This window comes from Silurus meridionalis, chromosome 28 (assembly GCF_014805685.1).
Source record: "Silurus meridionalis isolate SWU-2019-XX chromosome 28, ASM1480568v1, whole genome shotgun sequence".
NCBI lineage: Eukaryota > Metazoa > Chordata > Actinopteri > Siluriformes > Siluridae > Silurus > Silurus meridionalis.
The window spans coordinates 6,310,538-6,382,626 of NC_060911.1; the positions used below are offsets into that span (position 1 = coordinate 6,310,538).

The window sequence follows — 72,089 nt, forward strand, 5'->3', positions numbered from 1 at the left end:
ACAAGGAATAAGGGTGAGAAACATTAATGCTTTCATTCATATTCTCATTAGCATTCTGGGTCGACATCTGTTCTTCGATCACGATGTAAAAGATTGAAAGCAATGCAAAATAGAGCAAAGTAAAAATGAGTAAAAAAAATACACAGCAAATGCTACCAAAAATGCAAATGCTAATTTTTAATTGATCTATCAAAACAACAACAACAAAAAAAGAATATAAATAATTTGAAAGCCAGTTAAATTTATCTTAATATTTAATAATGCCCATCATTGTATATGCACAATTTCTTGTCAGTCATTCAAAAAAAAAAATGCACGGCCAATTTTCATAGCCTTGAATACAAAAAAATAAGGAATAAGATTGCAGCACTGGCACTTGTGGGTGTGATTCAAAATATTGTTGCTATTTTCATGAACAGGAAAATAGCAAAAAGAATGCAGGTGTTACCTTTTACACTGAGCACACTGCCTCGCCTCATATGGATCTATCCAGCACAGTAAACAGTGTTGCAGCTCTGATGTGTGGTCAGAAATATGCACTACTTGATTTAGGAATAATAGTGAGTGAAACTGATTAAGGATAAATATTAAAGCAAATTAATAGGAGACATGTTGCTGCAGGCAGCTGAGCGTGTGGTGACTCATCTATTATCGACCACGTTCACACGGTCTGTCCTCACAGCTCTAATGCTCAAATTATCACACTCACACCCACCCACACAAACACACCCACACAACAAAACCCACATGATCACAGACTCATAGATACACAACACCAGCTAATAAAACTGGACTTTCGGCTGCCTCGGTTCAGTCGGTTTTTCTCGCATGTATGCCACTCGTTTAGTTTAACTTGGCTTATGACTCTGGGAGTCAGTATAGTGACTCTGTATGGCGTCCGACTCAGTAATATGAAGAATTAGCATGGCGCTAACAGTCCATACAGTTCCACACACATTTCTCTTTTTCTTCTTATCGCTGTTATCATGAGGAACAGCAATGGCATTATTGGTATTATGATTTCGGTGAGAAATGATGTCGTCACTGCGGTGCCCCTCCTTTTTTCCATTGTTCCAGTTTCTGAAGTCCTGCCTCCCGCCCCAATGCATGCTGGGTACCCACTCGGTGTGCAGTCTCTGTTGCAGTGATGTCAATTTGTGCATATTTTGTGGCACCTTTTCCTGTAGACAAAAAAATTTGATTTAACCATGTGATTAATGAATAATTTTATCATAATATTTAAATATTCGGGAAACGTGTTTGATTTAAATGTAAATTTGAAAATAGCTTCGACTGGAATGGACACAAAAGCAATTCCTATTTCGATGTGCATAATAAACAGATACACAAGCCATGCCTCTGTCACTGAGATTGGCACAGGTCACAACTTTACTGAGACTAACTGGCACACAGGTCATACCTTTTTTTAACTAAAACTGACAAGTACGTGGGCCACGCTTCTCTCACTGAAAAAAATACCATTTACAGAAGCTCTGAATTATTCAATAGAACTGACCGGCACCTAAGCCATGCCTCTTTCACCAAAACTGCCAGGTACAGTAGCCTTGCCTCTTTCACTAAGGCTAATAGGCACATGGGTCACACTCAACTAAAAAGCCTTGTTTCTTGCTAAATGACTACTAAGTCATCATCATCATCATCATAATAATAAAAGGAAGTAGACCTTTTCAATGTATTTATTTTTTTGGGAATATGAATTGAATTATGACTTTTTGTTGTTGTAACCCCTTTGGACTACTTCTAATTAGCACTCCTAATTAGTAATTCCAATTTTCTAGATCCTTCATACACTCTGTTCTTCCCCAGACAGGTCTATTAGTGAAGGAACTCTTAGTCCTGGTTATACAATTGCATAAAAAAATTGTCTTATCAGTGTTGCAATAAATTAACCTTTCTCACATGAGCTAATAATGATCCCTTAGTGTGACAGAGACGGGTAGTACAGCATTGTGCTTCACTCCTCTCTGCCAGTAGCCAAGGCAACAAATGTGAGGAATAAGATTACAGATAAATCGATTCCAGCAATGCTTTTGGGTGTAGAAGGAGAGCCCTTGAGAATATGGAGCACTTTTCAATCCTGGTTAAAACCCTACTCTCATGCTGTATTTAGTAGGCACTTCACATGTTATAAAGAGGAAAGACTTGCATGAGCCAGCTTTTTGGGTTATTGCATCACTAATGTGCACATTTCAACTTCTAAGCTCCTGAACCATTTGAATGAGACTGCACTAAAACTATGAGCCGGAGAGGTTCTTGGTCTGATGCAGAGACGTGGTGATGGTATAAATCTACATTTTTTTGGACACAGCAAAATTACATTATTATTTTGCTATAGTAGGCTGTTAACATTAATGCTGTTTTTTTTTTTTTTTTTTAACCCAGATGTGAACTTTTAGTGCCCTGTTTCCTATAAATGCAGGTAGCTATTAGAATTCATCATTTTCAGTTTGTCAGTGTAATAATGGAAAATGTATCATTTAGATTAATTCTTCTAATAAGATTGTGAGTCGTGAATAAACTTGAGGTAAATGTCACTTCCAAATATAAACATTTTAGCAACAGGTCATGTGACTGCTGTTTCTGTTCTGCAGAAATCCCAGTCCAGGTAAATCATGCAGTACAGCCTAAATTATGTACAATCTGAAATTAAAAAACAATAAGAATAAAATCGTGCTGCATAAGAGCCCGGGGTTGTAGTTTTATTGTCTAGAACATACTTAAATGAACCACACAGACCCCTGTAACAAATTCAGAATTTGTTTTTGAATTTTGAATGCATATTTCTTTTTCTTTGTAGGGTGTTGGGTGCAGTCTTTTGAGCCAGATATTTCAAAGATGGACCTATATTATCTTATAACACACAAAGAAAATCAGCTATCTTTCCCTCTTATATATTTGTGTTAGCTATAACAATCTCCTACAGGTCAAACGTTGTGTGTTCTAACCTCGAATAGTGCCGCTGAGCTCCTGCAGCTCCAGCTCCATATAGTGCATTTGCTTTTTGGACGCTGGGCTGATGGGAATATTTACATATGTCACTCCTCCTTTCGGTCTTTCACTCACCCCTGAGCCATCTGGAAAGAGTTTAAATTCTTTTAAAGGACCTTTAGCTTCATAGTATGTTAATAATATATTATACTGCAATCACACATCTGGCCTGCATTTACTTGGTAATAACCTTTTAACTGGAAATTGACAAATTGACCCTTTTTAGCCTTCAGGTTTTATACTTCCTGAAGCGAGAATACCGAGTGGTCATTGTAATAAGAGATGATAGTCTATCAGCAGAGAAATCAATAAAAAGATCAAAGACAAAATAATCTTGATGCATCAGCTAAGGCAGGTGCCCTCAACCATACAGAGTTAAAGTGTGATGTGGCTGATTACTTCCACCTCACACACAGATTGGAACTGACTGCCATTCATGACTATTGTGCACCACAAGACAGATATTGATCGTTTTCCAGTGACGTGATAATAATAGAGCTCGATGACAACTACTGTACTGTCAGACTGCGTATAGGTTTTTATAGTTGTTATTTAATTACTGTTTCAAACCTAAATGACCGAAAGGTCACTTGAATTAAATGGGTTTCTATTCATGTTTTTATTTTTCTAGATTTCATAATTACCTAATTTAAATGTTAATCAAAAAACATGAATGAATAATTAAATTAATTAATAAACAAACAAATTCAAACAAAGTGTACTTTACTTATACTTGATTTTATTATCTAAGAAAAAATACACATTATTAGTTATTTTATCAATAACAGAGACTCATTTTATTCTTTGAATCTTTCAATTTATTTACATAATAATAATAATAATAATAATAATAATAATAATAATAATAATAATGTTTTAATGAGTTTTGGGTTTTCATCATCTGTAAGCCATAATTATCAACATTAAAACAAATCAGTGTTATCACATATCATATATATGAGTTTCACATTTTGAATTGAATGACTGAAATAAATAAACTTTTCTAATTTATTGAGATGCACCTGTATTTGACACCCCTTATCTAACATTTTCAAGATTTAAATGTAATATAAACTAAACTATAAAAAATTAAGTTTGTACTGTCAAAAATAAAAAAAATTAGAACACTTGACATGAAGGCAAGAAATTGTTTTTCTTCTCTTTCTCTCTGCATAAATATTTATTTCTCTGTATGGTGGCTCAGTTGGCATGTGGGCGCCGACTACTGACACAATTGGGAGGTAGGCAGATCTCTTTATGACCGTTTTTAGGTCCTTATACTGTTATTGCACCACACACATATACTGTATGTCTGTATTGATAACCCTGTAAAATATTATGACTGGCAATCACTCACCTCCCCACACAGAGGAATTGATCTTAGTAATGCTATTTGGAAGTTTGAGACAGGACATTTAAATGGCAAAATAGCTCTCTAAACCTCACAGAATGGAATTGTATGTTCCACATATTACCCTTTAGCTTCTGCCCCCTGCTTGCTCTCTTACAAACACTCTCACACACACACACACACACACACACACACACACACACACACACACACACACACACAAAAATCTTTCTGTCCAGAATAAAAGGATCCATCTTTTTACATATTTCTGTATTGTCGTGCAGATATAGTTTGTCTCGCGAAGACTTTTCAGGAAACAACAGACAAACAATGGCGTAAGAAGGGAGGGGTTAAATCATGCTGTGAGAAAGGTGGCTAAAGCTCAGGATGAACATTGGACTCATACTAAGTGTTATTAACACCATGAGCGAAGTAGTAACATTTGTACCCATCCACATTTCCATTCTTCCTTTGGTTAAATAGAAAACAAACCACAGGTGGTAGAAAGAACGTAGCATTTTCCTGAGACATGTATGTATAAATACTTTTAGCTTTAAGTCATTCCATTTTTAAAGGTAATAGATAGTGGAGCCAAAGTAGAAGATGAGAGAGAAATAGCTGGCATGCTGGTGTAAACAAATAAGGATTGTCGGCTGAAGTACGTTTATGACTAATGGCAATATGCAATGAATCATTTCAAACAGGGTCACTTATAGAGCAATTTGGAACTGAAAGCAACGGGGAAACAGAGTGAAGCCTTCAAGAAAATTGGTCTGAGGGGTCAATCACTAAAAGTTTACAGCCAGAGACCCAATCAAAGTCTAATAAATCCCTCAAGCAAAAATACAGTCTGGTTTATGATGCAACTGTTTTCATCTCATCTCAGTTAAACAGACAGAATCAACAACTGACCTGTTAAACGATAGCTCTTTACAGAAACACTTAAAAAAATTAGCCTTAAATATGGTGTCTATGAAATGCACTGAGGTGAAAAGTGAAATACTTATTTTTCTCATATTAAAACCAATATATCTGCACTGATAAAGTCAGCATGACGAGTGGGAGAGGGAATATAAATCTGGGCCAAGCAACATTAAGGATTCCCTGTCCAGTGTCACTTTTACAGAAATAAAAAAAAAAATAAATAAATAAAAACACAAACTTTGGATTTTGCTGCTTTACATAAGATATATATAAAAATAATAATTCTGGCAGCGAAGGGACCTTTATTTCTAAATAAATAATATTTATTATAAATAATAAATAGCAACAATAGGGAATACAAAGATACAGTGACAATGATTGTTAGCAAGACATTGATGATGTAGATCTCCGGTGTTCAACAGATCAACTATCTTTCATTCAAGCTGATTGTTTGTAGTGACTCAGGGTTACTGAGCAGTAACTGAATTTTCAGAGTTTCAAATCTTAAAGCTGAAAATGCCATTTGCTGTAATTATTATTTTTATTTTTTAGATAAATGTTATTTGGCAAAAAACTCAGGTTTGAATGAAAAGCTTTCCTCCCAAACAGCGAGAAAGCCCTCCCCTTGCAGCATGTGTAAGCTTGCTAGTTAAGATGATGCAAGGTTCGATTGAAAGCTGTTAGCCATATCCTCACGATTAGACTTGTCACAAAGTGCACAGATTTTGGCATTTAAATGTTCAAAATCCTAATAGGGAAATGTGCCTCAGGAGCCATACCAGACATTAACTCGATCCAATTCCCCTGAATATTGTAGTCTTTAAAAGATTTCTACATTTTACATCTTCCTTTGGTAAGTCTGATTCAGTGAGAAATTGGTCCTTCGCCAAGTGGGCAGAGAAACACAGCACCAGTGCTAAATAAATTATTTAATGATTATAAAAAACGCATTTCTGTCCTTCGGCTAAGTTTGCAAATTAGCACCTCATATTAAAAAAAACTGAATTTCCTGATGTTGAGTTGATGCAGGTTTCTCCTTACTCAAATCAAGAAAGTTTGCAATAGAATCAGACTGAGACCTCCTTGTTCTTGCACTAGTTGCTTTGGTAAAAGGCACCATGGTTTGAGTCAAACTATCCAAGTGATGCAAATTTTTCTTTTATATTCTTTTATATATTTGCATTTATTTTTTATTTTTTTCTTGCTGCTGTAACAAAGAAATTTCCCTACTGTGGGACGAATAAAGGTATATCTTATCTTATGAGCTGAAAATCTTACTGTAGTCTACACATTTGTGGAACAGTGCACCTTAAACAAAATGTATGCATTAGATAAACAGGTGTACTGACAAAACAACATTGTTTTTCAGTGCAAGAAGAAACCTGTGGGTGCTCACCTTCAGGATCATCCGTGCTCCTCCACTGCCCAGAGCTACCCATCAGCTCATATCTGCCCTTCTCATCTGACTAAAAAGAAAGACACAAATGTCACCAGACGGAAAATATCGTTCGCTAATGTATTTAAGACATTTAAAATTATATAGAAGCAAGAAGGCTGTAACAATGACGTATGTAAAAATATACCAGATAGAAAATAGTTTGACCAAATCGCTAAATAGTAATTCCAATAAAATAAGACGTCCACGGAAACCCATTTGTAATATATAAATCGTTCTTATGTATATAGTTTATATGAGAGATTTATTTTGGTGTAGTCAGAAATGCTGTGTTCATTAAGCTTTTTTTTTTAGAAAGAGAGAAAAAAGAAAGGGAAAAAAAAATGTGCCAGTATGAGAGGCTTTTTTCTTTATGATTGTCTTGTAGGAGGGTGTGAAATGTCTTTGTCCAATCTCTTACACAACACACTCTGTTCAGTACACTGAGCTTATCATAAGTTCTAACTAGCTTACATACTTAAGATATGACAAATATAATTTTTATTCCCTTGCTCGCTCTCTCTCTCTCTCTCTCTCTCTATCACAGCCTGCTTAAAATCATTCAGTGCTGAACCTCTGAGCTCCTGTCTGTGGTTTGGCCCTCCATGATCTCATAGGTGGGATCCATTCTCCCTCTCTCTGCATGACTTCTCTGCTTCTTATCTGTACAGGAAAAAAAAAATCTAATTTGTTGGACAATCTTGATATTATGCATGCACATGAACATGAGCCAGTGAATACTATCTGGGAATCACTATAACCTGAGCAGCATCTGGAATTATCAATATGACTTCAAATTAAAATCATATATAATTTTTGGTCCTATGGATTATGAGATCGGTTGTGGCCAACATGTAGTGATTATCAGACTCATGTATTTTGCGGTGATGTTGATCAATCCATACACACTAAATGAACAAAAGTATTGAAACGCTTCACTTTGGAGCCACACAATTGTATAGGATGCCTAAGATTTTTTGTTCACTCGAACCTTTGAACCCAAACCTGTTCCAGCATGGCAATGCCCCTGTACACAAAGTAAGCTCCTTAAAGATATGATTTACATGCTTTGGAGAGGAAGATCTTAAGTGGCCTGCAACAGAGTCCTGATCTCAACCCTACTAAACACCTTTGAGATGAATTGGAACGCTGACTGCGCCCCAGGCCTCTTCACCTCACCTACATCAGTACCTGACTTTACTAACCTTGTGGCTGATGAACACAAATCTCCAAAAGCACGCTTCAAAATCTAGTGCAACATCTTCCCAGAAGAGTGGAGGTAATTATAACAGCAAATTGGGACTAAATGTGGAATGCGATGCTTAATATAGTGTATCTTATAAATGCACGTTTAAGATGATCTTTTTGTCTATGTCGTATCTATCTTAAACTCTATGAACTTACTCTTGCCTCAAGAATTCAAGTTGAGATCTATGCTAGAGAGTCAGCTAAGCCTTCTGTCTAAATGTAGTAGGACCATTTGTCTAGCAGTCTGTGACTCAAACCCCATTACTCAAACCTGAGCTTACCACACTTTAAAATAATAATAAAAAAATAAAAACCACAGTTTTAAAGTTTGTCAGAAGCCAGAGATTCCCTCTAAACAGGAAGTACAAGAAAAGGATCAATGAAAGAGAGTAGGGTGGGGTGGTGAGGGGGTGGAAGCAGCAGGCATAAAAGAAGGAAAACAAGACGAGAAAGGAAGAGGGCACGTGCCCAGCAAGAGGAAAAGGCGTTTTATTACTTTGTCAGGGAGAAATAACACAAAAGAGAAGAAAAATGTTCAGGAAAGACCTTCAAAAGCAATACAAATAAGGAGTGAGTGCTTTTTTATTGTCTTTGGTTAGATTAGAAGAGTGCCCACTTTGGGTTTAGCTGAGGTTCTTGGTTGATCCCTTACCTCCCATTTCAGTTTCTTCATTACTGAGCTGTAAGGGTGATTGAGAAGTGAGTGTAGGGAGATGAGCAGGTTCTTCCACAGAAGGGTTCTCTGAGCTTAATTCCCACGAACCAGCACTCGGGTCCTGGAGAAAAGAAAAGTAATCCTCCCCACCAGTGCTCTTCCATCCAGACTGGTGAATCAAGCTACTAATTCCTGAAGGAACATTCCTGGGAAGCATGCAGCCATCCTGACCTTTTCTACATTGTAGGCAGTTCTCATAGATTGTTGAGCGTGAACTATGGTGTGAAGGAGTGCTGAAGGAATCTTGGGAAGATGCAAGACACTGAGGTGATGCTAATGCTGAGGCCATTGGGATATATGATCCAAATTGAGCTGATCCCAGGCCATTTTTCCCTGAAGAACAACAAATCCCTACTGGATCATCCAGGCTTGGTATAATTGACACCGTCTTTGTCCTTCCTGGAGAATAATGTCCTAACAGATTAGACAGAATGTCTATATAGTTCTTAGGGCTTCCTTTTTTCAGCTTGTTGTTGGTCCCTGAACTTGGGGATGACTGGTTGTGTGTTGAGAAATGTATTTGTGGATTCCACTCCAGATTGGGGCCATGAGCTGTTGCTTCAATGACGGCGGTTGATTTTCCACCTGCTGAAGTAACATCTGATGTTCTGAGAACGGGACTTTTAAAGGGTTTTTACTTACCTGCTGTCTTACATGTACTACAAAGCAAACTACTTAAAATCATTGTTCTGCAAATTAATTCCTGAGATTAAGAATGTAACCGTTTACATTTCAGATGTACTTAATATTTAAAAAAAGAGATAAGATGTCAAAATGTCTTAAAACAGTGAGGTGTATGTAACTGGACCCATTTCTCTACTAATTAATCAGTGTTCACCTAATATTTGACAACCTAATGTATAGTTATTCTATTGGAGGACTGATTCTCTCAATGCTATGTCTGCAAATGATTTCCTTATTCCAGGTCTCCCAAATAAAACGTCTAATGCAAGATAGATATACCTAATAAACTAACTAATTAAACATCCAAGCACGAAATTGTGAGGCATAATGTTCATTTCATAGGAATTGGAAAGGGTTACCTCAAAAGTTTAGTGAAACACAGCATCATTTATTTGCATTGTCAAGTGTTGGCGTATAGTATCAGTTATCAGAGTTCTCAGTGAAATGGATAGCAGGTGCCTTGATTGTGATTGATTCTACAATGTGCTTTTAAATGTAGCCTACCTATTAAACAAAAGTACAGAATTATACTGTGCTGAATAGTCCTTAATGTGCTTGAGCACAACCTAATTAAATTACACAAGCTTTAGAGTGCAGCTGTTCATGGCTGTTTAGCATGCTTAATGTCCTACCTGGCACTCCGGGCTGCAGTGAAGCTCCTGCCTGAGGTAAGGGTGCTCTCTGTTCAAGAACAATAATCATCAAATTCGTCAACAGGAAACACAAGAGATTTATATACAAAAACACATTTTATAGAACAATTTTTATTGTAAAACTACATCTTCCTATTCATTTTCATCATAAGTGAGCCCTTACCTAATGTTTTTTCTGTCTTCTCAATACGAGGTCAAATGCCTGTTTAGCGTTTAGGTAAATAAAGATTAGATGAATTTTGTAGTATACCTTTAAAATCTTTAATTCTCGTCATAGAGGTCAAATCTGGCCTTTTATATATATATAAAAATTGTTGACAATGAATTTTATTATCATTTTGTTGGACTGCATTGTGAAGGCATTTGATGGAAATATGCAGTGTGGGAAGTGAGTGGTGAAGCTATTTGCAGAAATGTGCTTGTAAGTCATTGAGCATTTTTTTTAACCTATTGATAAAAGCTGCATTATTTACTTTGCCCATCACACACACACACACACACACTGAGAGTCTGAGAGCCTCATTTGCTTGACACTAGCCAAGACTGTTTAAAGAACTATTAGGTAAAGGAAATGCTGTAAATGTTTTGCCATTTAATAAACTGTATTTTTTTAAACCGACTATTAAAATGTTTTTCTAGTTATCACGATATTCCGTTTGAATATCAAAATGAAAGTGAGGGACACAAATGAAGACACAAAGCACACAGCAAACTGTGTCGAGTGAATGTTCTTCAAAAGAGAGGGAGAGAGAGAGAGTAAAGTAAGAGAGGATAAATGAGTGTTTGGTGCTATAATTGCTATACCACTCATTTCTCTTTAGACTAGAACTGTCAGAATTTGTTCAAAGATTCTTATATCTTCTACTTCAAATGTGCTTATGATGTACCTTCAACTGTATCCTTTAGCAGCTCATGTGTCTGAGCGATATTAAATCATTTTTCAATCTAGTGGTGTCTTTTACATCTATGAGACTGGAATCCACCGACATCATAGTCTTCTATTTCTCTAGAAAATATTACTGAAAAAGTGCTCAAGAAAGAGCATATTTGCCTACGTTTGAAATGTTACCAGCCTACTGTATATCTGTAGTCAGGTTTTCAAAGTAGACATCTTGATGTTATCCTACAGGATGGACATATAACACAAATCGCTGAGGATTAACTTGGCATACAATGCAGATCCTGTGGATGAAATCTCAAAAGTGTATCCAGGTCCTAATGTCCTGTCCTTGCATAACAGAATTGCTGAAGTGCCACTGAATAAGCCTCTCTACATGCAACAGGACACCAGTATCTGCTCGACCCTGAGCTGCTCATAATGCTCCATCACTTACATTGTGTAGTTTGTTTTGAATTAAATATATAATTAATTGGGATCTAGCAAGTTATAATTAAGCAAACAGAGCTATTTAATCAATGTAATTACATTTTCAGTTTTCACTTAAATCTGGTCAGGGTCACAGATGATCCGAAGCCTATCCTGGAAATACTGGGTGCAAATCAATATACACTGCTCACCGGATCAGTTTTGCATAACTGATCCACAATGTACAGCATGTACTGTAGAGGTGAGAAAGGAACCACATAGTTCAGAGGAAATATGATCTGGTTTGGAAGTTTCTTCTAAGACCATTTTTTGCTCAAATGTTTTTGCTCAAGGTTTGATACATTTATGTGCACATAATAAATAGCAGCGGTCTTTGATCTTCTTTGAAACAGTGGTGCGATTCTCACACACGGGCTGTTTTTACCCCCCCAGTTACGAAGATTATCTGAAAAAAGAGATTTGCAGTACCAGTCAGCTGAGGTACTTTCTTCTAAATTCTCAAGTATGACGAACCTCAAGTTTACAGATGAAGCCAATTTTATTGCTTTTCTTCTGCTTTTATTGTTTTATTCACCAATTCAGCAAGACTTTTTAGTGTAGACTATTCGATAGATCCTGAATACAGTAAAAATACAAATTTTAGGGTGCAAAATAATTAAACCGACTGTGATTATTTGGATCCTGAAATTACCTGGCTAGACAGTAATTAGTACAAATTTACACAAAAAACAGCAGCTTTCTAAAGTAAATATTTTTAATTAGGATCTAAATGACTTATGTTGTGTTTTGATATTAAAAAATACTGGCTCACATTACTTTAAACCACTAATTGCTAAGACAATTTACTTTGAGTCCTGTTTGTGTCATGGTTGTGTACCTTTAAGCCACCACAGATGGGGCAGGTGGTAAAGAGCATTCTGGAGGATATCAGATGGGGACAGCAAATCAGGCAGTCAGTGTGTGTGTCTAGGCTGGATGAACCCTGAGCCCCCAAATCTTTGGAAGATTCAGGAACAGAGCATGCAGCAGCTGAGGCTTCGGTCTGCACTTTAACTGTTTCCTCAGTCTGTTCGCTTGATGCAGCTTCTTTCTGCTCTTTGGCCTCTTCAAGAAGACTACGCGGTGTGTCATACAGGTAGCGTAGTGATGATGGAACTTGGTACTCATGAGTGTGGCTGACTGGACAGGTACACCGATGCTTTTCAGGACTAGAGAATGGCGGTAGGCTGAGCAGAGTGCCGTACTCCTCTCTGGGGCTCCCTGGGTCTAGGCTGCCTGTGTAGGAAGAAAAGCTCCCAGAATAGGATGAGTGGCTTCCTGTGGCAATGCCGCTGTCTGAGGAGCTCTGTCGTCCGATTTCCTGAAGCCTACGTGAAAGATTGGGTTTTGATGCCAGTCTGGGCACAATGGCCGGATTAATGGGTAGTTTCTCCTCTCCATGAGAGGCGGGTCTAGTGGACTCAGGTGATGTAGTGGCACCCGGTTCCACCCACAGAGTGAGGCGGCTGCCAATACTGGAATCTGAGTGGCTGGTTTCAGAGTCAGAGGACCCGGAAATGCTGTGGTCATCTCCAGCTACTGAAGAACTGAAACTGGAGGTGGATGCTACCACAAAATCACAGAAAAAGAGAATAAGATTGAATGAAGAATAACCGTAACACAAGTCTCTTTTCCTGATTTCAAAATGTAGAAAAAACTAGCACCTGTGTTATGAGAAAGCAGGCTTATTCTCTTCTCTAACTCTTCAGCTTCTTGGTTCAGTCGCTCTTCTGCTGATGCTGCACTGGCACTGGGCTCTGAGAATCACGCAGATGGGAAAATTCAACAGGGATCTCAAGCCGTGTATATTTGGATACACTAAGCTGAGCTTGTGATACTGTAAACATCTGCAGTTTTAGAAGTTAACAAACAAAGAAAATACTTGATGATTAACCTCTGAGCATTTCATTTTGCTGCAACAAAAGGCAAACTATTATAGAACTGCTGCAGTGCTTAACATAAACCAACACTGTTAGAAGTAATAAAAAACTTAAAGCATGGAACCATTTGTTTGAACCCAGACTTTTTTTTAAGTGATAAAAATATTGGATTTGAAAAATATTGAATATTGAATATTGAACATTTAACAGCTCTGTATGTCTGCATGCTCAGACGTATGCTGCTTACCATGATCTTTGCCACATATTCAGATTATCAAAAACCAGCATGCAATCGATGACACTGAGATGCCACAAAAAACAGTCTTATTTTCATAGTTTTGCAGATTACTGTTGATATATAGTATGCACTGTTAATGTAGCATAAATTCAATAAAAAATATGCAATACAATATTCACATTGTTATCTGTTATACACTTTTCTACATTACTGTATTGAGAAATAGTGTATCGATGAAGTTTAAATATGAAATGCTGCCCTCTTGCAGTGTATTTTTGTATTGCAGGGCCAGTAAAAATAAATGTAGAGGGAGGGGTGGTGAGGCAAACGCCTCAGAGTTTGTCTAGCATTTAACTACTATTAATAGGCCTGGCATGTGGGATGATGGCATGCAGCCAAATAACAACACAGACAGAGGGAAACTTGGTCTTTTAACATAATTGCTAAAAAGGCATATTAAACCAACTTTTAGTAAACTTTGGAAAATATATTTATTTGCCATATGACTAAGCCAACACATTTTGAATCTATGGAGAATTATCTGTAAAATATGCACGGCCAATGCATCTTTGGCTGAGGTATATTTCATTTGTAGTCTATGACTGCATAAACAGAGTTTCTCTTATTGCAGAAAATGCAGAGTGGCTGGTGTAAGAAAATAAGAGGGATGGAAAAAAAGGGGGAGGAAATGAAGATTGTGTACGAGTGATTAAATGTGTTAGAGGCTCTGAAGTGACTTTAGCCTCCGTCTTACCTTCTTGTCGCTCACTATTTATTCTGTCTGAGTGTAAGAATAGTTGATGAGCTCAGAGATGATCAGGCTAGTGCACAGGGTGAGAACTGGAATACCCACAAAGCTTCGTTAACTGGTGCATGCTTGTTAGCCTCTAATGAGCTAACTGAAAAAAAATGTGATGACCCATTACCTCTACTGTTACACAAATGATAATGAAAGCAGCAAGAGCTCAAATTTGGACTCAAATGGAACATGCACAATGAGCATCTAAACTGCATGCTGGCTACAGTGTACTAAGTACTAAAGTAATTTAACATCATTGTAATGTAATGTAATGTAATGTAATATAATGCAACTAATGAGCAGTCATATCTATTAACATGCCAGTATTATATCAAATAATCTCACACACACACACACACACACACACACACACACACACACGTTCACACCTGGTAGAAGCGGTTTAATTCCAAAAGGGCTTCTGGATGGGGAGATGCCTCGCACAATGCAGTCAAACAGAAAACTGATCTGTTCCCCTTCAGCACAGGATACGAAGAACACTCCAGCCCCTACACACACACACACACACACACACACACACACACACACACACACACACACACACAAACCTTTAACACCTACCCCTTAGATTCCATTATAAATGATATTATAATAAACAGTTTTCTTTATATTTTTTAATGTGACAACAACATTTATTGCTGCTTCTCTCATGTGAACAAGTAGAAAAACCACACTTGATTGACAGGTGGCAGGTTACTACCCTGTGTGGGCGGATATGTGTTTGGATTTACCCGCAAGTGTGATGGATTTGTGTGACCTGTCCAGGCTGGTGATCAGCAGGGAGACCCACAGCAAGACCACCCAGACTGAAGACACTCCACCACCAACACACACATATTTCTCTTACTTTTTTCATGAGCGGAAAACCCCCACTGACACAATTAATACAGCAGCTAATCATTTTGTGTCTACACCTAAACCTTCACTAAAAAAAGTTCAGTGTCAAATGTCCCCACAAGGTCAAAAATTGCCAAACATTTCTGCTGTTAATTGCAGCATGTGAAACATGTCAAATGCTCTCACTCATCTTACAGGTGATGAAAAGTTGGCACTGTATGGGCTGACCGCGTGTCAAGAGGTTTAACAAAGGACAGCGGTGCCGCATATGCAGCGTACCACACAATTGTGCACAGACATTATCAGTGACTCATTACACATCGAAAAAATCAAGTCAAAAAGTTTTTGATACGCTTTCAAATGATTAATAATACCTGCATTAGAACAGACAAACCCATATTAGTGTTTTATATATGGGCAAATGTCGCATGGTTAAACAAAAAATACACAATATACACCGACCAGGCGTAACATTATGATATTATAACATTATGAGCGATGAATAACACTAATTATCTCTTCATTAACAGTGGGGTATACTGTACTCTATTAGGCAGCAAGTGAACATTTTGTCCTCAAAGTTAATGTGTTAGAAGCAGGACGAATGGGCAAATGTAGATATTTGAGACTCATTGATGCACGTGAGAAGCGAAGGCTGGTCCATGTGGTCCGATCCAACAGACAAGCTCAAATTATGACAATTATCAAATTGCTAAAAAAGTTCATGCTTTAAATGCTCGATGGAACAGGACTGTTTTGACAGCAACAGGGGGACCAACCCGATATTAGGCAGGTGGCCATAAGATTATGGCTGATCAGTGGCTGCATTGTTTTGCTTACTCTATGCATTTGGTGATTGTATAGACACAACCCTTACAAGGATTACGCTAGAAAACTGCAGAAACCAAAAGGATGGCACAAGCAAACACTTACAGAAACCACAGCGAGTGCCACCCTCAAACACAAAGCCATTGCGGACAGGGCCGTATCTTCGCAGGTCCAGGAGGTTCCACTGGCCGCTGATAACAGGGGGGTTGTCCCTAGCAATGACGAGCAGATTGTTGCACAAATGAAGTGTAGCCAGACCAGATTCTAGCTTAGTCCCAGGCAGGACTGTCACCTTAAAACTGTGTACTGTAAAAGAGAGAGAGAGAGAGAGAGAGAAAGAGAGAGAGAGAGGAAATACATAAATTAGGAGAAAAATTCATCCTGAAAATGTGATCTTTAATGGCATCCCCTAATTTTTTAATGCAACCTTTTTGTTTAAATGTCTCTCAGCAACATATCAGGCTTTTTCTTCACGGTAAGTAACAGCACCATCAGTTTGTGAATGGAAAGCCGGAGGAAACAAGCCTGCGCACGTTCACACGTCCGCTGTTACAGTAACGTTTCCTTTATTCCAAGAGATCAAATCGACTGCATGCTCATAGTATCTTAGCTAGGAATTTAATCTTAAGAGAGCACGATGCAGCAGCACTTTAGTCTCTTATATGAAAACATTTTCGGCTACTGCTTCCACAAATCTAATTCATTCTTTATCAAATGTGACTGAGCTGATGGACTGAACATTAAAAAAAGTCATTAGATGGCTTTTTCATTTGCAGCTTGCAAATAACAATGTTCTGTATTTGATTGCATAGATGTCAAACAGCAAATGAGGCAATATATCAATATTACTTTTGCAGATCGACAGATGTTACATAACTCTGGATCTTAACATGGATCTTAACAGGGGAAGGTGTATAAATAGCAGTTACCAACTTGTTTACTTGTCTTTGAATTAGCAGCTGTATATATTTATGTTTTTACTTTTGTATATATATATTTATATATATTGCTTTATTTTTACTAATTGTTTGTATATTGTTTATGCCCTTAGGACTGAAATAGTCTTTCAATCTACTTCATGCAGTAAATAACTAAATATAAATGATAAGATTTAGTATGTTTCCTATATTTCATTCTCCATCATCTGTAAATGGATTCCATGGGTAAATTGATTAGCAGGAAAAGTCATCATCAGACCTCAAGTAGCCTGCACGAAGCCCTGACCTCAACCCCAGTGAAAACCTTTGGGATGAAATGGAATGCTGACTGCGCATCAGGCCTCCTCATACTACATAACTGAGTGACCGCACTAATGCTCTTGTAGCTGAATAGACAAATTCCTGCAGACAGAATTCAAAAATCTAGTGGACTGCCTTTTCAGAAGAATGAAAATTCTTTTATAAAAGATGATAAATCTGGACTGGACAAAAAAGCATGTATGGGTTTAATGGTCAGGTGTCCATTTGGCCATATCGTATAAATATAAAGGTTGCTAAAATTTAAACAGAAGTTTCTACAAATGACGTAAACTATCTTAAACACACAGACCCAAGAATTCTCATTAAATCAAATGGCACTTGTACACATGCTGAGATTTGTTTCAACACACACACACACACACACACACACACACACACACACAAACTGCTCAGTGAGGTGAAGCCAAATTACTCAGAGCCCATGTGCAGAACAGATGGGTTTGGGGTATTTATCAATCCCTTTAAAACACACTTCACAATAAGGGCACTGGTCCAATCAGTAATGGGTAACACCTGCATCAGTGTGATAACACGCAGAACTTTGATTGCTTGCAGGTGTTTTGTCTTAGTGTCTTGTAGTTCTGAGGATTTTTTTTCCTTGCAAATGTACTTTGTAAGAATAAACATGAAAGCCCTTAATTATAAACAATGCCTTTTAAAGCTTTGGAAGAAAACTGATTCATGTTTTCTTGCCTTTTTAGCAGCTTGTAATGGCACAAACGATGACGCATGGCTAAGGTACTGCAGTATAGTCTGGGAGAATAGTGAGTTACATTGGTACATTTGCCTTTAACTTGTGTTGAAATAGCTTAGGACTGTAATTTGCATGAACAGTTCTGCATTTACAGACTCAGCAATGATGGAACTAAAAGGAATGGACTTTTAGTGCCCCCCTGATGATAATGTGTTCCTCTCAAGGTTTCTCCCTCATATCATCTCAGGGAGTTTTCCTTTGCCCCTGTAACCACTGACTTGCTTATTAGGGATAAACTAATAAGGTATAAACTTAAAAAACACTAACATATAAATTCATATACATAACCTACTAATCTCTTTAAAACTGAATCGAACTATATTGATTATTATTAGCCAGATCTCAAGGCAACTTCCTGTGACCTTCTGAAGTAGTAAAGTACTAATATTTGTCTTTGTGCTCAAGTAAACTGCTTACATTAGGTGGTTAGATACCATGATCAATTTTTCTAAAGCCTATTAATAATCTCAGCATTATTACTTGTCATACTGTGCAAGATGATCACAATTAAATCTTACCAAACCTCTATAGTACATGCAATAACAGAAAAGTGTCCTTCATTTAAGATTATTTAAGAAAAATTACAACAGACCTTAATTTTGCTTATGTTATCAATTAACATTATCTGGTCTTGGGTAGAAGATTAGGGTAAATAAACAAAGCTATAAATGATGTGAATATTTTTTTCTGTTTCCATACCGATAGTTTTTCCAGCTTCTGGTCTGCTGTTATTAACAAAGCAGCCTCTAGGGGATTTATAGAGTCTTATTTTAGTATACATTTTAAAACCACTTGATCAAATGATTAACGGCAAGTGCGTTTTTTCAGGTTTCGGTAAAATCCTCAAAAAAATGGGTCGACCTCTAGCCCTGTAACATCCTCCTATTCATTGTTTTTATGCGTGTTCATTAATATTGCTACACTTTATCTGCTGTCTTTTGCCACATTGAAATGCTGTATGTGTTTAAAGACAACTCAACTTGTTTGTATGCAATTATTGTCTGCAACAGCAAAATTGGGACTTTACGTCAGGCATAGTACATGAGCAACTGAGACGAGGATCCAGTCTATCGAGGGAATCTCCAGGAGATGTGTGTAAAATAACTTGGGTGTTACACTATAAGGTTATGGACATTGAGGGGAACTTGCTGAAGGAATGTGGGGTTGGTTGAAGCTGTCAGCACAGAGTTGAATACAGATTCATGAAGGGCCACAAATCAAAACAATGAAGCATAGGGGTCAAAGTTCAAGACACACACACACACACACACACACACACACACACACACACACACACACACACACACACACACACACAATGACAGCAAGCAGGTGACTTCACAGCATGCTGTGCCAGCCCCCCCAAGTATAGTAACTGCAAATCCCCATCTACACACACATATACACACACATATACACACACACACACACACACACACACACACACACACACACACACACACACAGGTCACATTGGTTTATTTGCTGGTTAGATTTATGAGGCTAATGACTGGAATGCACATGAAAGCCTTGCATTTAACAGACTTCTTTGTATCACTTCAGGGCACCTCTGAGCTCAAACACTACTATATCTTTGTCTATTTGTATTTGTTTCATGATCATTTTCAAGATTTTGTAAATGTTTCAGAGCTGTGCGGTTATTAAAAACAATACTGAATCAGTCTCCTTCGGGCTAAGCAGGTTTTTTTTTAAATTTTTTTAAAGAATTTGAATTTACGGTTTACAGTTTAAATTTTTTCTTAAATTGAAGTATCGCAATATTTTCTAAAAATGTTGACACAAACATCCAATCAGATACATTGTCATTGCACCAATTGAATCATTTAGATACTTTTGTCGAATGCAAAATATGCTGAAAGTCGGTCCGGTACTATCAGCACCACAATTTTATTACAGCATTTGCGACAAAGACACCAAGCTGAATGAGTAGAATGCTCAAAGTTAAAAGACGAAAACAAGCCAACAGTCTGCTGTCCAAGTGCAACAGGTCCACCTAAAATTGCAAAACGCCAGATGCCATTAGGGGTATCATTTTGTAATGCCATAGATTATATGCCAAGAATAGCTGCTGCAAAGATATTTAACTAGAGAATTTGTTTTACATTTATGTATACCATGTGTACCTTTTTATTTATGGCATGCCCACTAAAAATACAATGTTCCTGAACCAGATGGGTTTTCAATTTACTAATAAAGAGAATGGCTTCAGAGGCTTCAGCCATGTTGTTGTAGTTAAGTTTTACGTTGACTAGTTACACATAAAAAAATCAGTGAAAATCGTAAAATGGTCAAACCTCCTAAAAAAGGAGAACGCCGCAAGATTGATTATTTCTTTTAAAAAACCTTTTAGAGAAACTTATTTCTGCAACTTTGACAAAAAAATAAATAAATCAAAAATATTAAAATAAAAAATAAATCACACACATACATACACACATATAATAATGTGTAATGTTGGTAATATAAGATGAGTACACTGATATTTAGCATTTTCCTCATATAACTATAAATGGGTAATGGACATACAATGAAACTATTAGACGAGCAATGTGATCAATAAGCTGAATGCACTGACTAGAATCACATGTTGAATGGTGTTTCGGTAACTTTCGATCATGTATAAATGCAAGTCAATTTAGTATTACATCCATATTACATTCACATAATCATATGTGTGAAAGTCACGTATGATTATAAACAGAGTCTGTCCACAAACAAAAATAACTGCACTAGTGTCAGGATTATTGCAGGAGACACTTCCTATTTGCTGCTGCACCAAATCACTTGTTTTTGCAGCTGTGATGTTGCCAAAAGTCTCACTTTATAAAAATTCAACAGTTTATTGAACATCTTTCGTTTGTCAATCCCTGATTGTCGTTGTTATCCTTATTCTACGTTTAGGTTATAAATATGGTCTTTGTCTTAATAGTTTGTCCTTTATTTGAATTTTCTGCACTTGTTTTCGCTTTCCACTCCTATAAATGACAACCAGAGACTAGTTATTTCCAGAATTAGCTAGCTTTGAATCATCAAAGTGTGAAACTATGTAAGCCTGTAGTTACTTAAAGCTGTGGATACACATGAAAATACAAATGAAACTATTTCACTGGGAACATCTGTTCTGCTCCCGTTCTTCATGCAATTATCCATTCATGTGAATTTAGCACAATGCATACAATCAAGCAGATACAGGTCAAGAGATATAGGTCAGTTCCCATCAAACAACAGAACGAGGAGAAATGCCAAACTAGCAGGTTTGAGGATTTTTAGAAACTCCTTAGAGTTTATATGCGCAAGATTCACAAAATGCATTGTTTGAGCATCAGATTTAAATGGAATCAGAAACTACAGAACACAGAACAGAGAGGTCAAAGGAGAATGACTAGTGTAACCACTATCACCCATTGTGGACAGAAAAGCATCTCAGAATGCACAACATATCTAATCATGAGGATGGTTACAAGAGAGTCTTCAAGCAAAGAACAGAATTCTGAGGCAAGACTGGGTACGGGTTCACCAATCCTGGACAGGAGTAATGGACAAACATCACCTGGTCTCATCAACAATGTGTGTCCACCCACAGGACTGCTTCTCAATAAATATTTTTTTCTCCTTGAGTGGTGCTGATTTCCTTCAGACATTATGTTTAGAATTGAGGCCAAACTGTTCAACCATGGTTTCATCAAACCAGAGAATCTTGTTTTTCTTTCTGAGAATTATGAAGGCCACTCTGGACTTGGGAATCTTTAGAGCAGCAGCAAGTCATGTATATATTGCTCCACTGCCTCGTGAATAGCTGATTGTATAAGTAGATGAATAGGCTGGAGATGTTCTTATTTAAGTTGCCGGTTAATGTATTTGTTACGGTATGATATATATTTACGGTATTTAGCTTTATATGGAATATTATCATTATGCACCTACCTTTTATTCAAAAACTACATATTTTTTTATCTATTGCAGTCTTAAAATGCTATTTTGTTTTGTGACTAAATGCCATCTGATCAGTGAAAATGCACATTAGTTCCAGCGCATAGTCATACTTACCTTCCCCTAAGTAGTAGCGAAGTCGAAGGTCCCAGGCCAGTAGGGCCTCCTTACTATCAAATCCCAGTTGAACTATCTGATTCAGACTGAGGATTGTCAGAGCGTAGGCGACTCCTTCGGTGCCCCCTCCAGCCTCCAGACCACAGATGTGTTCTAAAACCACGCTGCTCCTCTCCTTGACGCCACGCTCCTTAGACACCAACAACACAAGGCAGTCTGTGACAGAGAAAGGAAATAAAAAAAAAAAAAAAAGCTTTTGTAATATACATGTACCTTTAATGCGAATAAAGCACCTGGACATGACCTGATTTGACAGAGACCTGAGAGAAACATGAGTTGGTATTATTTGTCTAAATAAGACAGGTGATATGTGTCCCTTTTGTTCCCAGTCCTAGTAAATGAAGCAACTGTCAAAACATCACTGTCTGTTCTCTCATCCACACCAGTTCACTAAGGATTGACCATTATATAGACCATGGACAATTGTCACAACATCTACACTTGTAGAAAGTGTGACCTCTACACACATTCATACACACTCATTCACATGCAACCAAGTTATGCATCAAACTCCAAGGGGTTAAGTCAGATATTAATCTGTACAAACTACTTGAATGAATGTTGCTTACTAACAAGGTTTTAGAGTTACATTTATGCCTCTTGTATGGTTGGTATTGAAGATTTTTGCGGAATCCGGGCAACCCAGGTTAATGAATTTAGCTCACACCTGCTGTGCTGAACACAGCTGAACAACGAATGTGTAAAACCTCACAAATAAAGTTGCTTGACTCTATGTAGTATGTAACCTATTAGTGTTATATAGAAACGTATTAAGTGGCGGACTGCAAGTTTGTTTATTCTCCTCTTTGCACAACATCTGTATTACCCAACTGGGGTCTAACAAATGTAAACTATTTAATAGTAACTTTTTCTTTGATTTAGGCTTCTGAATTTCTGCCAATTAAATGTTTTACTTCGATTGAACAATATAATAAAAATTATTTAAATTCATTTGATTTAAAATGGTTCAACAATGTAAACGGTTGAAGTTCACAAATGTTAATTATGATGAACTATACCAAAATTGAACCTAACTGTGACTTAAAAACTGACGGAGGTACATACCAAACTGTGAATTTTTTATTTATAATTTTATAACTTTGTATATATACAGTATATATATATATATATATAAATTATGGGTGATGAGTTTAACGGTACACAAAATTCACAGTTCATTATGTACCTTTTCAATATTCAAAAGAAATTGCCTATTTCTATTATTTTATTTATCTATATACATACATACGTAAGAATAAATAATTTTATTCTCAATTGTCCGCAGCATTACCAAATTGAATAAAACGCTATTTTCTGATGATCCTCACTGGCAGTGAAATATCAATATAAACTGTACCACATAAAAGGCTTGATGATGAACTACAGAGAAATATCAGGAGAATCTAAAACCCCTGATGTAATTGACATTGTTAATGTGCACGATGCAAAGCGGTGAGTGCTGGGATCTGAGCATCCATGAGTTAGAGAGTGGGTGTTGAGATGTTTAGTATGATGGGTCTAGCTCTATGAAAACCTGGCTTAAGGTCAAATCCAATTCATGACTCCTTAGAGCAGGAGTCATGAATTGGGTTTGACCTAAAGCCAAGTTTTACATGCCAAGTGACAAGAACATCATCATCTGATCAGTATTGTGCAGGAAAAAAATATGACCGTTCTGGGTTCTAACAGGTTCTTGGTATCGTACCAAACATTTTCGAACGCACAACGGCTGCGTCTTGAAATGTAATTCAACACATGGTGAGCTAAACTGGGAGAGCCAAAGTTGTGAATGGGGAACATGATATAAGCAAGTGGTCAAAGGATATCTGCTGAATATATAACTTAATGCTAACTCAAAAGTCCTGCAGAAGGAAGCATGGAAACAAACTGAAACACTTATATCACACACACACACACACACACACACACATTCTACTGGCTCTGACATTATATTGTGGGGTACAAGAAGAACTTCTGAAGAACTACTGACATATATGTATATGTCTAAAAAAATGTAATAACAAAAAAATTGTGAGGACCTGAAGAGTTTGATGTCCACGTGGGGTACCAACCAAGATATGAAAACAAACACACACACACACACACACACACACATTGTAGTATGTCAGCTGTATTATTATATGAAAGTAAAAAGTATATGAAAGTACAATTTCTCTCTCTCTCTCTCTCTCTCTCTCTCTCTCTATCTATCTATCTATCTATCTATCTATCTATCTATCTATCTATCTATCTATCTATCTATCTATCTATCTATCTAATTTATTTTTCTTTAAGTTGAAAGGGTTTTATTTCTAACTAGGGCCGCAGTATCAGATTTAATTCTTACATACCCGCCACCGGTGAAGGCTTACGGAGAACTACCCACCGAGTTTTCCACTGTAGAACATAAACAAAACAAATTTTAATAATAAAAATAATAATAATAAACTCGCAACACAAAATACTGAAAAAAGTCTCTGTTTCCTTTTTTGAAAAATATTATCTTCACTGTAAATAAAAAAGCCGACTCGCCTTTTTGCCGTCTCTGACTTTAACGTGTCCTTCCGCGACCGACGAATCCGTCATCTTCCTCCGCTCATGGCTCCCGAACAGCTGCGGCTTCCGCGGAACGGCGCGCGCGCGGATCTCGTTTCAAAAGAACTGGCGCCGCCGCTCGAGCCGAGAGCCGCACGCGCTAGAATAAATAAATAAATAAATAAATAAATAAATAAATAATACACAAATATTCCGACGGAGGAGCACATGTGACTTAATAAATAAACAAATAAATAAAATAAATTATATATGTATATTCTCCTGCAGTGTTTTTTAAATTATTTTCAGCATTATACATTCTTCACTATGAATGTATAATGCTGAAAATAATAATAAAAAAAACACTGCAGAAGAATATACATATATTATTTACATATGGAATAAACAACCCAGAATTTGTGTTATATTCTAGATTGTCCAACATTTATCTTTGATGTCAACTTTATTGACATGACATTCTATCAGAATCAATAATAATAATAATAATAAAAAAAACAAGAGCTACCTCTGCTGCAGAGGATTATTTGAATTAGTCTCAGAAACTGCTAGTTTGCATAAATGCTTCTTAGAGTTTAAGTGGCAGACATATTTTAACATCCGCTGTTCAGAGGAGACTGCAAAACCAGCACTTTGGAAGAACAACAAGCAGAAAAGACTTGGTTGGGCCGGATGGTTTTTGAACATGTGGTTTCCACTGTGAAGCATGGAGGAGGAGGTGTGATGGTGTGTGGGTGGTTTGCTAGTGTCACGGTTTTTACGTAAAAAAAAAAGTTTTTTCTCTTTCTTGAGCACACACTTTACCATCATTTACCACAGCATTCTGCAGCAACATGCCATCTCATCTTATTTGCAATTTGTAGGAATATAAATTGTAAACACACCTCTAGATTATGTAAGAGCTATTTCAAGAACGAGAGTGATGGAGTGCTGCATTATATGATCTGCCTACAGAGTGATGGGAAAGTACCCAAGAAGCACTGAATACTCCTGGGAACTTCTTAAGATATTGGAAGAAATAGTTCCTGTTCATGCTAAGTAAATATTAAACTTGCTTGTTCAGTAGGATCAATATTTTAATGTGAAAGCTATGCATACAATGCCAGTATTAACATTATCGATTATTATATTATACATTTATATATATCTATTATATTATATATTTACAACAGGAAGTAGTAAAATCTAATATGTTCATACACACAAAGTTGTGGCACGAACTGACACTGTATGCACCAGGCCTCCTCCTGATATTTGTACATGACTAATATAATTAGTACCTCAGCCCTCAGTAAAGCTCTAAAGTCTGCTGCCTAGAAGTGTAGAGATTATTATGACAGCAAAGAGGGACTAAGTCCGCTATGGGATTTTCAGTAGTTTGCACACACACATGTGGTAACAACATAGGAATCTAAGAGACTGAATGTTTTTGACTGACCATAAGACTCAAGTGAGGACTAAAAAGACAGAATTTATCAGTAGGTCATATGACCTTTTACCTGCTAAAGCACAATCAGCATTCTTACACAGCGCCATGAACACCATCAGAACAGTATTGACATCCATCATGGCTCCCATCTCTCATAATCTGTTTCCCATTTTATCATTTCTGTCAACTGTTAGGTGTCTTTCTTTTTCCATACCTCCAAATACAGTGTTTAAACAGTTGTCTTTGCCAGAAGCTGGATTTAACCGATTAACAGGGTCAAAGTTCACATGCTTCAATTAAACAAGAAAAACAAAAGCATTGCACAGCTGTCACAACACAACCAGAGGACGACATTCAAGTCTATGTCAGAATGACCTTGTTAATTCAAGTGAGGCTTTAACAAGTCACCGTTTCAATATAATTTATTAGATTATAAAACATATACTTCATTCACAGTTCTTTAAAAAATAAGAGTCAGGCAATACACAAAGCAGCTGCATGCTAATAAACACATGCTAAAGTCCTTTCTTTCTTGAAGGGTTTTTCTTTCGAATGATGCGATTGATCCAGGCAACGTATTTGGTTACTCTGGTGTAGACACCTGGTTTCCCTGATCGTCCGCAACCATCACCCCAGCTAATGATACCATAGAGAAAACTTGCTTCGTTCCGCACACATGCCAGTGGGCCACCGGAGTCTCCCTATACACAAAAACACAAACACATACATTGAAAACTCTCCAAATAATTTTCTAGACTTTCTAGTGTCTGTGTACCAATGAATTTTGAGATGCTTTTCTGCTCACTATGATGTAAAGAGGCAATTTTAGTAACTATAGGCTTTAGTCAGCTCAGAGTAGTCTGGTCATTATTTTACCTCAGGCAGCCACATCAACCTGCAGAATTGCCACCCTTTTTTGTGTTTATTTTTTTCACCCAAAATATATAAAATCTACAGATTGATGAGAAAAAAAACCCCCACAGAAGTTTTTTAAACACCTATAGCACCTATAGCAATGCTGGCAAAATCTCTATTCTGATATTTGATCTGAAAGTTGAACCTGTACCTACTTTATCCATTGCTCTGCTTCTACATAAATGGCTGTTTAGATTGCTACATGAATGACAAGTGCCTGGCAATTGTGTATTAACCACAGGATTTTTTGAATTCACTCATATCGAGTCAATGTAACCTGGGCAATTGCAGTGATTTGTAATGTAACTGTTCATGTTGTACCAATGTTTTAGCAGAATGTTTCAATGCATTTGTTGAAGGTTTTACAGAGCTTTGAATGATTTTTAAGGTTTGCTTACCTGGCAGGCATCCACACAGTTGTTACTACCCGCACACAGCATCCCCTCTCTCACCTCCGAACCATATACCTCAGGAGAGGAACACCTCTCTTCAGGAATCAACTTCACAATTCCCTCAGTCAGAGAGGAATATGAGTTTCCCTCTAAAACACACACACACACACACACACACACACACACACACACACACACATATATATATATATATATATATATATATATATATATATATATATATATATACTATTTTAATAGCTTAGGGTCCTATTTGCAGATGTAACATTTTATATTTAAGAATAATGTGAGTGTGTGTGTGTGTGTGTGTGTGTTTACAAGTTACTGTAGCTCAATCTGCTGAGAACACACTTTCTGCTTAAGGGAACGCGCTTAAATTATTCACATCTTAAGAGCTGTGTGTGAGTCTATATCAAATATGAAAGCTGTTTTTACGTATTTTTATTTGTAAATATAAATAAATATGTGTTGTTTATACGTGTATATACAATACATATTTATTTATTAAACATTAACAAATAAAAATACGTAAAAACAGTATATAATGACTGTTTATCTGCGTCTCTCTCAAGTACACATGCTTCTGAGATACCAGTGATCTACGCTACTTCTGCTCTTCTACTTCCACATGGAGTTCTCATCAATTAGTGACAATTTACTGATCAAGAAAGCCTTTTTCAATGTCCCTGTGAAACTCGATTGTTTGAATAAGATATATTAATAATATTAGTATTTGATATGATATCGCAGTCACATACAGTTGGGTGCATGCATGTGTATGTGTGTGTGTTTGTGTGTGTTCACTAACTCTCTTGCATGTGTCCCCAGCCTGTAATTGTGCAGCAGGTGTAGTCTGGGAAGGTCATAGACTCGTCTGGCAGACAGATCGGACGAACAAACTTGGTTTTGCGAGCACAACGCCCATTTACCTTCTTTAGCTTGACGAGGGCTGTAAACCAAAAAAACACACTCAGACAGTGAATATTTCTACACGTTTCACAAAAATGCGATTCATGTAACGTGAATGGAGGCTGTAGGTAAAAATGTAAACGTGTACGCAAAAGTAGTGTATAATTGAATTCTATTTGTCTGACATATTAAAAAAGGCCAAAATGTAAAACTCCTTGCTAGGATTATAACACCATACTTGTATATTATATTAGAAATAATACATGGGTGGTCACAGCACACCCTGAAATGTTTTATTACTTTATTATAGCACAACAAATTGCAAAAAATATTTTTATCCCAATCTTCATTCAATGTCATGGAAAGTCCATGAGACAAGCCCTCATTATGGTAGTTATGAACTGTACTGTCCTGAGGCTCTCTGTTAAAAGATTTGAGACAGTTCAGAAAAACCAGATCAGAATTCAGCATGCAGGAGCCAATGCTCGATCCCTGTCAACTGCAGTATTTAATGAGGACTGTTGACTATATCACTCATTATAACCTTTTGTGAAATCACAGCATTAGTTGTAGACTATGTGGAGCATCAACCATATCAAGTCCCTGTAAATCAAATATTTCTACTGTTATTTGGCTCAAGGCTTTCATTTGAGCTTTGGAAACACTCTACATCCAATCATGAAATAACGGCTCCTAGTTTTGCGCTTGCTATTTAATGGCCACTTACCAATATCATGCACTGTTGGGCTGAACTGATTGTACTGGTCATGGAACACATATTTTTCTATACCATACGTCTGCGTGTTGGCGCTCGAGTCGTTAAAAATGTGCTGACCAAGGACTACACGAACCGTCGACAGCAGTGGACTGAGAGAGAAGAAAGATAAAAAAATCAAGTCAATGTAAAGTCAATTAAAACTAAATGATGGGTTTAGTATTGGTTTTTTTATTATTAGTATTGATATTATTTTTGAATTCTGACCATATTAAGTTCATCCTGCTTTATAATCTGTACTATTTTTCCATTTAACACACACACACACTCGCACATACTTGCGGAGGAAGCAATGAGCGGCCGACACAATCCAGCAGGATGAGACCAGGCTGCCAGCGCAAAACTCATCACTTATATACAGTGCCGCCATCCAGGGGTGAGAGCCGGCCAGTGCTGAAGTGCCTCCCAGGATTCGTCCGCGAGGAATTCGCTTTGGATGTCTCTTGCCGCAGCTGGGCTTCGGACTAGGCACAGGAGTGGGAATAGAGGTTGGAGTGGGAGCTTTACGAGAAGCTAGGAAGGGAAAGCAGAATCAGTTCTTACTTACAAACCGTGATTTGAACACAAAATGTGTGTGTGTGTGTGTGTGTGTGTGTGTGTGTGTGTGTGTGTGTGTCGATAGTATCCTGAAAGTATTTACAGCGCTTAACTTTTTCCACATTTTATAATGTTTCAGTTTTATTCCAAAATGGATTCAATTAATTGTTTTCCCCAAAATTCTACAAACAATACCCCATAATGACCGTGTAAGAAGTGTGTTTAAAATCTTTGCAAATTTCTTACAAATTAAAAAAAAACTAAAACACATGTACATAAGCATTCACAGCCTTAGCTCAATACTTTGTTGAAGCACCTTTGGAACCAATTACAGCTTCAAGTCTTTTTGAGTTTAATGCTACAAGCTTGGCACACATATGTTTGGGCAGTTTTTCCAATTCTCCTTTGCAGACCCTCTCAAGCTCCATCAGATTGGATGGGGAGCATCGGCGCACAGTCATTTTCAATCTGAGATGTTCGATAGGGTTGAAGTCAAAAGTGTCAATATTTTGTGTGAGCACCATTATTATGTAGCACTGCCTTAATCCTCCTGGGCAGGGAATTCACCAGAGCTGCACCGGTTGTTGCTGGGATCCTCTTACAAACATGGTGCTTCTCAATAGCATTCAGGTCTGAAGACATAGCTTCTTCAGCAAGCCAGATTTCATCTTGGTGGTGTGTTTGGGGTCGTTATTATGTTGGAAAAATATCGTTTGGCCCAGGCATCATGTTCTGCTTTAGAATGTCACAATACATATTGGAATCCATGTTTCCCTCACTGAACCACAGCTCCCCAGTACCAGCCCCAAACCATATATACTATATACTACTCCCGGTCTGCAGTGGTCAGTATCTATTGAAAGTGGTCCAAGGAAGGAACATGGTGAACCGGCGACAGGGTTGTTGGGGGACATGGCTCCCTGATGCATGCTGGAAGCGAAGACTGAAACCTGTAGCTACCTCCTGTAGCTCAAATTGCTGAAGAAGTTAATGCTGTTAATGCTCGAGGGGTCAGAACTGTTTTGGCAGCAAAAGGGGGACCAACACAATATTAGGCAGGTGGTCATTAAGTTACGCCTGATAAGTGTCTTGGAAATTAGAAAGAAAACAGAGAACCTGCAGGCAACGAGAGATTGAACTGTGGGACTCACTAATGCACGGCACTAATCTGAGGTATGTATTGAGCAGAGGACCAACTAAAACTCATTTGACAGTTTGATGGTATGTGACCTTGTAAATATAAACAATGTTCTCCAAATAATCAGAATTATCCAAAATATTTGCTTTGAGGACCTCTGACATCTTTTGGATTTTGGAGCCAGCTTGCTAGAACATGTCATTTCAGATGCAGCATTTCTGTGGAATTGGGCCTTTGATAGAATAGTAGTCAACCATTTCAAACATGTGCCTCACTTTTCATTCATGTAGATCCCTGAGTGTCATCGTTTCTGCGCAAACACTGATCTTAGTGTGGGTGTAATTTAAAGGGAACATCCAGAATGAAGGATGAATATCTACATTACCTGATAGAGATATAGGGGTTACTTACATGACACTTTAAGACAAGATGGTACATCACAGTATTCCCAGGAAATCACTCCGTTATTCATGGTGTAGCACCAGGGCTTCTTGTCATTATCCGGGTTCCTGTGGGACCAAGGAACAATCATTCAATTCAGCAATATATAAGAGATGGATTTCTAACAATAATTGTAAAATATCATCATCCAATCAGAATGCTCAACCAGAAAATCTGTCATCTTACTATACCAAAAGTGCTATCACACAGTTCGAATGCTGACACTAAAAGATAGTTGCCAATCATTTTTTTAATCACTATTAAGTGTTTTTACTTGCAACTTTGGCAATAAGGCCAAAGTTATGTGTACATGTATAATAAATGTGTCGATTTAATATTTATTTATTATTTCCACATTATTAAAAACTAAAGATAATATTCTACAGTTACAGTAGTTGATTCTGACCCTGAACTTAATATACTTGTGTGATATCAGCTTGAATTAGGGCAGTATTCATTTCAGCTATACTGTCTGTCACATTGACCCAAAGCATAATATGTCATTCCAAAAAGTTTGTTTAAGCCTGTAAATGTAGTAAAAAACATTATTTTACAAATAACAAGATCAATTATTCCAATACGACACTATTGATTCACTGATTAGTAGTATAGTTTATCGTAAACAATATACTGTAACAATGATAAAATGCGATGGATGATTTAAAAAAATATATATATTTAAAGTTGCTAAATAGTAAAGGGTGCATTTATTGCTAAATGAAACCAAATTACTTCATTTCTAGGAACAACTACATAGCAGAATTGTGGCAATAAACTAGTTTCCTTACAGATGTTTATTTTAAAATTGAACATTTTCTCATTTCAATATCAATTATTGTCATTATAATCATGATAGTAATTTTTCATTTGTCCTTTGATATTTTTTTTTTTATTCTTCAAAAAGAAAGAAAAACAGTATTGTTTCTTCTTGCAATTACTCTCTCCACAGGCTTAAGGGGAAGTGCTTATCTTATCATGTAGTGTTCTATCTTTAAAACATGGATGAATCTACTCAAGAAAAATACGAAAACAGGTAATACACACAGGTAAATTGCACAGTTCAAATGGGAAGCCAGAAAAAATGTTATTTACTATGTAAATTTAGTACACAACTTTTAGAGACATAGTGCTGTTTGATCGTTGTTCAGTCATCTACTATCAAACAAATAAATTGCATTATAGTTATTGTTACAGCAGATGCATAGGCATACACTATGATGCATTTGTTCTGACCGGCAGAACGCGTGGTCCCCGAGTCCCCGCTGAGAGGCATCGTGTACGGTGTTCAGAGAGAGCTCATTGTACATGAGGTCTGAGCTCCAGGGCAGGCAGGGGGCGCCAGAGAGCGTAACAGCCACAGTGCCGCGATACTGGACACCTGAGTCCTTATAGCATTTGTCCTCAGGTGCTAATGCACAGAAACACAAAACCAGATACAATGTGATAACATGATATGTGATTGTGTGTATGTGTGTGTGTGTCAGTGTTTGTATACTTACAGATACTGCAGTATGGTCCTTTGTAGCCTGTTCTGCAGGCACACACCGCCTCTTCTGTTGATTCAATTATTCTGCAGGTTCCCTCATTCTCACATGGATTAGAAAGACATACTACCCTCCCAACACACACACAGACACACACACACACACACACACACACACACACACACACACACACACACACACACACACACACACAGGTAAGAGAGAGTGAGGAAGAGAAAAAAGTAAGAGATTAAGATATAAAATATATAAAAGTATAAATATTATATAGATATAAAAAAGTTTGATGCGTGTTTTTTATGTTAAAAAATGTACTACCTCTGTAGCGTGTGCGCTCACAAGACACTCCCTCTCTGCTGCATGTGCACTGCTCTACGTCACGCTGGTGAATTCGTCCCCACATCTCCCCGATGTTGTAATGCCTCAGGTGCAGGGGCTCATAACACTTTTCTATCAATCCGAGACAGGAACGGAAATCAAAAATAGGAAAATCTTTAAACTCTGGCCAATATGAAAAAGTAACCAATCCTGCCAAAATTGTGGTCAGAGAATGAACCGACAACAAACGCTTTCAGCACCTCAATTAGCAGAGCAGAGGACTGCGGATGCTAAAATGGCCATCGTTAGTTTGCCAATTAAATCCATCTTGCTTTTTATCTTGTTTTATTAGACTGTGCTTATTGGGCTTGTCAACAATAAGTAAGCTCAGTGGTAAAGTCCTTGGAATTCCGATCGAAAGGTTGTTAGTTCAAATCCCACCAACTCAAACACTGCTTGAGCAAATCCCCTAATCCTTAACTGCTCAGTTGTATAAATGTTATAACCGTAAATTGCTCTGTATAAATGTGTCTGCCTAATGCTGTAAACATTTTTGCAAAAATAAAAGAATTCTCAACATAAGTGTAAGTTGATCCCGGTGCGATATTGAATGTTTTATTCTTATTGATCAGAAAGTTTAGATTTATATTGTACTATAATAACAGCAAGGCTGTTGTAGGATAGCCGATACGCTAAAGGTTTCTTTGTGAGTAGATACATTTTATTCTTGGAAGTCATATAAATATATCGGATGTCTTGAGGATACAAAACTTTGTGCTTTGTGTTTTTGGTAACAGGACAGACTGCATTTATGATCATATTAACTTTAGAAGAAAGAGACAATACATTTTAATGTGCAAATTCCTGGGTTTCGAAAGTTAATGAATTCAGGACATGGTATCATAGGAAACAGTCATCTTCAGGATGGTTATTGTATCTGAGCTTTGCATCAAAACCATTCTGCTATTGATTACCACACGCCTGCAGTGTTTAATAATTTACATACCAAAAGGTTTAAATACATTTCCCATTCATTTTTACTTATTTTTATGTTATACTCAGGGTCTGGGGAATGTAATCCAACCAGTGAAGTGCATGAGTATTTATTTATTTATTTATTTAGACGGACGGACGGACAGACAGACATAGATAGATAGATAGATAGATTTGTATTGTATTATTGTATTATTCAACTATGACGAAGTGAACTTCAGAAAGCTTTAGACGTCCACTTCATAGGATTTAAATATCTATTGTGATCTGATAGACATAGGTTCATGAGCAGGTCATCTGTCACATAAACAGTTGAAAGCTTGGTTAAGATGCATGTGCATGGCTGAGAATTCAATGATGCTAATAGCACAATTAAATCAGTGCAAACATTCAAAATAAGGGTTTGAGCCTGGAGTGAGGCTGAGATTAAAAACATGACTATTGGCTATTGTGATCAACCAAAAAAAGCACATATGCAACCAGGCAAAAATTCCTCGTAACTGAACACAGATGATCAGCTGGACACAATCTGTAATTTAGAGCTGACAGTCCTCATAAGTGAACAGACAACTGGCAAAGATAAAAGGACTAGGAGAATGAGAAAGGGTGTAAAATGTGAAACCTGATCATTAGCCTAATGAAAGAGAGGAGTCTAGAGGCGTATAACAGGGTGTGGACCAACCTTTTATAACACATACATAACTTTTTCCCCCTAGACCCCGTATAAACCTAATCTGGAACTGAAAAGGGATTTAGAAGTACCTACCCCAGGGCTAGTTTTATACTGTGTACACACACACACACACACACACACACACACACACACACACACACACACACAATAAGTGGCATGTGAGAATTTCCCAATGCCTTAATTTTACTGGAAGCGAAATGTTTGGTGGGAATAATAGAGTTTTAGTGTGTTGTGGTTTTTAAGTGCGGTTTACTCACTCAGCTCACACTTGGCTCCTGTGAAAGCATCCGGACACACACACTCAAACGAACGCCGGTATGGAACTGCGGTACACATGCCGCCGTTCTTACATGGGTTTGGACTGCACAGGCTTTGTTCACTGAAACTGTATAGAGCAGCTGGGGGGAGAAATGGAAAGTTGTTAGGACCTGACTTCTGTAACTGCATTTTGCAAACAGATGGGCCACATGGGGACCATCCAGAGAGTCGCTGCTGTTTTCGAAACCGCAGACAAATCTAAACGCCATGTCAAAGATGTAGGCCATATTAACACTAGATGCAATTTGGGAACATGATCATTAGATCAGGAGTGTCAGGATTATTTTCGGTAATGGACCACCATAGTTAAATTAGTCTAGTAGGTCATAATATAAAATATAATAGTATAATGTGATGAGATTTAAATTTTAAAACAGATATTCAGACACACATTCAGTACATAAATATCATAATATAATATAATAAAATATTTTCTTTCCACTTAAACATCAATAAAAGCATTTCTATTCACACGCATAAAGAAAGATGTTTATTGGGGGTAAAGCAGTTCTACACCAAAAATGATTAACTTTAGCTCAAATCCGTTGTTGGAAATATCTTCTTTGGGAATTGAATCCTACTCCTCTTGGTAAATCATCTTTAATGCCCAATGTCCTTGGGGATGAATGTGTTTTAAAATTCCTCTATAAATTAAGTCAGGAGATTAGCTAGGCATTACTAGCACCATTATCCTCTTGTTTAGGAATCAGTCTGAAGTTATTTTGGCTTCCATCTTCTCTCAATTTACAGTTACTTTGCTAAAGGCATTATATTTTCCTCTAAAATATCCCAGAACATCGATCCTCTCATGTTTCCTTCCATGAAATGTAATTACCCAGTACATATATCACAACTCTCCAAAACTTTATGGTGGTCTTGAGGTCATACACGCAACCCTTTCCTCAATTATTAAAAGTACTATTATTACCAGTGAGTTTTAGCTTTTGTTTTGAACTGTCTAAATGCTTGTGTGCAAAGTTTAGACACGCATCTCTGTGCTTTTTCAATGGTGTGTGAGAACAGAGATGTTGCAGTTCATTGCTTGTTCTTCTCAGTATGTTGTTTTTGAAGAGTATGCTGGCTCTTCTCCTTTCTTCCTTTTCATTAATCTGAGACTGGATTATTGTCTGTCCGGGGAAACTTAGTTGTGGCTCCAAGAACTGTCCTCCATTATATTATTGAACTAACAGTTCTGACAAGGATGTTTTAGATACAATATTGGCTAAGGCTCTGATTGCTTTTTTGACTCTTGTTTTATAAATCTGTCTAAAGAATTTTAGGAACCTTCACCTACAGCAACATCTATTATTATTTTGTTGAATTTGCCTAAAGAAATATTTTTGCAGCTTTTATGTCTAGAAGTTGATTTATTTTTATGCAATCTATAGATTTACAAAAGGACTTTTTAAGATTTGTCATACAAAATAAGTTATCTTTAAAAAAAATCAGTAATTCTTTTTATTAATACAATCACACACCAAGAAAAGTGACATTATATGTATATAGGTATTAAATAACAAAACACTTCATACTAAGTAAATAATAATTTTTTTCTTTAATGTATAGCATGATTTCACACCCATGATTAACATTTCAAAATGCTGTAATCCAACACAAATCAGCCCAAATCATGGCCGACTGGATATATATATATATATATATATATATATATATATATATATATATATATATAAAAATTATCTGTTTCAGTTTAATAAAGCTTTTGCTGAATTCCTGTAAGGTTTTTTTCAAGGAGACCTGGCAACCATGAGCTTTTGGTTATTAATAATAATAATAATAATAATAATAATATAACAATAATAATGTAGAATCTAGAATATGTAGCATGAACTGATGAATAATTCTCCTCCCTTACTTGAGTAGACCTATCATGTGCTTTTGTAGTAAAGTACACACACTGGAAAATGTGTTTCCAGCTGCACGGGTTAGCGTGTTAATTCATCTAAACACGCTCTGTCGAGTGTTTACTTTTTTTTTTTTACATTACCTCTATACTTATTGCTCAAGTGCACGGCGGCACAAACAGAATCCACCCACAATGTGCATGTTCGTGCGCTGAGTAATAGAATCCTTATGCAGCTTTGTGGGCGTAAGTGAGGAAGACGGGTTTTCCTTACTGTTGAAGAGGCGTGTGCGTGGACTACAATATCCCCACTTCATGTCCCGGTCAAAGTTGCTGGTGAGTGAGCACCTGGAATGGAGGAAAAAACAATCCATATGGGTGTAAGTGACATTGTCAGAGGGCTAATTCAGTTAGACAGATGGAACAGGAAAGAGATATTTCAAGCTAACAAACAATAACAATATACAGTTCTTTTATGCAAATTTAAACTAATTCATTGTTATTTGTATAGCGTTTTCAACAATGAACTTTGTCTCAATACAGCTTCACACAGATAATGTTTTGATGAATAAGAATGCAAAAAAGTTTTTCCTAAAACTAGACTAGAACGTCTCTTTCGAAGGCATGCTTTACGGTGGACTTCAACAAAGAGGACGGGAGCTAAAGAGAAGCAGATTTATAAAACTGTTGTGTAGTGAGAATCGGACATTTTAATAATAATTTAATTTTAAATAATTAGCAAACTGCTGTGGTAGAAGAGGAATAAAACACTATACATGCCATTAATGAAAAACAATGAATAAAACCCAGAGATGGTAGCAGTACAACAACCTCATCATCCTCTAGAAACAAAATCCTGAAGCATTTTATACTTCATGCACAATTTATAACATCATGCACAATAATTTTTAAATAATCAGACTGGGATGGTACCCTTTATAAGATTTAACTTTAGTTTATAGATTTTAAATACTCAAACCAACATGGATTCGGTTTATGTAAAATCTTATGATCAATTTTAGGTCAAATTTTTGTTTGAACACAAGTTTCAATGAAAATTGAATTTTTGTAAGGTAAAAACTGATAACTTGACACTTCATTTGTTAGCAGAATCAATAAAACAAATTTGCTAAGGTAGTTTGAATTTTTTATTTTTGTATAATATTTTAATTTTTTTAACATTTTTTTTTACCAATTTTTGAAAGAAAAGAAAATACCAGAATAAGGCCTCAGAATTTTGGACCCTGCAGTGCCAACCCTCCGTGCCAATTCTAAATGATTCTAAAAATAACCATCATTACCCAGGCAGTTTATAGACTGCATTAGTAGCAGTTATAGCAAAGGAACGATCATGGCTTTTGCTACTTGCACTAAAGAAAAAATCCAGCCTTGACTATGCTTTAAGACTTGCTAATAACCAGCAAAGTACAAACCCACCAGATCATTAATAATGAATGTAATTCAACTAGCAAGAATTTGGAAAAAAAATTTTGATCGGCCAATATGGATTTGTCCAAAAAAAACAAGAAAAATTAATTTGGACCACATTCCATATCAAACATTTGCTTTGCCATTTTCAATAACAAGGTTACCAATTTGTGGTATTTGGTTGCCCTTTGTCTAGACAGCCAACACAACCTGGAAAAAAAAATCTCGAAAAATGTATGTGAATCACCAGACGTTCTGGTGATTAAACTTTGATATTTGGTAACTGCAACCATTTCAACTAAACCACCACCCAAAAGACAAGCAATGACAGAATACAGTTATAATAAACCCATTACCAATCAACATCACTCATATGTAGTACACATTATGGCTCATGTCAGTGTTTACAAAAATCTGTTTAAGTTTAGACTTGACTCTAGCTAAAGTCATAGACAGCTAAACAGATACAGGTTTTTCCACGGTATGAGCAATAAATATGTAACGCTGTGAGCTTCAAGAAAAGCAGTTCTCACTGGCTTGAACCAGAAATATCCAATGGTTACAGAATTCCATTCTGTCTTAATCTCTTGATTTCCAATCTAATGACATTTCTTACTTAATAATATTCCCAAAGGCTTTCCACTTACCACAACAACCATCTACTCTCCCACACATCCCTACAAACACTGCTGGTCAAAGCATTTAGTCACGCAAACCATAAGTGCTGTGGCTTGATCAATTTATAGTCCCTAGTCATAGGGTATAAATATTCTAGCACAGCTGTCCTCTTTCAAAATAAATTACATTAATGTAAGGTTTTTACTACTATAGTGTGGAACATTTGAGACAGTTGTGGAATCACATGCACCACAAGTACACAGAATGATATGAAAAATAAAAAGCTGGGGCTGATTTCTTTCCAGAAATCATCAATTCTGTACAGCCATGTAGTGACAGTCATGTCCGATATGTACACAAAATACATCGAAAAGCTCCTTATTTACACTATTTACATGTTTAACTGTGGGGGGAAATAATTATTTGAGCCCCTGCTGATTTTGTAAATTTACCCCCTTACAAAGGAATAAACAGTCTAGAATTTTTATGGTAGGTTTATTTTAACAGAGAAAGAAAGAATGTGAAAAAAATCCAGAAAAAAATTTCTAAATTAATATGATATACAAATTCATTTGTATTTGATCGTGTGAAGTCAATATTTGACCGACCAGCAATCTGACTCCCACACACCCAAATTAGTCCTGTCTCTTTAGGAAAGTACTTTAAATACAAACTCATTATGACCTCTTCCATCCAAACCTCTTGTCCACCATGGGAAAGATTAAAAAGCTTTTAAAAGGCATCAGAGACAAGATTGTAGACCTGAGAGCTGTAAAGCTGGAGCAACAGTCACCAAGAAAACCACTGGTAACACCAAGGTCCCTCTGTTCAAGAATGCACATGAACAAGTCCATCTGAAGTTTGCCAACGAATACCTAAATGATTTAGAGAAGGCTTGTGATGCAGTCAGATAAGACAAAATTGAGCTCTTTGGCATCAACCTGACTTGCTGAAATGCTGAATATGACCTTCTGCTAAGGGTACAGGAAGACTTCACCACATGAACGTGAAGTGAGAACCTTCTGGCCTCAGCCAAAACACTGAAGATGGGTCGTGGATTGGTCTACCAGCATGACAATTACCAAAAACACACAGCTGACTTTAAAGAGGAAAGGCGTCCCGAACCGTGAGACTGTGGGTGAACCCCGGCGTGAGTACTGGAAAGGAAAGCGCCGTGGTGAAAACGAAAGTAAATAAAGAAGCTCTGCTTGGTGAACTTTTGCCCTTTCTCTCTTTCTTCCAGCATGGAACCAGTGAGTTTACTACATGTACTTTTTATATTTTAATTGACAATGACCGTTAACAATTACATTTAGCAATCAGCCGTCAGCTCTGAATATGTTATTTTTTTTTTTTGTCCATTGAAAACAGATGTTTTTTCTAGTCTGTGTCATGACACTATATTTTTGTTTGTTAATTGAAGATACCTTTTTTGGAAGATGTCTTAACTACTTTGTCTTTTTTTGTTGACCGACTTGTTTGCTCTGTTTCTTTCTGGAATGTTGAAGCTATTTCTGTTGCTCTTGGTTGATGTGACATAAGAGACATTCACTTAAGCTGCAACTTGATATCAGCTAAGCAACCTTTGTAAAGAATAGTGATCCAATATAGTTGCGGGTGCATACACAAACCTTGTAAAAAAAAAAAAAGAGTGGAGTCTGAGATATATGGTTCTGGGTAGAGCTAAAATATGATTGTATATTTCAAAATTGTTTGTTTGTGTGTGTGTACTCCTTCATAATTGAGTTTTCCAGCTTGTATCTATTTTTCAAAACTCAATTATAAACTGATTTTCTGTGAGTTTATTTACGAGGATCGAAAAACTGTTATTAAGTTCAAGTTCAAGTTTATTTCTATAGCGCTTTTCACATGGACATTGTCTCAAAGCAGCTTTACAGAATTTATAAATTGTTGATAATGTGTGTTTATCCCTGATGAGCAAGCCTGGGTAACTGTGTGACTTATGGACTGTGTGTGCACGCGTGTGTCATGTATGAAGTAGAATAACTTACCAGCGATCTCCAGAGCTCAATATAATGCACTGATGATAAAGAGTCCCACCCAATCTGAATGGAAACTTACACTCCCTTCCCTCTGTGGTGAGAACTGTAACACACACACACACACACACACACACACACACACACACACACACACACACACACACACACAGATGGAACACCTTCTGACTTCACAAGACAAGATGCAACAGATCCAAAGGCATCAATATAATTACTTATCATTAACACCCATTATTTGTACTAAATCACAGTAAAATCACAGCACTGTTTATACAAGATTGAAAATCTTTATCAATCTTTAATCCCCCGTGTTGATTTTCTTTAAGCGGATGACATACCTTTCCGACCTGCAGTGACTGACTGTGTGTTGGTAAAGACTTCAATACCAGGAGGCTGATTGCGCTTCAGTGTAGACATTGAGAAAAAAAAAAAGGAATGAGAAGAAACTTGAAATGTCTTTCCATAAAACTTGTACAGGGCAGAAATAAGCGTCACTGTTTAAAACTAACATTAATATTAAATAGTTCTTCTCGATGTAAAAGATCATGGAGTCCAATCTATCTCACTCCTGGGGTAACCCGAGGGTCTGATGGCTTACCAATCCATGATCCTCCATACAGTAAACTTAATGAAGAGCAATTTAAAACCTTTGGGTTCTATGGTTTTACCCTGTGCATGAACCTTTAGAGTTTGTAGAACCCTATATATGGTTCTATTTACATAAAGGTTCCTTCCCTAACCTCACTGATGCAGCAAACTTTCTAAAAAAAAAAAAGAAGCCTTGAAAACTTTGTTAATGATTAGACCTACCTGAATAGTGAGATAACAATCATGTCAGACAGGGAAGTTTAAGATAGAAACATAGACCTCCTTATGAACTTTGAAGGAACTTTGAAACTATATATGGAGAGAGAGAGAGAGAGAGAGAGAGAGAGAGAGAGAGAGAGTTGTTTGGGTTCTCTTGTGTGAAGAACCCTTGTGTGCATAGACCTCCATTAGAGGGTTCATGAAGAATCAATTTTAGAGAAGGTTCCATGTAACCCCTTAAATAAACCATTTCATTTAGAACCTTATTTATACAACCAAGTTTCTAAAACATTTTTATTTCATTTTATGCCATTTTGGCAGACGATTTATTGATCCCCCACATCAATAAACTTATTTATTTTTATATTTGTTGGTGCTGGAATTTAAACTCACAACCTATCAGAAGAACATCTTCACTAGCTATCATTGCCCTGTAAGTTTCTAGAAGAACAATTTAGGAAAAAGGTTCCATAGCTTTTCAAAGAAAAAGAAATCATTCCACTTAGAACCTCACTGATACAAAAGTTGCTTAAGGTATCCAAAAGGAATCGAACAGAGGCTTCATGATCTGAAGAAATCTTGAAGACTTTTGAAAGAGTAGCTGAAGTAAGACAGTAAGACAGAAAGTGCTGTTTCCAGGGTTCTTTATGTGCAAGATAATGTTTTGAGAATTTTAGGTAACTTCTGGAGGCAAACACAGACCTCATGACCTCCTGAGGAGCTCTCGAAGCCGAACCCTAACCAAAGTTCTAGTAGAACTATTTTGGAAAAGGTTGAACAAATGACCTCATTGAGAGGATTTTGAAGAATCTTTTGGAAATTTTATCTTCTTTTTTTGTTTTTTTTTGTTTAAAAAAAGGTTTACAAAGACAAATGTAAACACTGACCTCTTAGAAATTTTGAGGGACTTTTGGAAGTGTAGATGAAGGACAAGTGAGTGAGAGATATGGGGGGGTTGTACTTTGGGTTCTCCGTGTGCAAGAACACCTAAAGAACAGTGTATGAATTCACAACTATCTGAACAGAACATCTTATCCGCTTAGCTACCGCTCCCTTAGAAGAAAACTAACCCTAAACAAAAACCTTGAAGAGTAAACTGAGGAAGAGAGAGAGAGAGAGAGAGAGAGAGAGAGAGAGAGAGAGAGAGAGAGAAAGAGCAAGCACTGTTTCCTGGGTTCTTCTTGTGCAAGAACTATGTATAACCCTAACCATAGTTCCAGAAGAACTTTTTTTTTTAGAAAAGGTTTAATGTAGGACATCTGAAAGGATTTTGAAGAAGCTTTTGGAGGTTTTTTGGATCGTAATTATACTTAGATAGTTTACAAAGACTGAGGTTAACATTGACCTCTTGGAGAGGAACTTGAGGAACTTTTGGAAGTGTAGATAAAGAAGGAAAAGGTGAGAGAGAGAGAGAGAGAGAGAGAGAGAGAACTAAAGAAAAGTGAGTCATGACACATGGACCTGTTCCCTCTCTCAGGTAAACCCTCAGGTCATCTCTTGCCACTTACCACTTGCAGACCGCGCGCGCCGAGCTGCAGCGCCATGCACGTCAAGCACGAGATGAAAAGGCGCGCGAGCGCCGGCGTTTCGAGGAAGAACATTTCCGCGCGTGCTGCTCCTCTGTTCTGAAAACACAGCCACTACTGACAACGGCGGAGAAGAGATCGGGAGAGAGAGAGAGGAAGCGAGAGAGAGAGAGAGAGAGAGTGTGTGTGTGTGTGTGTGTGTGTGTCCTCCGCTCTTAGTGACGTCACAATCCGCGGACTGTCAAAGACTTGCGTCATTTTGGAAGCACGCACTCGGAAAACTCCTGTCAACGCTCGCGCCCATTGCGGGTTCTTGGAGCATATCCAACCGTGTCCGTGGAGTTTGGATTGCAACTGCTCCCTATTACAGCAGCCTTACCTCATACCATGGCAGAACGTCCACACCTGAGCTGAAAGCGCATGCTACCTGCTGGGGCGTGCTGTTCTGGCATGCAGGTGTTGTAATGTTTGACACAGGCCACTATGGATTGCAACCGGGGGTTGCAGAACGAAGAAGTGTTGCCAGAACCACTCTAACCACTCTAGCGCTTTTAAACTTATGAACTGTCGCCATTAGATTATTTGCAGAGTTGGATTTTTTTTTTTCAATAATAAAAAAAACCCCCAGGTTGCCAGAACTTAATGTTGGTAAGGACAAATGTCCATTATGAGCTGTGCAAGCGGAGTGTTCCTGCACTCTTGCAAATGCAGAACATTGCATGAAATTTCATGAAGATTACAGAGGTTAAGCGCATTTATTATATAGTCAAAAGTATGAAGTACAACTAACCATCACGCTTGCATACAACCCAAACCGGCCACATAGTTAGATAAAGGTGGTTTTTTTTTTAAGTATATAATTGTATACAAATATGCCCAAACCTGACACAATACAAACTCCATGAAGACGTGATTTGTGGAAGAGCTTAATTGTCCTGCACAGAACCTTGACCTCAACCTGACTAAGCACCTTTGGAATGGTCACCAACTGCACCCCAGACCTTCATTACATGATGTCACTTATGCTTTTTTTGCATCTGAATGATAAATTAATTTGGCCGAACTCCAAAATGAAGCAGAAAACCTTCCCAGAAAAGTGAAGGTTATTAGAACAGAAACCAAGTGGGGTCCCTTTTATAAGTGGGGACAAAGTATGTGGTTTTGGAATCGGGGCATATCGGTGGTCATATATGCACATACTTTTGGCTACAGTATATAGTGTATAACAGGGGTCACCAACCTTTTTGAAACTGAGAGCTACGTCTTGGATACCGATTAATGTGAAGGGCTACCAGTTTGATACACACTTCTGAAATAACAAATTTGCTCAATTTACCTTTAATTATGTTATTATTAATAATTAATGATATTCATCTATATCTAGTCATCGTTATTTTAATATTGTCATTTTCAAATTCACACCAATGCAAGTGTGATTTTAAAAAAGAATAGCAACAAAAAGAAATGAGATGCCGCTCACTGGTAAGTGGTGCTATGGTGAGCTATTTATTAGAAAAGGCCTGCGGGCGACTCATGTGGTCCTTGCGGGCACCATGTTGGTGACCCCTGGTGTATAACTATACAGTGCACAATACAAAATATTGAATGAATTTTAGAAAGTAAAATAATCTTAAAAAAATTGGAGCAGTACCTAAACTGGAGGGGACCGATTGATCATTTACACCAGCAGAATAAAAAAGTTTTCTTTTTAAGTAGCAAGAGACATTTTGGACAATGGACTATTAATTACATCCCAGTTTTTATTGTTCGTGTTTATAAAGTAAAAAGTGTGAAAATTCAAGGATGGACTACTTTCTGGAGAATTATATTTTGGTTAGCTTTTAATAAAGGGATAATTCTTTAGTTTATTGTGTTAAGCAGTTTTGTCATGTCTCGCTGGATAGATGTGCTTGTGCTTTCTTGTCATAAAAGGAAACACAATCAACCATTCCTAAGTTGTAATATTTTTTATTAACGAATGCATCTATTGCTATGGCTTGAATATACAGTACAATAATAAAAAATTTTTTTTTTAAATTTTTTTACAGTGAGTGATAATAGTGTCTGTTTATAATGTTTATAAAAATGTAAAACAAATTTATATGGAGAGTATTTAACTAAATATAAATATTTCTACATAGGAAACATTGTATTATGATATACTATATACTAAATAAATCATTACATGCATGTAAGTAGTCATATTGGAAGAATAAAATATGCTATCATAGACTAATTAGTTAATATATTATATTATATATTCACATAGATTAAATATGATATAGAAAATATTGACTAATGTGTATGAATCTGCACTCTGGAGACTTTACTGACTTGATGTGTTAGTAAGACAGACCTGGCAACCTGCTAGGCTTTAAAAGAGTCATAAAACCAAGGTTATGTGGTAATTACCTTGCTATGATTTTACCCACTTGCCAAGTGTGTTATTACATGTATGCAACAATTTCACAACTTTGAAAGCTGTATTTTTTGCCGACCTTTCTCGAATATCACTATGCCCCTCGTTTTTATTTGTATGAAGTGCTTTTAAAATGTCAGTATGTGTGACTTGTTGTTCAGGCAACCAGGTCAGTGGTGGTTCAGCGTTAAAGACGCTGGGTTACTGATCATGAGATACTACCAAGCTGCCACTGTTGGGCCCTTAAGCAAGGCACTTAACCCTTTCTACTCCATGGATGTTGTATCATGACTCTGATAACTGGCAAAAACCTAGAAGGTGGTGGCTCAACGGTTATGGTTCAATTGGGAGGTTGGGGGATTTGAGCCCCAGCATGGCCAAGCTACCATGGGCCATTGAACAAGGCCCTTAATCTTGTAAACTTCAGGTGAAATGTACCATTGCATACCATGTGCTCTGATGGAAGCTTCCTAAAAACCTGGTATAGGGAAAGAAATAATTTTACAGTGCTGTGATGTATATCTGACAAATAAAGGCTCTCCAAATAAAAGTCACATGTAAATCATTGGAGACATCTTATACCTTATGCTGTCACACTTCTGAGGTAAAGGTAACGCAGACATTTCTATGAGCCTGCAACGTTGGAAGTATAATTGCAAAGTCTAATGTGCATGTCCTCAATAAGACTTCTATTCAACATTTTGAAAAGTATAGGATAGAACAACACCAACAGCAATAAATCTCACTCAGTTGATTACTGATAATCATTAATTCATTTTCAGTAACTGCTTAATCTGGGTCAGAGTTGTGGATTCAGAGTCTATCCAGGGCAGGTTTAGCAGGCAGGAATGCAAATATCCAAGCCTTGACCCACATCTAGCGGCAATTTAGAGTAGCCAGACCAACTTAAGTTTCGAGGAAACCTTAAAGAGACCCAAGTGGACAAGGGAAAAACAGACAAAACAGCCACACAGACAAGGACCTTCAAGCTGTAACATTTCTGCATCATCACACCACTGCAGAAAATCATTACATTCATTCAACTCACCAAAAAACAATATACAATATCTCACAAAAGTGAGTACACCACTCACATTTCAGCAAACATTTTAATATAAATTAATTCTCAAAGAACAATTCTATAAAAATGAAAATTAAATATATTTTAGAGTAGTCAATGTGCAGTATGTAAAGCAGTACAGATTTAGTGTCCTTTAAATATAACTCAAAATACAGCCATTATTGTCAAAACAGCTGGCAACAAAAGTGAGTATATATTCACCCCATAAGTGAACAGGACCAAACTGTGTCAAAAGTGTCAATATTTTGTGTGATCACCATTGTTATGTAGCACTGCCTTAATCCTCCTGGGCATGGAATTCACCAGAGCTGTACAGGTTGTTGCTGGGATCCTCTTCCACTCCTCCATAATGAGCGAAAATCTGTGTTTCCCGCAAAGAAGGACCACAGCTCCCCAGTACCAGCAGCATTAATGCAGCCCCAGACCATGATGCTACCACCACCATGCTTGGCTGTAGACAAGACACAATTTTCTTCATACTCCTCACCAGGGCACACATGCTGGACACCATCTTGGAAAACATCTGTATGACCCTGGCCACTATACTGTAACTCAGTTTCAAGGTGATACTGATCTTATAGCATAGGCACATTGGCAACTCTAAAATATATAACATTTTCATTTCAATAGTATTGTCCCTTTAGAAAACATTATACTAAAACATTATACTAAAATGGTTGCTGAAATGTAGGGGTGTACTCACTTTTGTGAGATACTGTATATTTATGCAACAATAATCGCTTTAATGTTAGAACATTATGTATGCTCCTCATATCATCATTATCATCTGTTGTGTGGCGCTTCAAATGTCTTTATTGATAAAGTAATTTATTCAGCCAGCCATATATATCATTCAACATATTCAAAAAGAGAAATGTCAATAACATTATTGCAAACTTTGATCAGTCCATCCGAAACATCAGCATGTCAGTATCTAAATGACTAAGAAGGTTAAAATGGAAGGTTAGGAAGTCCAGATATCAATCTTATGAAGAATAGTGAAACAATCTTATGAAGAATAGTGGGTTGAAATTTCTACAAAACCACTGTGAAAGTACAAAAGCGAGCATTTACTTCCAACATCTACTTTAGGTTGACATCCGAGGTTATTTGTTTGTTTACAGAAGTTGCTGAAGACCACATTAGTAAAAAAAGAAAACAAATAATTCAAGAATTCTTTCTCATTTTCAATGAGTTCAAAACTCTTTAAACCTCAACTAAATTTTTGGTTTGCATTTAAGAAATTGGTTCATGTTACAAAAATAAATAAATAAATAAATAAATAAAAATTAAAAAAAGGTGGACATGAGCAAATAAAAAAATTGTCTACAACAGCAGAAGACCACATCAGGTTCTCATCCTGCCAACCAAGAATACAGTGAGTATATCGTCACCTTGGACTTCAGTTGCAGTGAACCTGTGCTCAGCAGATACCCTAGATTCCTGCTAATAGCTGGGAGGAGTGAAACCTGTTATGATCTTCTTCTGCTGTCATTCCACCTCAATGACTTCGACATACTGTGCGTTATTGACGCTTTTCTGCTCATGATGGCCACTTTTACTGTAGACTCCTTGTCAGGTCAAACCAATCTTATTATTCTCTTTTCTTTCTGTTATAAAGCCCCACAGTTCTGAAACAGTCTTTGGCGGGCCGTCTCTTATCCCAGAGAGCTCTCATGTCTGTGTTACCTTCTGTCTATCCCTTTTAGTTATACTAAAAAAGTTTAGTAGCGAGTCCCCAACTGCACAGTGTCCTTAACTTTCATACAACAATAAGTACTTATAATAGACCATATCCTTCTCTCCCTGTCACCCCTCTTCTCTCTCTCTCTCTCTCTCTTTCTCTGACCACTCTTCCTGCCCCTCTCCCCCTCCTTGGATCTGCCCACTTCAGCCTGGCCTGCTTCTGGATAGTGTTCTCTTCGATTGGAGGCCACTCTTTGCAGCTGGAGATGTTTCTCATCAATGCCCTGGGGATCCATGAAATTACGGAGTAAGAACAGGAATTCTGAGGATTTGGATTGAAGTTAATGTTAACAGTCTGCTACACTGACTCAGGACTACAGTTTGCATCTGATCACCATCACTGTACACCTCAACATTGTTTAACTGTAATAGCAGTTAATAACATTTGGTGCAACCCAGATGAAGATGGGTTCCCTCTTGAGTCTGTTTCCTCTTAAGCTATCTAGGGGAGTTTTTCCCTGCCACAGTCACTACCGGCTCGCTCATCAGAGACAAGCTTACACTTATAAAAATAAATTTTTAAAAAGTATTCATTTTAATCACCACATTATCTGTGTAAAGCTGCTTTGAGACAATGTTTATTGTTAAAAGCGCTATACAAATAAAAATGAATTCAACTGAATTCTCCTATCACCTCTCTGTTCAGCACAGCATTTATGTTCTCATTTTTGCTTTAACACTTCTCTATGCAAATGTAATTTATTGAATCACAATCAGATGTTTAATGACTGATTGACCTGTATTTACATGTGTCTGTGTTGCAATTATTACACTCAAGATTGTTTGATATTTTACCAAAACGTGTTGTTACAACCCCAACTGAAGCATATGTGTCAACTGAGCTCATATTTCTTTCTTTGTGTACCGCTGATTCTTCATTAGACCCTTTCTTTTCCTTTGAATAAAAGTCGAGTCGAGTCAAGCTACAAGTGTGTAACCAGAGAAATCCTTTGAAATTCTTCACGTGTGATCACCAAGGTGTGTCAAAATATTTGTAAAGAGTGTTGCTCAACTCAATGTTTTCAAGAGCCCAAGGCCTTATGGCAATTTTGTCACCATGAGGCAATAACACTTATATTATATCATGTCATGGAACCAAGGTACTTAAAAACGAAAAAAAATGCTTTAACGATAGTTTCACTTGGCCACAAATGCAAAAATTAACTATATTCCAGTTTGGCATATGTTATTCTTGTAAATTGCTCAAAAACCAGAATAAAATGTCCAATTATAAAATACATTTTCGTTATGAATCCTATAAGCAGCTGCGAGATGATTCTACAATGATGAGCATCTTTGAAGAGGACAAACCTTTGGATCGGCCCATCATGGAGTCTGTTTTGATGGTACAATCCAACATATCTCTGAACTTGGACAGGTAGGTCTTAAAGGTCTTGCTTGCTAGTGTTCTAGCTCAGACCACCAATTAACATTTTCCTGCAGCAAAATAAGAAAGAAAGAAGTAAAACATTTGAGGAATGGTCCACAAATAGGATCAGTTTGAAAGCTGGATCTGAGAGAGCCAAGATGTTCAGAAGGTAGACATTAGTGAGATGCATGCATATTGAATCAGGGCATCTAGGCAATCTAGTGCAATTGAATAGAGTGGAAATCCATAAGTTGACAATATGATCTCGGTCAAAAATTTGTAATAAATAAGCAATATTTTCTACTGTGTTTCTTATATTTTAGGATTGAGCTCTACTGTTTTCGTGTTATCTTTCTGCATTCATTAGCAAAAGAAAGAAAAATACAACCTAAAAAACAACAGTTTTCCACAGATGTGAAATACACTTCCTCATGTATCATAATACAGTATTAATTCTGTACTACTACTGTACTGTAACTAATACTGTATTCATAATTAATACAGAAAGAAAAAACTGAAAGCTGAAAAGACTGCAGAGAAATAAAAAAGAAAGTGAAAAAGAGGTGCAAAAAACCTTCCTAGAAAGTATATGTACTGTACGAAAGTGCAAACATGAATAAGTGGTAACTAAAAAGATTTATTAAAATTGAAAAAAATGATAATAATAAATATTATATTAATAAAGACTAAGAAAAAAATAAGAAAGAAAGAAAGAAAGAAAGAAAGAAAGAAAGAAAGAAAGAAAGAAAGAAAGAAAGAAAATGTGGGGTGTAAAGAAATGTGTGAAAAAAAAAAAAATATATATATATATATATAAAGAATCATTAAGCAGAAGTACATTACAGTAATGTGGAAAGAAAAAGAAAGATTTTTTTTTACCAAGAAATTGTGTAACCACTGTGTAGTTTACAGTGTGTCTGTGATTAACAAAACCATTTCTATGATAAATATACTGCTCATATATAATAAATGTTTCCAATGCAAAGGCTGAGTAAAAGAATAAAAATTGACCTCTCATTTCCAACTCTGGAGTTTTTAGGTTAGTATCATGCATTTTTGTGGCTTTTGAGTTGTTGCTGGGGATGGAAACCCGTGTTTTGTTGAAACCTGGCAACCCTTTTGAAACATAGCCAAACCCTGCTAGAGACTTTCATCAGTTAATGTTGTCCTGTCTTTAAAATCTATGGTCAGGAGCCAATAGTCTGAGAGAAATAGTGTGTGAGAGAGAGAGAGAGAGAGAGAGAGAAAGAAATAAAGGCCATATCTTTCAAGCTAAGTGTAAATGTATTAATGCCTCAATCTTTCAAATGAAACCGAAAATAAATATCATGAGAAATTTTGTATAAATGAAAATTCTGAAAAAATATTTGTGCTCCTGCTTCTGAATATAAAACTGTAATTTGCTTTAGATCACTGTACTTATATATATATATATGGAATATGTATTAAATATGGACAATACTTTAAAATCTTCATTAAAACACGTTCACGTTAGTGCTGTCGAGAATCAAAGAATATTAAAAGAATTTAATTAAAACAGAGGATCAAAACCAGAGATGAAGACAAATGAAACTAATCCGTCAATAATGAAAAAGAAATGCTGCATATGCAGAATCATAAACAAATACATTCACAGGTTTACTTTATAAACAGTTTGCAAATCACTGCCTGTTTCTGATCAACAAACTAATCAGAAAATGAACCTTTTTGAAACCTTTTGTAAATACAGCAGATGATCTTTTTTGGGTTTGTTTTATGCAAACGTTTACACACAACGCTGGCTTGTGCTGAGAACAAAAAAGTGTTAAGGAAAATATGTTAGAGTAAAAACCTACGTTTGTAATTAAGAAAAAGAGACACACAACATTCTGTGTTACATATAGTTAAGAATTTCTTTCAATTTGCAAACATTTTTCCATGCAGCACCATAAATCCATCACTGAATCTTATCTCGGAATCTGTCGAAATCTCCCTCATGGTTTTACAAAAAAATATTTGAAACAAAAAGAAAATAAATATATATATATATATATATATATATATATATATATATATATATATATATATATATATATATATATATACACACTATTCCGGTCGTTCCTTTTTTTTTTTTTTTTTTTTCCTATCAAACACAAAATCAGTTTGCCAGAACTTTGTTTCCATCTGGTGGTATCTCACTGCAGTGCAGCTGCTGAAGTTCCGAATCCACTCACAAGTTCTTTCAAATTTTGTTGTCCAAATGACAATTTGGACAAAAAAAAAAAAAAGGAATGACCAGAATAGTATATATATATCTGTTCATAAAGTAAACCTGTGAATGTATTTGTTTATGATTCTGCATATACAGCATTTCTTTTTCATTATTTTTTATAAATTTTGTAAGAAAAGAGTTCATGTTTTTCCTTTTGGTGTTGATTTCGAAGAGTGGATGAGCAGTCAGACGTGTTTTACATCAAACATTGTAATAGTTAACATTATTTTAACTTTACATACTGTGGAAGAGAACAAGTAAAAAAAAGGATGTGCATTTTTTTAATTCTGGCTTATTTTTTTAATGATTTTTTTGTAAAAACCCAATAATATTACCTTAATATTTTGCCATTTTGGGCTTGGCATTTATTTTTATTTTTTATCCAGGAGTGTATACCTAAAAAACAAGAAGTGCACAGGAACACCCTCAATACTACCACCATGACAGTGCGGCAGAAATAACATAGGAAAGACAAGTGTCTAAGTGTTAATGTGTTAATGTATAGATCAGGGCATGTTCTCATGTGACATGCGCCAACACAAGCCCCAACTTGCTCCAAACTAAGACTGGAGTTGAATATGAATGCTCAGAATTCAATTCTGAGTCAGAACAAATTTCAAGTCAAGCCACAGATTTTTTATTTTGTTTTTAAAGTTTGTTTTTATCCCCCCAAGCCGTTCATAATTGTTCGTAATATCATGTTTAAACATTTTAATTATTAATTGCTTTAAATGAAGAGATACATTTCTTTAGTGAGTCATTTAGGAATGTTTAGTAATATGGTAATCGCTCTGTGTGTGTGTGTGTGGGGGATAATTTTCTAGAGACAAATAAACATATGTATATGTGCTGAATGAGTCCGTGTTCATATCTGTAGTGCTTTCCTCACTATTCCCTGGTATCCTGAATCACACCAAAACATGAGGAGATGGAGAGATTACACAGGAATCTTCCCATCTTCATTTATTCTGCTTTATCTAAATCACCTACCATAACACCATTAAGGACACCACCATTCAAAGGGCAATCTCGTTATTGTCAAACAAATGAAATGCTTTGTATATTGTTATAAGAAGGATCATGTTAAGGCTCAGTCTAGGGTTAGTCACACAGCACAATGTGAGAGTCAGATGCTTCACAGAAGCAGAATGAACATACAAACATAAAAACACATCAGTGACAGATAGATAGATAGATAGATAGATAGATAGATAGATAGATAGATAGATAGATAGATGGATGGATGGATGGATGGATGTGATAGCCTAGTGGGTTAATGTCAGGGTCCCCACGAGGATGAGTTTGAGAGTTTGATTCCTGGTCGAGCTGGTTGCTGTGTTGGTAAATAAAACTTCTGGACCTTGTCCCCTCTGAAAACATTTAAATTCTGTCCTTTCTGTGTTGGATTAATTTCTTGATTTCCTGGTCTTTAATGAAAGATAACTCCACCAAAAAAAAAAGCACTTCTGTGGTAGCTCAGTGGGTTAAGGCTTGTGCCAGAACATGGTCCTTAATATAGTCCACGCTGGTGATAAGGTTTCAAAGCCAGTCCTACATGCCTTCTTTCTTACTGCGCTGGCATGAAACAAAGTATGAACCCTCCAAAAAGCACACATGCTTTTCAGCAGCGGTCGCTCAGTGGTTTAAGGCTTGTGCCTCATCTAAACATGCTTCCCAATCTGATCTCTTCCATGGTTCAGTGGGTTAAGGCTGGTGCCTTGCTGATGGTGAGGATCAGGGTTTGAATCCTGCTTTCTGCCTGCTAGTTGTGATGTAGGTTATGTTCCTGCTTCCTAAATCTTTCTTTAGCTTTATATTCTTGTGTTGATGGTTTAAAGGTAGATAGACCTGCTCTAAACAACCTTCTAGTCTGTCTTCCCTAATGGTTCAGTGGGTTAAATCAAGTTTCTTGCTTTTGGTGGGGTTCAGGGTTCGAATCCTGCTTTCTGTCTGCCAGTCACGATCACGATTCACTTCCTACATCTTTCTTTAGCAATATATATTTTTTTTTAATGGGTGGACAAGAAAGATAGACCTGCTTTAAATAAGCTTCCTAGCCTGTCCTCACCAATGGTTCAATGGATTAAGGTTGGTATCTCGCTGGTGGTGGGGATCTTGGTTCGAATCCTGCTTTCTTCCTGTTATTTACAATGTGGGTTCAACTTGTACTACTTACATCTGTATTCGCTTCCCACATCTTTCTTTACCCTTAAATTCTTGTGTTGATTGTTGATAGTTTAAAAAGAAAGATAGACCTGCTCTAATCAAGCTTTGCAGCTTGTCCTTCCTGATGGTTTAGTGGGTTAATGCTGGTGCCTTGTTAATGGTGTGAATCAGGGTTCGAATCCTGCTTTGTCCCTGCTAGTCATGTTATGGATTTGCTTCCTATGCCAGTCTTTAGCATTATATTCTTGTGTTGATGGTTTGAAAGAAAAGATAGACCTGCTCTAAACAATCATCACAGCTGGTCCTTCCTGATGGCTCAGTGGGTTAAGACTTGTATTTTGCTGTTGGTAGGGTTCAGGGTTCGAATCCTGGTTTCTGTCTTGTCTGAATTTCTTGCTTTAAAGCATGAAACGAAGGATAAACCCCCCAAAAAAAGAAGGTGTGTTGTGGGACTTGATGGCTTTGTGATAAAAGCCTTGCCTCTAAGCTCAGAGGTTGCTGGTTCGAATCTGGCTTGTCCACACACTGGGTAAGTTGTGTGGAAAGTAGTGTGTGGTGAGCAATGAGGTAGTTGACTGTAAAGGAAGGCTGTGAAGACCTGCTGCTTCACAGCCTCAGAAAAATTGAGTGTGATAGGTTTTTGGCAGAATTTTTCCCTATATATGCAAAACTAAGTCGATACTTTTTTGAACGTTTTTGCTTCATAACTCCCAGTTTTCAGCTTCTCAGACGCCGGGGGGGCAGATGCCCGGATATTGCCCCCTGCTTCAGGACACGCCCTCCGAAACCACATCCGACCTTCCACGCAGCCATTTCTGACACCTACCTTACTACGGCCACCAGAACCTTCCACACTTTTAACTTTGAGTCCTGGCCGGGGTTTGAACCAGCAACCTCTCAACCCAGAGGTAAAGCTCTTCCAATTGAGCCACAGGATCTCTTGCAACAACCTGCTTTTTAGGACCTTTTTTGGTTCTTTTTAAAACTTTTAAAACAATTTAAAGGAAAGCTAAGGGGTAGGAATCGAACCGGGTGAGTCAGATAGCAGCAACCACTTCACTGACCATTACACCAACACAGGAGAGGCAAACAAGCTTTTGCTTATTGGACTCTTGGCTTTTCTATAGTTAGGAGACCAGTGTTTTCTCTTAGATCATGATGGTAGAGGGTCAAAACTTCTCCTTCCTGTACATTCTCTCAGTAACTCAAAGTCTATGAGAAGTGACTCAGGTACAAGGACCACATCTCCAACACCTGCACCACTGATATACCATGATTTGCCAGCAATCAATTTTAATGATCTTTCATTGTTCTGTTTTTACTTCTTATAATGTTCAATATGAAACTAGAGGTAAGAATCGAACCAGGAAAGTCTTTCATCATAGATCGCTAATGGCATTACTTCAAAACTCAAAACTTTGTTAGACATGTAAATAAGCAGGAAAGACAGAGACAAAGAGACACAGACAAAGCTTTAGAAAGAGTGAGGAACAAATAGAGAGACAGCAAGAGAGAGACTTATACAGTGAGACAGATACATTTACTAAAAGAGACACAGAGACAATTAAATAGAGAAAATAGAGAGACAAAGATAGCGAGATATAGCCACTTCCTGTTGGAAGTGTTTATCCCGAGCGACTCTTAATGATCTCATTTACTAAATGAGCAGTAGTGAGTTAAGGGCTTGCTCAGGTGCCCAAAACTGGCAGCTTGGAGGTGTTAAACATGTATCATATGTACAGCATGTGATATATATGTAAACATATGTACAGTGATTACATATAAACGCTATATCAGTGCAGAGATGTGTGGACATCATTAGGAGCCTTTGCTATGTTTCCACACGGACAGTTAATGAGGTGATACCGAAGAAAGTGCACCTCTTCAAGTCAAGTCAGGAAGCTTTTATATATATAAAATTATAAACATTTTACAGACTTAAATGATGTATTGTTTTTATTTGTACGATCAATAAAGACAGTAATTTAAGTTTGTGTCGCCATTATGAGGGAAAAACCCACAAAACGCCACCCAGAGGGTAAATTGTGAGAATCATGGCGGATTTTGGTGTTTGATTTGAGACTCAAAAATAAAACAAAAGTTTACTGATTAAAAATATTTTTATCTGGAGTTAATTTATTTATTTTATATCTAAGTAAAGAAAGGACAAAATTTCAAAATTTTGTGCAGTTTAAAATAATTTTAATTTTGACAGCCAAATATATATATATATATATATATATATATATATATATATATATATATATATATATATATATATATATATATTAATACGAAACGAATTAAAAATGTAGTTACCTAATGAATGTATCCAGGCTGAAGATCCACATATAGAACACAAGCAGAGAAAACATGATGATGATCAGTCATGTTTACATCACTGACTCCCTCTGTCTCATCCACGTGGACCCCAAACTTCTTACTGCATTAAAACTAAAGTAGCGAGTCTGTTTTGAAAATGTAAGAAGTAAAAAGTACAGATATTTGTGTAAAAATGTAATGAGTAAAAGTAAAAAGTTGTCTAAAGTATTTGTACTTCGTTACTTCCCACCTATGATGATTTGTATACACACCTTTGTGTTAATTAATTTTTTTGTATTAACAAATTAAAATGATGTGAGCTCCAGTTACCAGCGTGACACTAAAACAGGCAATAGCAGGGCTGGCGCTAGCTATAGGCAGAGCAGGCAATTGCCTAGTGCCTCAGGCTTGGATGGGGGGCCTCCATAACCCTTACAAACCTATACTAGATCACCAATCAAAACAGACAGTGTAAGCAAAGGCTCTTTATCTATTAGATATAAATGACTGTCACTCACCTGAAGTGGAACCACTTAATATAACCATTTAATGTGAGTTCCCACCATCTGAATGCATTTCGGTAGTGCTGAAACTAATGCATCCCTTTGGAGATAGCAAAGTGTAAACAGGCATGCAAAGAAATTGCAGCTTGGGATGCTGCTATGTGAGCTGTCATCATGTATTTCCGATGATAAAGCATTACTAAATTGAACGAAACCTTATTCTGCCGATTCGCATCAGTTCCAAAACAGTGCAAGCGCCATGAAGACTTTAAAAATATAAAAAAAATAAGAGAAAGTTTGTAAATAAAAAAATATTTAGAGCAGGCGGAGATAATCCTAAATAGTGGGTCAGTGGGTCACTGTAAATAAAATACTGAACAAATGACTAAAGGTCCTGGGTGATTTAGTCAGTGTGTCTATGTGAGTTATTTATAATAAATTCATAATCTTAAACCTACAAAATTTTGCATTTTAAAGTAATGGAAAAAAAAAACTTCATCAAAACAAATTATTATTTTACAATGTGGCCTAATGATATGTTATGGCTATGAAAGAAAAAGAAGAGCTGGTCCAGATTACCTTTCATACCTTTTTTTTTCTTTTCCTTATCTTTTTTCTTTTTTAGTGTTGACCTTAATTAAGGTTTAATTAATATACACAGTTAAGTAAATATACAAAACTACAGAGAACATTTAAAGGTTAGAGATTATATTTGTTTCAAGTGCTTTTTATTTATTTTAAAGGGTGGGAGGAAGGTTTTCCCAATACACATTTTGCCTAGGGCCTCCAAAATGTGTAGAACCGGCCCTGGGTACTTTTTACTTAAGTGTGGTAAAATGTCAGAGCTCAGACTGCTGTACTTTCACTTGAGTGTCTGTCAAAAGATTGGAACACCTTTTTTTATATGGAACTAACTAGGTAAAAGGCAAAAACACACTAGAGTTAGACAGTGAATGAAGATTGTTCTGCGGACAGATGAGTCAAAATTGGAAATTTCTGCCACTAAGACAGAGAACAGAAGACCAGATGTTTACAGACTGTGACACAAACACAGTGAAACAGCATGGAAGTTAAACAGGTAAGTTTGGAGACAATTAACCAACCTGTGTAAACATTATTCAGATATTCTATCATGAAATGGCCTGTCTAGTTACAGCATCCAAATAATCTTGAACTGCTTTGGGATGAACTGGATTGCAAGAGCAGAAAGCAATCTCCAACTAGTGAAGAACACAGTGGCTGGCGGTCAGGGTCAGAAAAGCCTTCTCTGCTGGCCTAACCACTATCAGAAGCACTGACCTACATTTATAAGCTAAATTCTTATATTTGTTCCATAAAATTGTATTAATTTATTACCAACAGTTTATTCTCTTCATTTAGCGTTCATATAGCGTTAGTGTTATATAGTGTTTCTCTTGGCTGCACTGCTTCCAGTACGTGTTCAAAGTCAGTACTACTGGCCTTTTTATTATTGTCTTCTTAATAAATAGCTCTGTTTCTTTAATTAATCAGATATCATATCTGCCTAACAGGGCAGCTAGCTGGCCCAGAATAGCGTTAGCATTTTTCCGTCCTCTGAATGGTTGTTCAGAGGGAAACTGTTACAGCCAAGTTCGACTGGCAAAACACGTGTGTAGCTCTGCACACATTATTACATCAGAGTTAGACTTTCTTATGCCTACAGAGAAAGAGAAATTAATTTGGTTTCAGACATATTTAAAAATCCATTTTCAAGAAAAGATAGACGGCTAGGAGAGGTCGGCCAACCCTGAAGCTAGCTAGCGTGTCTCAGCCCGGGTAAGGGTTTGTTCTCCACTTCCAGACCAGTGAATACGAGCGGTACCACTGACTTACAGCCTCTGAGGAGCGATGCAAATTATGAGTCTGCATTTCTGGTCTGTATTTTGGATTCTTTTTACATTTTAATGTTTTTGTCATGGTATTAGACAAATATTGATTCTGAACTGCTCCAGATGATGTAGGTTGAAGTTATAGTGTAGAGGTTTGGAGCTTAACTGGTTTGGAGCTTAAGCAGTCTTAACTGGGTTTCTTGGGTGTTACTTCTTTAGTAAAATGGTATTCACCCTCCATATGTAAAATGTCTCTCTCTCCGTAATGCCATGCGTTGCTATATTGCGTTTTTGTATTGTATTGATGGTTTCTATAATTGCGACGTGTATTAAGAGGTGGAATAAGTTGGGTAAGTCCTCATTGAAAGCCAAGGTACCAAATGCACGGCCTGCCACTGGAAGAACATGTTCAGCAAGTTTAAAAAGAGGACAAGAATCTTTGCAGAAGTATTTAATCTGAATTTCTAACTGTCTGGATGCCAAGAGTGTGTAAAGCTGTTATTCAAGTTAGGGGAGGATTTTTCTATTTGCGAAAGTTTAAAATCTATACATTCATGTATCTGTTTGGACAAAGTACATTTTTTTTTATAACCTAGTTTGTTGCATCAAAACAAAAATTATTAAATTGCATAATAGTGTGCTTTTTGAGTAAGCCATAGTGGGGTTGCGTATTGTTAATAATCTTAGGATTACCCTAAGACTTAAAGAAGGTATGTGCTACGTACAGGTCTGTTGGGGGGAGTTGACTTTGCACAGCAAGAATCAGGAGAAAAGCAACATGAATCGACAGGTAGATAATAAATTCACAGTAAGTAATAAAACAATCAAAGCAAAAACAGATACAGATAAACAGGGTTCATAAATTTTAATTAACAAAACATCAGATCCACAATTTGCAATAAAAATAAAGTCAGTGGTAAAGGGTTACCTCAGAGTCTTCGGTTCAGGGTCATGTGCTCAAGTGACAGTTCTATTCGAGGACTTTTATATCAAAACTTTGTTAATGCCAATTAATCTGTTCACATTGAACCGATGAACATGAAATTTATTAAATTAAGCATTTTTTTCCATTTGATATTTGGAAAAAAATGACCCTTAACAAATAAACAAGAAACAGGAGAGGTGAAATATGTAAATGTAATTACAAAAATATACAATATATAAAATATATAACCCAGCCATTAGGGTTGCACAAGCCAGTGCACTTTTAGTGCCGGTCTCAAGCCCGGATAAATGGGGAGGGTTGTGTTAGGAAGGTCATCCAGTGTAAGAACGTGCCAAATGGAACATGCGGATCACGAATATGCATGATCCGCTGTGGCGACCCCTAATGGGAAAAGCCGAAAGAAAGAATTACAAAAATATGTATGAAAGATAAAAAATATTTTCACAGGGAGGTGGTGTAAAAGAAACTTTACAGACTTCCTATGAAACATTATGAATTTTTATTTCCATGAGTAATAATACAGTATACAATATGCTTTGAGTCCTGCTTTTTTTTATTCCTGACATCCAACAAGCAGAACAGAAAAAAATGGCACATCGGACATAAAGGTTTTATTGTGGTTCGGATCGCGTGTAGTCTATTCATGCAAACAAACAAACGGGTTTCAAGCAGGTTCTTTATAGGAACTTAACAAGCATAAATACATTTACTCCATAATTATTAAAACTTTGTAAATGATGGATTGTGATTTTTCAACACTACAAAAAACAGACCTCTTGATTGGGCCTCATGGACCAGATATGTAAGGAAGTTTGACAGATTAAGTGTGAATTTCCCTGGCACAGTTTCATAGGAGAATACTTCCTGGTCCAGATTTCGGATGTATTTCATATGTAATTCAAAGGTTTTGTTTCTTAGGAACACATCAGTTTAATTTTTTTCACTGAGCTTTATGAATTTTTTTAATCACGGGGAACATGCAGCCACATGAGCATGTGTTTATCTGATAATGAGAACATTATTATATTATTTTTACTCCTGCTGTTTACAGGTGAGCCACCTGTTTCTGAGTAAGACAGGAAAATCCAATTCTAATACCTAAGTATGCTGTGCCTGTGAGGGCGACAACTTCCAGTGTATTCCAGAGTGACTATATAAGCAGCAACGTTTGTATATGAAAAACATCTAATGCCAAGGACAGTAAGATAAAGAAAGGTATTGTGAGTTATAGGACCAAATAGGTCAAGAAATAAAGATACAGGAGACTGCTATATATTTAAAAAAAAAAATGAAATAGACAGGAAGACAAAGATATGCAGAAAATGAAATTTGAGACAGAGAGATAGGGGCAAAGATTGGTGCAAAAAGGCAGAAAGGGCAGAAAAAACAAAACAAAAAAAAAAACAGGATGCCCCTATTCTATGTCTCCAAATGTACAGGAAAAATGTTATGTTGTTAATGTTAAGTGTGAGCTGTGGGAAGTGCACATGTGGGGTTATGGAGTTATTATCATATTCTCTAAGAAGCACTTGACGTCTGCTCTAATTGCAAATCGACATGGACTCTTGTCCGTTTGAGTCCGTGATGAGGTGCCAGTGAAACAAATACAGAAGAGAACTGAAATCTTCCTTGGCACTGTAAGTACAGCTCCATGTTTTAATTGGCTCATGGCATGGTTGTTGGAAACCAATATAATAAGAAATTAATCCTACCAGGCAAGAATAGGAACCTGTGGCTAAAGTAAGCGCCTGCTTACTGAAGCTGGACTGTTGTAGACTGAAAATAGCCTAGTCTTTCTTGACTCTAGTCACAGATGTCTGGTTTTAGATGACACGAGGGCACCTCGATGTGGTCCTCTGTTGCTGTTGCAGCCTCAACTGAGCTGCCTGCTGTAAATGTTGTGCATTCTAAGATGCACCACAGTTATAAATAGTAGTTATTATCCTTAATCTACTAGCCCAAACTCTAGAGACCACCGCGTGTTACAGGAGATCAGCAGTGAGAGAAATACTTAAACCAGCCCATCTGGCTCCAAGGACCAGGTCATGGTCAAACTCACTGTGCTCATGTTTCTTCCATCATTTTGATGTTAGATCTAAATATTAAATATTATAAAGCTCTTGACCTGTCACAGACATTGTGCAGGTGCCATAATTGGTATAATTCGCAGAAGAGTAAACTTATTCATATTAAAGTGCCTATCAAGTGTGTATTTAACACTTCTCTTCGTGTGCACCCTCCCGTTTCTATCTTACCAGCATAAATCACAGTCAACATGCATCCCAGCCAGAGATATTAACATATGCATACATTTCACTGGCACTACATTATTACTGTTTTAAATAAAGCAATGATAGTTGTATTAGAATAATAAAAATCTGAATAATTACAGTGGAACTTACATATACATATACATAAATCTTAATAGCAGATAGTAATAAATTGTAAATAAACAATAAACAATTTACAATTTAGATAAAATACTTTAATTTGATTTAATTCTGAAAAACATTCTTATGTTATCTAAGACCTGACATTAAGTAAAAGACAGGAAGTGGAGCTGGAGGTAGCAGAGCTGAAGATGTTGAGGTTTTTGTTCGGAGTAACGATGATGGACAGGATTAGAAATGAGTTTATTAAAGGGACAGTGCATGTAGGACATTTTGGTGACAAGACGAGGGTGGCGAGATTGAGATGGTTTGGACATGTGCAGAGGAGGGACATGGGGTATATCAGTAGAAGAATGCTGAGGATGGAGCCACCAGGAAGGAGGAAAAGAGGAAGACCAAGGAGGAGGTTTATGGATGTGGTGGAGGAAGACATGCAGGTAGTTGAGTTGAAAGAGGCAGATGTAGAGGACAGAGGGGTATGGAGACAAATGATCTGCTGTGGCGACCCCTAATGGGAGAAGCCAAAAGAAGATCGAGTGATGGCTGGCAGACAGAATTACCGCAAGTGTGATGTTTTGCAACAACGTGGTTGGGGCTAAGGTGTGCGACTATGGGGCGATGCCGCGTGTTGAAGAGACGCTAGCCAGCTATCTCTCTCCTAGCGAAGCATCGTCACTGAAGGCTCCGGTGTTCCCTACTAAACCGCTACGTGCTACATCGGCTTTAGTAGGGAAGGCTTACGCGGCAGCAGGTCAGGCTGCGGGTTGTCTCCACACCATGGGTGTGTTACAGGCGTACCAGGCTGACTGCTACGTGATTTGGATGAGGGACTTAGCTCCAGGGCCGCTGATATTAGGGAGTTGCGTCGCGCTGCCGACTTAACCCTTCGGGCCACGAAACACATGGCGCGGGCCGTTGGTCGGTCCATGGCGGCCCCGGTGGCCACAAAGAGGCATCTGTGGCTCACCTTGTCTGACCTCCCAGACTAGGATCGAGCTGTGCTCTTGAATGCACCGATGGCTCCTCCTGGCCTGTTTGGTGACGCTGTGATGGCGGTCTGAGTAGGCTCTGGTCCTGGAACGAGAAGTGCGCACACTCCTGGGGAAAGGGGCCATCGAGGTGGTTCCCCCCTCGGTTCAAGAGTTAGGCTTCTACAGCCCTTACTTCGTCGTTCCGAAGAAGGATGGTGGGTTGCGTCCCATTCTAGATCTTCGCTCCTTGAACCGCTCTCTCAGGAGGCTCAGGTTCAGGATGCTCACCCTCAAGGGGGTTGTGACTCAGATCAGGTCCGGGGACTGGTTTGTCACTATAGATCTGAAGGACGTGTACTTTCACATCTACATCCTTCCTGCACACAGGAGGTTCCTGAGGTTTGCTTTCGGGGGTGTAGCATACCAATATTGATGCGGCACTGACCCCGCTGCGGCTCCAGGGCATTCGCATTTTGAATTACATCGACGATTGGTTGATCCTGGCTCATTCGGAGCACCAGGCGATTCGGCATCGAGATGTCGTCCTCTCCTGCATGAAGGTGCTTGGGTTTCGGCTAAACGCCAGCAAAAGCGTGCTTTCTCCAGCACAGAGAACCACCTTTTTGGGCGTAGTGTGGGACGCGGCCAGGATGCAGGCACAGTTGTCACCTGCTTGGGTCGAGGTCATCCTTACTGCCATTGGGAGAGTGCGGGAGGGCCAGCCACTCACTGTGAGGCAGTTCCAGAGGCTGCTGGGTCTCATGGCGGCGGCGTCCAGCATAGTTCCGCTCAGGCTCCTGCACATGAGGCCCCTCCAGTGGTGGCTCCGGGGCAGGGGGTTCTCCCTCAGGGGAAACCCGCATCGTACTATCTCGCGGCGTGCCCTTCGAGCCTTGGGTGTCTGGAAAGACCGGACATTTCTGGCCCAGGGTCTGTGGAGCGGCCCACGTCTCTCGTGGCACATAAGTTGCCTGGAGATGATGGCAGTGTTTTTGGGGTTGAAACACTTCCTCCCGGACCTGAGAGATCGCCATGTGTTGGTCCGCACAGACCAACACATGAGCGCCCCTTCGAGCCATTAGCCGATGTGGCCCTCAGGTTTCTGTCTATTAAGACCACCTTCCTCTTGGCGATTTCCTCCCTGAGGAGGATCGGGGATCTGCAGGCTCTGTCCGTGGCCCTGTGTCGCCTGGAGTTTGCCCCTGGCATGGCCAGAGCGTTTCTCTATCTGAAACCTGGGTACGTACCTAAGGTGCCTTCGGCTCCCTCGCATCCTGTCATGTTACAGGCATTCTGCCCTCCTCCGTTTACAGCCCCCGACCAGGATCGACAGCACCGACTGTGTCCGGTGCGAGCATGGGCACTTACCTCCGCAGGACGAGTCCGTGGGGGAAGTTGGAGCAGCTGCTTGTCTGCTATGGTCCTAACATGAAAGGTTTCCCGGCCAATAAGCAGACTTTGAGCAGATGGGTGATGGATGCGATTGTGTCGGCTCACGAGTCCTCTGGCCTCCCCGCACCGCTCGGGGTTCGAGCTCACGACCGTAACCCTAGTTCCCAGAGGGAACAAGACGCTGCGTCTCCGTGCCACACTCCCTGCATCCCTGCGGCACTTACCTTCTCTCGCAGGAGCTAGCGTCTGGTCCATCTCGCAGCCATTTGTAGCTTCCTGTTTACGCGACGTCGCCCGATGACGTCCAGTCCAAACGCCTGTTGGTCAGATTACACACATGGTTCAGAGCGCGGTCACGCAGGGGCGTTCCCATAGCGTTTCGACGCAGCGTCTCGTTCCCTCGGGGAACTAGGGTTGCGGTCGTAACCTAGAGACGTTTTTGCACAAACACTAACAAAAGTGCGTCCATGTTAGTGAGTGAATGCTGTCATGGCAACATGCTTGTCTTTTGTTTTTTTGGAGTGTAAACAGAAGAAAGTTCTAGCCTGTAACACCACACACACAAAAAGAAACCACGTGGACTCCCTGACTCTTTGCCACATATAAGATATGTGCATAATATGTTCAAATGAGATCTGGAGACATTCACTACAGCATAGAATATAAAACTGCATACTGTATGAGAAACAGAAGGAAACTCAATGAGGAGCATAATAAAGCATAATAAACATAACATACACACACTATATTGGCAAAGGTTTGTGGACATGCCCATAAGATTCAAATGGTTTCAATGTAAGACATGTATTTTGAGTATATAAAGCCAATGACCTTACTTATTTATTAAAATGTATAACACAATCCAATCTACACTAGATAAACTATATGGACCAAAGTTTGTGGACACCTGACAAGATTTGTATGTGCATTTTGAACATCCCATTCCACATTTACTCCCCATTTGCTCTTTCACAAAAGCCTTCACTCTTATAGGAAGATAATCCACTAGATTTTGGAGTGTGCTTGCAAAGATTTGTGATCATTCAGACAAAAGGGGTTTAGTAAAGTCAGGTACTGAGGGGGTCTGGGGTGCAGTCAGTGTTCCAATTCATGTCAAATGTGTTTAATATAGGTGAGGTCAGAGCTCTATTGCAGGACACTCAAGATCTTCCACTTCAACACATATAAACAATGTCTTCATGGAGCTGACTTTGTGCACTGACTTTGAGTCATTGTCATGCGGGAACAGGTTTGGGTATTCTAATGAGATGCTTGATGCTACCTGATTTAATATCAATGGCTATAACATCGGACTTTGCTGGTTTGGCATAGATTTTTTCATTTGTTTATAAATGTTTAAATATATACAAATATAGACTTTTGTAAATAAAGAATTAAAACATGTTTCTAATAAAGGTCATGTAAAGTAAATAAGGTTATGAACACTGTTTTGGACAGTAATTAGCTAAATGCTACTACTGAATAATCTTTTATTATTATTATTTTTTTAATAATTAAAATAAAACTAGATTATATTGATAGTCCACAATTTATTCAGACATCTGGCTGTTGTTTCTTGTTTAATGCTATATTTTTCTTTTTAGTAATTTTACAATTTCTTTTTATTTATTTTTTTTATTAGTTTTTTTATTAGGAGGTGTGACCAAAATCATCCACATTATCCAAACTGGAATGATCTTAATCTGGTTTATAAGTATGTATTTTAAATAAAACATTTTCTTAAAGTTTTTGGTAATTTAATTCTGTCAATCACAGACATTTGATGCCTGATTTGATTTCCATTTTTTTCCTATTTGTAAGTTTACTTGTGAGCCATGTTTTAGCTTAGTTCCTGTACATGCTTTACATGTGAGATTAGAGAAGGATTGTGTAATTCTTAATGTTTTCATAAAGACCTATTATTAGTCTTTGTATTATGCTTGTTGCTTAGTTTTTAAACACATGTGCCTGCACAAATTCACATTCCTGGAGATGAATTAAATGGAACTGAACGTAAACCCAACCTGCATGTAAATTGACAGAGTGGAAATCAAAGCAGCTGGTGTTAAATACAGTTTCACAATTTATTGTAATCCAATATATTCTCTGCTGGAAATAACCCAAACGTAACCCGGGTGACATAATACAAACTAGAGGTATAGCAACAAAAAAACAAAAGCAAAACAACAACAAAATTATATATATATAAAAAATGTAAATTAAAAAAAAGTAAACATTTAACATAATCTGTTAATGCAATGCTTCAACATTTGAAATTAATGAAGAATTTTTGTCCATAGACAGCAATAGAAGTTTGTTACAACATTACCTGTGATGAAAACATTTTCATAAAAAGGTGTGTTTCATCTTGTAGAGACACATTCTTTGTGCTCTTTAAGAGACAGAGAAAGTGTGAGAGAGAAAGAAATATGTGTGTAAATGCAAATATATGATCTCAGCCTGAATGACTCTATTATTCAAAAATAAACAAACATTCATTTAACAAAGGTTGGTAAAAACACCATAATAAACAGATTTATCCTGTGCCTGTAAACCTTGGCAGGGGCTGGCTGTGGCTAAACGTTCAGAAGTTTATTACTATTAAGTACCTTGTGTTTATGACTCAGTAAATTAAACATTATAAAATCCAAATGCTGACATGACATAGCAAAAATGGGAATGACATGACATAACACCATGCACTGCATATCTAATGCCCCAAAACCATCCCAAAAGTGAAGCATGGTGGTAGCAGCATGGACCTCAATCTGAGCCGAAGGTTTACCTTCCTACATGACAGCAGCCCTATGCAGCCATGAAAAATCCAGGTGTGCAAATCTTGTAGTGTCAAAACCAAAAAACCAATTCAAAGACTGTAATTGCAATGTGCTTCAACTAAGTACTAAGCAAAATGTCTGAATACTTATCGAAATGTGATATTTCATTTTATATTATTATTATTTTTCTTTTTTAAATAAAATTTACAGACATTTCCAAATTTTGTTTTCACTTTTATTTTTAGAAAGAATTGTATAATTGTTGTATCAAGCTGCAACATAGCTTAATCTGTAAAGCTGTTTTGAGACAATGTTTATTGGTAAAAGTGAGAAATTGAAATGACTTTGACCTTTATGCTACACAGGTACTGTACATGCAAACATAAACTCAATAAGGAAGGCAAAAAAAACTGAAAGGGGCATAAACTATTTGGGAAAATGCTTGACGTGACCATAAGATACTGGAATATTCTTGTGGAGAATTTGTGCTCATTCCGCCAAGAAAAATGTTAGTAAAGTCAGGTACTGTGTTGCAGTTAGTGTTTCCAAGGGTGTTCCATAGGATTTAGGTTAAAGCTCTATAGCAGACCATGTAAGATCTTCCACTCAAACTCATGCAAACCATATCTTCATATAGCTCACATTACTACCGCTTTAACAGTCAAGTCATATGACTCTATAATGTAATATACAGTACAGTATATAAGTATATACTTCTGTTACTATGACTTCAAAAATTACTATTTTAATTAGCTCATTTTCCTTTTTTCACTTTATTAGAATTCATTTCTATTTAATTCAATTTAGCTTTATTTGTATAGCACTTTTAAAATTGGACATTGCCCCATACCAATTTTACACAGACATAGATGTTATGAAGATGGAATGTATACATTTAGTGCCTATAGGTTTATTCTCTTATAAGTTTGTCCAAGCATGCCTCCCTGAGCTAATGCTTTTTTGTCTCTTTTTTGTTCACTGTAAGTAACTGTTAATATACACGATTTATTTTATAGCAAAGTGCTGTTTGATTATTTTTACAGGGATGATAAGCGGGTCGTATGTTCCAACACTGACAAAATGCAATGGTTGAGTTTTAAAGCAAAAGCTATTTAGATTATCAAGCAAATGTTTATATTACACAAAGATAACCCTGAATAAATACAAAATGCAGTTTTTAAATGATGATTTCATTTATTAAGGGAAAAGAGCTGTCCTTACCTGCCTGGCTCTATGCAAAAAAAAAAAATTGCCCCCTAAACCTAATAACCTAATAAATTAAGTGGTGGCGATAACTGGCAATGAGTCTTTTACATCATTCTGGAGGAATTTTTGCCCATTCTTCTTTGCAGAATTCTTTTTAATTCATCCAAATTAGACATTTTTCGAGCATGGACGGCCTATTTAAGGTCATGCTACAGCATTCGAATTTCTTTCTTTTTTTTTTTTTTTTTTTTTTTTTTTTTGCCATTCAGAAATGGACTTGCTGGTGTGTTTTAGATCATTTAACCCAAGTGCTTTTAAGCTTGAGGCCATTAACCGATGGCTGGACATTCTCTTTAAGGATTGTTTGGTAGAGTTCAGAATTCATATTTTCTATAAATTATGGTAAGTCATCCAGGTCCTGAAGCTGCAGACCATCACAGCAGCCCCAGACCATCACACTACCACCACCATGTTGCTATGATGTTCTTTTTATGAAATGCTGTGTTATTTATATGCCAGATGAAATAAGATGCACACCTTCCTAAAAGTTAAACTTTTGTATCAACAGTACACTGAATATTTGCCCAAAATTTCCAGCGATAATCAAGCTGTTTTTTTGGCAAATGTGATATGAGCCTTTGTGTTCTTTTTAGTCAGTAGTGGGTTTTGCATTGAAACGCAATTTTTGCCCAGTCTCTTTCTTAATGTTGAATCATGAACACTGACATTAACTGAGGCAAGTAAAGCCTGCAGTTCTTTAGATGTTAATCTTAGTTCTTTTATGAGCTCCAGCATGAGCTTTCGATTTGTTCTTGAAGTATATACCATAATTATTTCTAGAAGTCATCGTAAATTATTTAATTTAATTATTATAATAATTATTGTTTATATATAATAATGATGTAAATGATGTCACTGGCAGAGAACATTTTATTTCTTCTATAATATATATATATATATATATATATATATGTTTATATATATGTATTTATTTTTTTTTAATAGCAGTATATATATAATTATAGAAGATAAAATAAAAATTTCTCTGCCAGTGACACATTTTCTCATTTGCCACCTCCATGGCATAATCCAGTGTGACTCAGAAACAGAAAACCCCCACTTGTGCTGCTCTCTGTGTCTGTGTGTGTGTGTGTGTGTGTGTGTGTGTGTGTGTGTGTGTGTGTGTGTGTGTGTGTGTGTGTGTGAATTCGCGCGAAATTCATTCCCTCGGAGTGAGCCAGGCTGTGCGTAAACGTCTGTTTACAGCAATCTCTCATGAGCGCATGACCTACACCTACACACCTCCCACTCATATTTATAACAGATGAACCTTTAGTTTTGACTAAAAATCCAGAGAAAGCATAAATTCTACAGAAATCTTACATAAAGTCTGAAAGTAATGACTAATGTGTGTTGGACTTTTAAAAAAAAAGTGAAAAGGTGTTAGACTTATTTCCAAAAAAGGGAGTGTTGGTTTTCAACTAAAAAATGGGAATGTGTGTTAGACTTCAACTAAAAAAAAAATTTGAATGGATGTTGAACTTTAACCCCCCCAGAAAATATGGAAGGGGGTTGGAATTCAACTAAAAATAGGGAAAATATAAAAATTATATGGGATTATATAAAAAATGTGAATTGGTTTTAGAATTAAGCCAAAAATTTGGAATGGCTGTTGGACTCAACATTTACATACATTTACACCCTTATCCAGAGTGACTTACAACTGAGTAGGGGAGGGTTGAGGGTCTTGTTTAAAGGCCAGCAGTGGCAGCGGTGGGATTTGAACATGTAACCTTCCGATTCAAAGTCCAATGCCTTAACCACTGAGCTACAACCTCCTCAATGACATTCATGTAGAGCTGTGTGCCTCCAACTTTGTAGTATCAGTTTCTTATGGTTAGAAAATTCAGAGGAGCATTCACTCTAAAAGCTACTTTAGAAAAAGTTGTTTTCTTTGTTAAGAGACAATATCGTTTGGGAGTAAGAAACAATCAAGCAGGGCATTATGTCACGCTGACAAAGTCAGTCTTGAGGGTTTCAGTGACTCAGTGGGCTACAGTGGGACAGCATAAGTCTCTCTTTCTCGCTCACACACATACACACACACAGGAAATAAAATTATTGTAATATTAGCAAAAAAATATCAGTTCTGAACGGGTTAAAAATCCTCACACACCCTAAGATTAAAACGCAAGGTATGATATCACTGTGCACACTTTACAAAACTGATACACAGCGAGTGCAAATGTTTGACACCCTTAGAGCAAAATGCGCTAGAAGACATTTCAAGAATATATAAAAAAAAGTCATACTGTGAATGTTGCTATTAGTTTCACTTAGTGATTCAGTCATCAGCTTCAAGAAAATATCCTAAAGTGTCTTAAGGTGACATAAATATTCTTTAAAAGTCTTTTGAACCTTATTTGATCGTTGCAATTTTTGGGATTGAAAAATATTTTAGTAATTTGTTTTGTTTGCTTTTTTTTTTTTTTTTTACTTTTTATATTATTCTCATTGTAGAATATGCCTGCACACTTTGAGTTCATTCAACACAATGGAATATTTATTTTCTTCTATGTAGTTAATTTGTACAAACCACCCCCCCCCCCCCAAAAAAAAACAAACAAAACAAAACAAAAAAAACTAAACAAAAAAACAAACAAAAAAACAGCAAAAAAAACACAACAGTGAAAAAAGAATATCGAAACTTTAAGAGATCCACGAGATTTTGCTCTGAGTTGCAAAGCTGAAAGGAAGGTAAAGAAAATGGGTGGTGATAAAACTGTCAGTGTTTGGCTTTAAGTAAATGCATTATAATTGAAATATTGGCCCTTTCACCTGTTTGTAAAGTGGGAGGAAATCTTGGGTGTGGTGGTTATGCCAGGGAAATGACTCAGGGAAAAAGAAAGATCAAGCACGTTTATTGTTTGTGTCTTGCATCTTGAAAAAAATCCACCTTTGTTCATTTAAAATAAATTTTAATGCAGTCATTTATATTACATTTTTAAAGAAGAAACACTACATTTAGAAGCTCTTGCATTTTCTCTGCTGAAGAAAAAAAAAGAAATTAGTGGAGTGAGTCAGGTAGTTTAGCCCTAAGCCATTATTCTCAGCCTTTGTTGCTCAAAGAGTATCTAATATCTTTTTAACCCTTTTCTAGCCACAACGTTTAGGATCTTGAAACTTAGAGCTGGACTAACTACCACTTCTAGGTATACAGAACAGTGTGTGCTGGTTTCTTGTAATAATACACACTTTTTAACAGCTTCAGTGAATCAAATGAGTCAACCTAATGCACTACATGGCCAAAAGTGTGCCGAAAACTGACCAACTTTTTCTGGCTGTTCTGGCTGGCTGGCTTGAAATTTG

At 37.1% G+C, this 72,089-nt stretch overlaps 2 protein-coding genes across 6 annotated transcripts; both read right to left on the reverse strand.

The window, feature by feature from the left end:
- Positions 1 to 236: 236 nt before the first annotated feature.
- Positions 237 to 24,793, reverse strand: LOC124381554 (protein Dok-7-like). Of its 5 annotated transcripts, XM_046843296.1 has the most exons (13): positions 24,662 to 24,793; positions 24,481 to 24,526; positions 22,070 to 22,285; positions 16,094 to 16,294; positions 14,692 to 14,811; positions 13,050 to 13,142; positions 12,224 to 12,951; positions 9,999 to 10,047; positions 8,620 to 9,270; positions 7,294 to 7,382; positions 6,681 to 6,750; positions 2,967 to 3,095; positions 237 to 1,181 (listed from the first exon to the last, which is right to left on the reverse strand). In XM_046843296.1, the coding sequence occupies exons 1-13, from the start codon at positions 24,713 to 24,715 to the stop codon at positions 1,042 to 1,044; spliced, it is 2,586 nt and encodes an 861-aa protein (XP_046699252.1). In that variant the 5' UTR covers positions 24,716 to 24,793; the 3' UTR covers positions 237 to 1,041. The 5 variants fall into 5 exon arrangements, with proteins under 5 accessions (XP_046699252.1, XP_046699256.1, XP_046699254.1 ...); XM_046843300.1 differs by lacking the exon at positions 8,620 to 9,270; XM_046843298.1 differs by lacking the exon at positions 2,967 to 3,095.
- A 1,728-nt stretch (positions 24,794 to 26,521) lies between these two features.
- Positions 26,522 to 43,947, reverse strand: LOC124381555 (hepatocyte growth factor activator). The gene is made up of 14 exons (XM_046843301.1): positions 43,311 to 43,947; positions 41,334 to 41,397; positions 40,987 to 41,080; positions 37,203 to 37,276; positions 35,004 to 35,144; positions 33,060 to 33,191; positions 32,739 to 32,849; positions 32,473 to 32,647; positions 31,210 to 31,307; positions 29,402 to 29,636; positions 29,076 to 29,215; positions 28,248 to 28,388; positions 27,425 to 27,567; positions 26,522 to 26,812 (listed from the first exon to the last, which is right to left on the reverse strand). Exons 1-14 carry the CDS (start codon positions 43,401 to 43,403, stop codon positions 26,627 to 26,629), a joined length of 1,827 nt encoding a protein of 608 aa, XP_046699257.1. The 5' UTR covers positions 43,404 to 43,947; the 3' UTR covers positions 26,522 to 26,626.
- Between the last annotated feature and the right edge of the window lie 28,142 nt (positions 43,948 to 72,089).

Bases quoted from the DNA above. Each gene is read 5' to 3' on its own strand.
- LOC124381554 (XM_046843296.1), bottom strand. From the start codon at position 24,715: ATGACGGATTCGTCGGTCGCGGAAGGACACGTTAAAGTCAGAGACGGC. The intron at 13,143-14,691 runs GTGTGAACGTGT...CGTGATTCTCAG, and splicing joins AATTAAACCGCTTCTACCAG to AGCCCAGTGCCAGTGCAGCA. The intron at 7,383-8,619 runs GTAAGGGATCAA...TTTCCTGTACAG, and splicing joins TGAAGAAACTGAAATGGGAG to ATAAGAAGCAGAGAAGTCAT.
- LOC124381555 (XM_046843301.1), bottom strand. From the start codon at position 43,403: ATGTTCTTCCTCGAAACGCCGGCGCTCGCGCGCCTTTTCATCTCGTGC. The intron at 41,081-41,333 runs GTATGTCATCCG...TGTGTGTTACAG, and splicing joins AGTCACTGCAGGTCGGAAAG to TTCTCACCACAGAGGGAAGG. The intron at 32,850-33,059 runs GTAGTACATTTT...TTGGGAGGGTAG, and splicing joins TGAGCGCACACGCTACAGAG to TATGTCTTTCTAATCCATGT.